The sequence below is a fragment of the Triticum aestivum genome, chromosome 4A (genome assembly GCF_018294505.1).
Source record: "Triticum aestivum cultivar Chinese Spring chromosome 4A, IWGSC CS RefSeq v2.1, whole genome shotgun sequence".
Classification (NCBI taxonomy): Eukaryota; Viridiplantae; Streptophyta; class Magnoliopsida; order Poales; family Poaceae; genus Triticum; species Triticum aestivum.
In genome coordinates this window covers 742,659,967-742,732,055 of record NC_057803.1, presented here as the reverse complement: position 1 = coordinate 742,732,055, position 72,089 = coordinate 742,659,967, and the positions used below count along the sequence as shown (strand labels likewise).

General features: G+C 45.3%; 1 protein-coding gene and 2 pseudogenes across 3 annotated transcripts; 1 reads left to right on the top strand and 2 right to left on the bottom strand.

Annotated features, from left to right (window-relative positions):
- Positions 1 to 18,041: 18,041 nt before the first annotated feature.
- LOC123088516 (disease resistance protein PIK5-NP-like) lies at positions 18,042 to 65,024 on the bottom strand (annotated as a pseudogene).
- Positions 50,334 to 55,954, top strand: LOC123088515 (disease resistance protein Pik-2-like; annotated as a pseudogene).
- A 197-nt stretch (positions 65,025 to 65,221) lies between the features above and the next one.
- On the bottom strand, positions 65,222 to 70,438 carry LOC123088517 (uncharacterized). Of its 3 annotated transcripts, XM_044510723.1 has the most exons (4): positions 66,407 to 70,438; positions 65,746 to 66,088; positions 65,394 to 65,522; positions 65,222 to 65,314 (listed from the first exon to the last, which is right to left on the bottom strand). In XM_044510723.1, exon 1 carries the CDS (start codon positions 69,861 to 69,863, stop codon positions 67,551 to 67,553), a length of 2,313 nt encoding a protein of 770 aa, XP_044366658.1. In that variant the 5' UTR covers positions 69,864 to 70,438; the 3' UTR covers positions 65,222 to 65,314; positions 65,394 to 65,522; positions 65,746 to 66,088; positions 66,407 to 67,550. The 3 variants fall into 3 exon arrangements, with proteins under 3 accessions (XP_044366658.1, XP_044366656.1, XP_044366657.1); XM_044510721.1 differs by having other exon boundaries at positions 65,394 to 66,088; XM_044510722.1 differs by lacking the exon at positions 65,746 to 66,088 and having other exon boundaries at positions 65,227 to 65,522.
- Between the last annotated feature and the right edge of the window lie 1,651 nt (positions 70,439 to 72,089).

Sequence of the window (72,089 nt, the reverse complement as noted above, 5' to 3'; positions counted from 1 at the left end):
GCTATGCTTCGGCATTGACCAGATGCAATAAGATCCATACAACTCAACATTGTGAAATACAAAGAAAATTAGCATCGCATAGCAAACCGCAGTGACTTATAGTTAAGTCGGAGATGCATGTACCTGGGCCAAATACAGGGGAAGGACATTTTTTCTCTTCAATTAATGCGTTCACGATAGGGGAAGGATATTCAAAATTTTCAATTCTCTCTAAAACATGGCACCCGTCGGGTTCGGGTGCGGGTAATGGTCGCCCAAACCCTTACCCGTCTCATTATTTTTTGCCCAAACCCGTACCCATACCCGCATCTCGGGTTTCAAATTGTTCCCATGCCCCGTACCCGTCTGTGTGCGGGTAATACCTGCGGGTAAAAATACCCATCTCGGCCACCTTACCCAATTCACACTTTATCATGTATTGTTTTAGCATTTCCACACATATACACAACATTTGAGCATGTATATTTCAAAATTTCAACACATATATACCACATTTTAGCACTTCAGCACACATATATGACGATTTGTTGTGCGATGGAATATTTTTTTTGTTAATTTTCAAAAGTGGATAGCAATAAGCACATATGTTTTTTCTTCTTTATTCCAATTACAAGAAAAATTAGAGGGACAAAATTTTCTCTGATTTTCTTTAGTTACTTCTGCAACCCCGACTTTAAATTATCAAATGAAGGAGATTACATAATAAGATCAATAAATTTAGAGACAAAATCATGAGTTTATAAAATAAGGTCAACACACTTAAATAAGATCATGCACATGGGGAAAGGGGAGGGGATTTGGTGTCGAGACTATCGATTGTGTTCCCATACGCGGGTTTGCGGGTACTCGGGTATGTGTATTGCCTTCCCATACCCGTACCCGGCTTACCCAACGGGTACAATTTTTTTTCCATTTATAAACCCATGAGTATTTATTTTTCCCAAACCCTTGCCCTAATAGGGTTTTTACCCGTCGGGTTCCCGGGTTGCGGGTACCCATTGCCATGTTGAGCGAACAACCACGAACACTACTAGGAAAAGGGCTATAGGTGGAATGGACACTAATGGCACACCTGTCATGTGGTGCGCCACTACTATATAGCAGTGGTGCACCATGTGCAGGTGCGCCATTAGTGTGGAAGACACTAATGGCGCACCAGGCACTTGGTGCGCCACTAGTAACAATTTTTTTTATTTTTCCAAACATACTAATGGCGCATCATGGCACGGTGCGCCATTACTAGTGCTAACTAGTAATGGCGCACCGGCCACACAGTGCGCCACTACGGTTGTTTTTTAATTCTTTTTTGCAAAACTACTAATGGCGCACCGTAGCATAGTGCATCATTACTAGTTTAAACTAGTAATGGCGCACTGTGCCACGGTGCGCCGTTAGAAGATATACTCTTTTTATTTTTTTTGCAAAACTTCTAATGGCGCACCAGCAGCAGGTGCGCCATTAGTAACCAGGGTTACTAATGGCGCATTTGCAGGTGGTGCGCCATTAGTAACCTGGGACCAACAAGATATTTTGGACAGCCCACCTACCCACATACTTTCCCCACTTCATTCTCTCCACCTCCTCCTCCAAGCTTGTCTCGGCTGTCTCCTCCTCCTCACCTCATTTGCACCATAGATTCATCCAAATTAAGTGGTTAAATTACCTTTTTTTGATAGGTAAGCAAGGGGGAAGCTATCTTTATGTTGTTCTCCCTCTCCAATAACGTGCACATGCACTTTTTGTGGCCTAGCTAGATCTATGTATGTTCGTGGTGTTGCATATGTTTGTGGTGTTGCATATATGTTTGTGTTTGCAGGTACCGGTATTTGAAATGCGATAGTTGCCAATATTTTGCCGGAATGTTGATTCATTTCCGTTTCGGTGAGAATTTTGGCACTATGCATTCTTTTTGGTCCTATTTTTAGGGAAAGTCATGCCAAATTTTTTCTTGGTTCTAAAATATCGTTTTGCTCTACCCCGCAGGCGACCATGGTCCGCACGATGACCGAAGGCATCATGAATAGGTTTTTGAGCTTCGCGAAGGCCGAGATGCTTCAAAAGAATGAGACGGAGATAAGATGTCCGTGTCGAAGATGCAAGCTGAAGAGCCTTATTGCGGACCCGGATTCCGGGCAGGTGCGGGACCACCTGCTCTTGCGTGGTTTCATGGATGGCTATCGGTGGCAAGGTGATGAAGATGACTATGAAGTCGTCCATGGGGGCCGGGCAAGAAATGAGGAAGGGCAGCAAGACAACCACCGCGGCTCGGGCGGGCAAGAAGACGAAGAATCTCCAGGACATGATCACGACGGTGATGCTGTACACAGTCATCATGTAGAAGATGTCGGACATGATGATGAGGAAGATGCTGGAGCAGACGAAGGGCATGATCATGAAGATGAAGATGCCGGCGAAGCAGACGACGATGGACCATCGATGGGCTGGGTGCAGGACCCTCATATTCAAGAGCTGCTTCTCAAGCAGACAGATAACGCAAGAGCTGCCGCCCGAGAGAAAGCCAAGCTCGATCAACTGGAGATAGACGCGGTTACTCCATTGTATGAAGGATGCAGGCCCGAGGATACCCGCCTGAAAGTAACGCTCATGGCTCTGGAGATGAAGCTAAACTCAAAATGACCGACGCATGCTTCGACGAGAACATGTCATTCTGGCACGAACGTCTTCCCAAGGGGAACAAGTGCCCGACCAGTTTCGAGGAGGCGAAGAAAATTGTGTGTCCTCTGGATTTACCGCACGTGAAATACCATGTGTGCATGAACAATTGCATCATTTATCGGGATGAGCACGCGGAGTCTATCATATGTCCTGTGTGCGGCGTCACTCGATACAAGAAGAGGAAGAAAGCTCCTCGAAAAGTGATGTGGTACTTTCCGATCACTCCTCGTCTGCAGCGGTATTTTGCGGACCCTAAGGTAGCAAAGCTCCTGCGTTGGCACGCGGATAGGGAGGAGAAGAAGCGAGAAGATGACGCAAATGATCCGAAGATAAATAAAAAAGACAAGATGCTGAGTCACCCAAAGGATGCGAGCCAATGACAAGCGTTGAACTTCGAACACCCAGAATTTGGGAAGGATCCAAGGAACATCGTGCTGGGTGCGAGCACCGATGGAGTCAACCCGTTTGGCAGCCAGAGAAGCACACATAGCACCTGGCCTGTGTTTGTCAACCTTCCCCCCTGGTTGTGCATGAAGAGGAAGTACATTCACATGAATATGCTAATTGAAGGGCCAAAACAACCAGGGAATGACATCAATCTGTATCTGGGGCTGCTGAAAGGGGAGCTAGACACGCTATGGAAAACGCCAGCCAATACGTGGGACGCTGCAGAGAAAGAATATTTCCCTATGAGAGCCACACTGCTCACGACGGTGCATGACTATCTCGGTTACGGATATCTCGCGGGGCAGGTGGTCCACGGATTTTCTGGATGCGTCAGGTGCATGGATGACACAACGTATCGCCAGCTAGATAGAGATCCCGGGTCTTCGAAAACCGTGTTCATGGGACATCGAAGGTGGCTTCGCGACAATGACCCGTGGAGGAAACGCAAGGATCTGTTCGATGGTAAAACCGAACCCCGAAGATGCCTGCGTACGAGGAGCGGCGAGGAAATAGACCAACTGTTGAAAAATTGGAAAGATTGCCCACTGTCGGGAAAGAAGCAAAAGGCGCCAGAGCCGGGAAAGAAGCGAAAGGCGCCAGAGCCGCTGCTGAAGGTATGGAAAACGAGGTCTGTTTTCTGGGACTTGCCGTACTGGAAGATCCACCGTGTGCCTCACAGCCTTGATGTCATGCATATCACGAAGAACGTGTGCGAGAGTCTGCTTGGTACCCTGCTCAACATACCAGAAAGGACCAAAGATGGTCCGAAAGCAAGGGCAGACATGAAATCAATGGGCATCAGGGAGGAGCTTCACGCTAATGATGATGCTGATGCTGATGATGAGGCGAAGCAGGACACGGAAAGTCGTCGCAAAGGCAAAAAGGCCAAGAAGACCGGAAATGACTACCCCCCGCGTGCTTCACTCTAAGTCAGGAGGAGATCGAGCAGTTTTTCACCTGCCTCGTAGGAGTAAAACTTCCTTACGGTTACACGGGAAAGATAAGCAGATACCTAGACCCAGCGAAGCACAAGTTCACGGGATGAAGTCTCACGACTGTCACGTGCTGATGAGGCAGATACTTCCAGTTGCAATCCGTGGGATCATGGACGCGCACGTCCGTGAAACGCTATTTGGCCTATGCAACTTTTTCGACGTCATCTCTCGGAAGTCGGTTGGCGTGAGGCAACTCAGAAGGCTACATGAAGAGATTGTGGTGATACTATGCGAGCTTGAGATGTACTTCCCGCCCGCATTCTTCGACGTTATGGTGCATCTGCTGGTCCATATCGTGGAGGATATCATCCAACTCGGGCCGACGTTCCTGCACAGCATGATGCCTTTCGAAAGGATGAATGGTGTCATCAAAGGATACGTTCGCAACATGTCACGTCCAGAGGGAAGCATAGCCAGGGGCTTTCTGACCTAAGAGTGCATCTCCTACTTCACGAATTATCTAGTCATCGAGGACCCCGATGGTCTGCCCGTCAACAGGCACCTCGGCAGGCTCGCTGGATGGGGTCACCGTGAGGGTCGCCGCGAAATGCATGTCGACTTCGAGGGTCGACTCGCCGACTTTGAAAGAGCAAACCTAGTCGCGCTACAACACATAGACGTGGTCGATCCTTGGGTGGTAGAGCACAAAAACTTTATTGAGAAGACGTACAATGACCAAGGCCAACAGAGGACGGATGGAGATATAATCAAATAGCACAACTCATGTTTCACGCGTTGGTTCAAGCAGAAGCTTTTGTCTTACCCTTTACATGAGGATTCTTCCGCGGAAGAACAACTCATATTCGCCTTGTCACAGGGCGCCGAGCACAACCTGATGACCTATGAGGCGTACGATATCAACGGCTACACATTCTACATCGAGGACAAGGACATGAAGAGCGATGGTTATCAGAACTCCGGGGTAACGATGGAATTCTACACCGGTAACGACAAGGACAAATACTACGGAAGGATCGAGGAGATCTGAGAGCTGAGCTATGCCGGAGAGAAGGTCCTGATGTTCCATGTCAGATGGGCCAAGAGCGTCCTAAAAGAAGACCGGTATTTCACCACCATGGTTATACTCGAAGCCAAATCCAAGACCGCGGGCGCAAACGTCACCGTGAAAAATGAGCCATGGGTACTGGCTTCCCAAGTGGACCAATGCTTATTCATTACCGACCCGCCAAAGCCTAGTCGTGTTGTCGTGAGGAGAGGCAAAAGAAAGATCATCGGAATGGATGGAGTAGCCAATGAGCAAGACTTCGACAAGTATGGCGACTCGAAGATCGAACATGACGACGACGATGAAGTAGCAGCATACACCACAAGAAGAAGCAGGACCACCCTACCTAAAGGACGTCCGTTCCACAGAAGAACTCCATTTGCGAAAAAGAAGGGCAAGAAGATTGTGAACAGATAGCTAGCTAGCTAAGATCGATTGTATTTAAATTGTAGTCTTCATTTCTCGATTGTATTTCATGGGCACTTTTTGAACTATCATGAATATTTTTATATTTCATGAGCACTTTTTAAATTCATGAAAAAATATTGAATATTCATGAGGACACTCGATCTCGACCCCCTTCCATCTTGATCGCTATCCCCCCTCGCCAGACCCCCCTTGCCAGATCCCCCTCGCCGCCGAGCACCCCCCCGCACCCTCCCCCGCTCCACCACCGCCGACGACCCCCGCACCCTCCCCCGTTCCACCGTCACAAATGAATGCAACTAAAAATCCAAAAAAAAACAAATTTGATTATATTTTCAAAAAACAAATTTGATTATATTTTCAAATAACAAATTTGATGATATTTTTTATATTCATAAATATTTTCAAATAACAAATCTGATGATATTTTTTAAAAATATATTACTGTTTTTATAAAAATTTATTACTGTTTCATATTCATATTCATTTTCTAAAAATTTATTAGATGCAACAAAATAAAAAAAAATCTTACTTATGGTGCACGGCTGGCTGGTGCGCCATTGCTATCTAAAAAAAAGAATACTTATGACGCACGGTCCCGCTGGTGCGCCATTGCTATGAAAAAAAATTCTAATGGCGCACCGCCGGGGGGTGCGCCATTAGTAATCGTCCCCCATCCATACACTTCGTCCCTCCCTCTCGCCAGACACTTCGTCCCTCTCCCTCCAGCGCGCCTCTCCCTCCCTCGTCCCTCCCTCCACCGCGCCGCCGCCGCCGCTGCCCCGACCCACTGCGCCGCAGCCGCCCACGCGCCCTTGCCGCCTCCCTCTCCTCTTCCTCCTCCTCGAGCGCCGCTTCCCCCCCGAGCCCCGCCTCCCCCGCGAGCGCCGGAGATTTGGAGCCTCGGAGCCGCTGGAGACTTGGAGCCTCGGAGCCGCCCCACGTCCACCAGGAGAGGAGGCCCCATGTCCACCAGGAGAGGAGGCCCGCGACCTCCCCGCCGTCTATCCATGCCTCCCCCAAGCTCGCCGTCTCCGCCCTCCGTCGTCTCCGCTCCGGCCACCACCTCATCATGGTCAGGTAACCCTCCTCCCTCTGCCTCTTTTCTCCTCTCTTCCTCCTCTCCTCCCTCCCGGCCATGCCCTCTTCTTCTCTCTTTTGCTAGGTTTAGGTCATATCCCTCTCGAATTTAGGTCAAATTAGGTTCAAAAAATTGTGGGAGTAGTGCCTAGCAAACATGAATAATTAGTACTCCATGTGCATTGGAGTACCTGGTACCTGCAAGATTTGGACACACTGAAAAAATGCACTGGACACACTAAAGAAAAATGCATACTGGACATAAAAATGCACTGGACGCCGCTTTATGCTAGTATTTAATTTTTCATCATGCTCTGTATGCCATTGCTGCTGCTCTGTGATGCCATACCCCCAAACAGACTGTTGCTTTAGAGCCTCTGAGATTCCAGGACCGCATGGCCTAACCTAAGATTTTCTGAAGGTGCATGAATTTCAGTGGCCCCATATAGATCATTGTAACGAAAATATCGGAATTCTTCACTGCCATCAGTCCATAGTCTAACAAACAAGGATTTGTAGTGCAGATGTTAGGGAACAAGCATGTACACAACTTTACTTAAATAGCATTGCAATAACATGTAAATTGTGAAAAAGAATTATGTGGTCATGGCATCTTACAGACTCTAGAGCAACAGTTCTGTTTGCGTGTATGGTACATCAGTTCTTCCCAGATGATTTTAGAAACTGCCTACCTTGTATATTAGTTTCCATTATCCTTCAATTGCTGGTGCTGTTTTTTTATACAATTCGCTGCATGCCATTATTCTAGAACACCTTTCCATCACGAACACATAATTAATTCATGGACTGAACTCTAGTAATGAGCATCATTCAGTGGTGCTGTCTACATATCTCAGAAAACTGCCTCACTTCTACTGTTGCAGCATAGAAAGAGGGAACCAAGAAACTACCTAGCTCATATGGCTGACAGACACCATATAGAGTTAATAATTCTAGTTTGTATCATGCATACTGGATTGTGAAAACCATTAATTTAATACTAGTATTTTTGATGCAAAGGGTTCTCATCAGTGACACAGTTTTGGTCAATCATTGATGGCATGGCACCATGGTCCTTGCATCCCATTCCCAGCCAGTCACCTTTATATATATATATATATATATATATATATATATATATATATATATATATATATATATATATATATATATATATATATATATATATATATATATATATGTTTTGGTAAAGCTGTATGCATTCCCATGGTCCTTGCATAACTGTTTGTGTTAAGCTTATTTTACTATTCTGCTAGGTGCTTATTCAGCAGTATTTTATTTTGAACCACATTTGCCTTGTGATGCAGTGCAGCTTTTTTTTTTGCGTGGATGCAGTGCAGCTAAAGAAAGGGATAAAGAGAGAATAATGTAAGGGCCCTAACCTAAAGCAATATAATGGTCACTAGCTAATATGAACGAGAGGGGCGGTACGGTGGACGAGCGCGCATGCTCCTGCTAAGTGGACCAATGGGACAGTTTGATGTTGGAGGTGTCATTTACTGCTTGGTAACGGAGAGTTGACGAAGCCGTGAGTGAACAGGGTGGGCTGCACATGACAGGGTGTACAGTTGGTGGACGCTGCTATTTTGTGGGTATTTTTTTCCTGAGTAAAAAGGCTAGCAACGTACTTCCTCTGTTTCACACAGAAAAAAAGCAACATACTTCCTCTACTTCACAGAAAAAAGCAACATACATCCACTTAAACAGTTAAAGTTAGCCACGCACTTTCGTCAAAATATTATAATTTTCTTTTGGTTCTCTTTATATTTTATTTCCAGCTTTACTATTCTCTCAGTTAAAATACACGAGCTAAAAGAATATAAGTGTTCACGTACATCAAAGAAATTTTCGCGGATATAACAAAAGTTCATGTGTAACAAAAAAAACTGTGGTAAAAAAATGTTCGTCATGTTAAAAAACATCGCATATTAAAAAATTATCTTGTATTTAAAATCTTGTCTGTCGTGCACTAAAAATTATTCATAGCGTAGTTCAAACATGTTTATCATGTGCTTAAAAATACCCATCATACGTTAACACTCTTTATAGCTACTTGAATTTTTTTTCTTAGATGTGTGAACACTTTTTAAAAAGTGTTCATCCTGTATTAATAAAATATTTATCAGAGAATTTAAAAACAGTTCCTCATGTATTTAAAAAATTCATTGTGTTTGCCAAAATTGCCCATAGTATAATTCAAAACCTTTAGCCATACATTGAAAAGTGTTCGATCTGTATTAAAAATGTTCAACATGTATTTAAAAAATATTCATCGTGTACTGAAAATGTGCATGATATATCTTTAAAAAACATAGTGTACTAAAATATATCCCTTGTGCATTTTAAAAGAATCATCATGCATTAAAAGTTATTATTTGTGTATTATAATGTGATCCTTTATGTATCGCAAAATGTGTGTACTCCGACAGGGGTGGTCGCAGCAGCCATCATGTGTTTGCAGGGGGCGAGCGGTTGGTGTGAGGGCTGTTGCAAGGCGACGTTGGTTCCCGGCGGCACGGCTAGACGAGTTGGACGCGCGAGGTGGGCTGGAAACGAGCAACGAGGCTGCAACCTTGTAGAGGACGACAGGTCAAGCCAAGTGGGGGTGCGATCCATGTTGTCTGTGTCAGATCAGACGGCTAGCAAGCCAACTGATTTTCCTCCAAAATCAGACGGCTAGTTTGATACTCCACCAAGTATATAGAAAATGTTTGCCATGTCTTTGAAAAATGTTCAATGTTTGTTCAAAAAATATTTTTGTGTATTTTAAAAATGAAAGGTAGTTGGGTGTGCAACTGTAGTTGCGCATTACTAATTGACATACCGTTGTGCGTCAGTACACGGACATGCAACTTCAGTTTCTCACACGAGACAACTTGCTGCGTGGTGTGTGGATAAAATAATATCAAACTCAAAATAGATATAAGTCAATCAAACGGAAAGATTCTTATAAATCTTCATGTAAAATCAAATGGCATACGAGTTGGATAGAGTTTGTTAATTCTTTTCTAGGTTAGAATTAGTAGATAATGTTTAAAAGTACACGAGGATATTTTCAGAACGATGAAGATTTGTTTCTGTTAAATGAAGAATTTGCTTTCATAATGATTTACAAAGCTCTGAACCATCAATAGAAGAAAGAACAATACAAATCATACTTCCGCCATTCATTCAGAATGATATATATGCAACTCAAAAGAAAAAAGAACAATGATACTTGATACGTGCAATCCAGTTCCAAGCTGATGCTTCAATCGAGACTTCATTTGTTTTTTGAGAAATATCGAGACTTCATATGTGCTACACGCTAGTCACCTATGTGAGAAACTTTTATTGTGGGCCAATGGTACTTGATGGCATGAGTGACCTGTACCGGGAAGGTCTCACATGGCCATGCACTGTGCAATGGGCCCCATGACTCCTAACATCAATAATATACTCATGCCAGTTCAGATCCAAGGAAGAAAATGCGGCAGGGATAACGTGTGCAGACGAGGACGAGCACTCCTTTCAATTTTCGAATATGAACATGCTTTAGTATTACCTACCTGTATGTACTGTATATGTTATTTTAATTTGATGGCTACTATGTAATGTTCCTTTATTTTGTTTCTAATTTCTGGAGAGGAGAAATGTTGGTCATGGTGTTGTATAATTACTGGCGTAGATGTTAAACTGTTGCCGAATCTGATACCAGTGAGTTAGATGCCCATGCATGCATGAGCTGGCTGACAGACAAAGACAAGTAGGCCAGGTCTCAAGACAATGCAGCTTAATCAAATTAAACTCAAGATTCTGGTGTTTAACCCTATTGTGTTGCTTCTAGAAATAATATAAAAGCTGTGAAAAAAAATCTGTGGAGTTGGCACTTTACATAAGGTTGTAGATCATTGTAGTGTCCTAATGTCTAAGACTGTTGCATTGGAGGTTCATCTTGCAAACATATCAGAACTTGCAAACATTTTATTACTTGTTGCATTGGAGGTTCATCTTGTCTTGAGGCAAACAAATCAGCATTGGAGGCTCATCTTTATTACATATCAGAACTTGCAAACAAATCTGTGAAAGACTTGTAAAGTTGCTGGGTTTTGTCTCCGACCATTGTGTCGTGATGATTTTGCAGGTACCCCGAGAGGCCCTTGAGTTTGCCGGAATGTCGATTAACTTCCGTTCCGGCAAATTCGGGTACTCCATATGACCTATTTTTAGCAAAGGTCATGCTGAAATTTTCCGTGAATTTTAGCATGACTTTGCTAAAAATAGCACATATGGGGTACTTGCGACTAATGCATGGGCTGGGGTATCTTAGTACATAGTTAAGTAGGATCAACTGCCCCGGCATTCTTGCTGCATTAAACCATAGGTGGCAATAGAGCCAAGTGATTAGGCTCAACTTAGAATTCTCCTTAGCATCGATAAACCCTAGATGATAAACCCAACATATGTGGCAATAGAGCCAAGTGATTAGTGCCAAGTGATTAGGCCCAACCTAGGGTGCCTCGGCATCGATAAACCCTAAATGATGAAAACTTAACTTAGCATTTAGGGTGCCTCGGCGTCGACAAACCCTAAATGATGAAAACTTGGCTTCTATAGGGTGCCTCGGTGTCGATGAGAACCTAAATGATGTACGCTTAGGCTTTTAGGGTGCCTCGGCGTCGACAAACCCTAAATGATAAAAGCTTAGCTTTTAGGATGCCTCGGTGTCGACAGACCCTAAATGATGAGACCATGATCTTGTTCCTTGACAATAACCAACTTTTTGACCAAACTTTTTTCCTATTTAGAGCAAAACATGGCCAACAACGATGAGGCCGGCGGTTCGGGCGGCAAGCAATTATGGGAGCTGTCCCAAGAGTTGGAGGAAGAACCTCACCGCTATGAGGACGCCGCGGAAGACACCGATCCTAACTACACAACCCCTAGTGGCGTCGGGGATGACACCACTGATGGTGCCGCCGAGGATGCCACCACTGATGGTGCCGCCAAGGATGCCACCACTGATGGTGGCGGCGCACGCACAGATGGCAGCCAACCGAAGAGGCAACAGAAGGACCGGCGCCCGAACACGCTCCGCACCGTCAAGGAGGAATTTACTCAAGTGGACTCCGACGGGCATCCAACGGAGCCCAAACATATAGTCAAGGGGTACTCGGTTAAGCTCGGGTGCATTCTCCGGAGCACCGTCTCGATCAACACCGAGAATCTTAGGCATAACGACCGAGGGAATTTGCGCAACCTCCTCTTCACGAAGCTGCACGAACGATACAAGTTCCCCGCTGAATTTGAAAACACACGCCTCTTAGGGAATAAAGTGAACAGTGCCGCCCTCACGAGGATGAGCACGGCCCTGTCTACTTGGAGAAGCGCGGTGAAGAGAATGATTGAGAAAGGTGATAGTTATGAGAAGATCAAGGCGAAAAATCCTTCGATCAACGAAGATGACTACAAGGAGTTCAAGATCAAGTGCGAGAGTAGTGCAACCTCCGAATCAAGTCAGTGTGGGAAAGAAATGCGGGAGTTGAACTTAGGGGAACACAAACTCGGTCCCGACGGTTACAGAGTAGCGGAGCCTATATGGGACAAGGAGGACGCGGAGCGTGCCGAGCAAGGCCTACCGCCCCGCTTCAAGAAATATAGCAGTGACAAGCAGACCAGGAACCATGTCAGGGCCCGGTACAAGGAGGACCCGATAAAAAAGGAGCTTACCACAGATCCGAAGACCAGGGCACTTGAGCTTGTTCTGGCGAAGGAGACTGAAAGCAGTAGCGCGGGGTCGTCTCAGAGCACCACTGCTTGGGACAACACTCTAAATAGGGCATTGAACGTAATGAAAAATAAGGATAAGCTCAGTAAGCCGTTGTCAGCTGGTCGTGTGGCCGGCAATGGCTTGTCCACAAAATGGTCGTCATACTATACCGCTGGTGGGCGAAAGGAGAAAAAGACCAGCTCGGAAAGCCAGTCGTGCGAGGTTCAAGAACTCGGGGCACAAGTGGCGCGGATTCCGGAGATTGTCCAAGAGCAAGTACAACAACAACTGGGAACGACGCTCACCGCCATGGAGCCTACATTGATTCATGGGCTGATGACGTGGATTGCGGGTGGCCAACAGGGGCTTCCCCCGATTCCCAGCTTCACGACCAACAACTCGCACAACGCGCAGGCGGCACCATTGGTGTCTCCGGCGGCAGCGGTATTGGTGTCTCCGACGCCGGCACGGCCGGCATTGGAGCTTAATGCACCCAGGTGTACGCTGGCCGGCACCTCGGCAGAAAGCGGCCCCTCCGTCAGTTGCCCGCCCTCCGTTGGCGGTGCCTCGACATTAGCCGTGCTCGACGCCATCATCACGGTAACTAATTAAGCCTCTCGGCCGAGGAGTTCATCTCCTTTTGCCTTTGACTGGGCATCCCTGACGCCCTACATGTTTTCGCAGGGCGCCGCCGATGTTCCGTGCACTCTCCTGCACTTTGTGAACAACGAGTTGGTCGATGTCGCCAAGGGCCAAATCGTTCAACCGGGCAACCCCGTGTTCCATAGTAAACCGATGCCACCCACCGTGTATAGGGTTCAACTGGTTCGGGTGCTGCCAGGCTGCGACGAGTTGTTAGTTTGTTACCTCTGATTCGACCCGCCGGGGCCGACGAAGATGATCTGATGACCCTCAGCGCCTGCCTAAGCTGGCCCCTGCTTTGGCCGAAGAGCCAAATTCGTTTGGGGGCGGGGGACACCACCCCAAAGAAAACACCGCCAGTCGTGCCGGCGCCAAGCCATGGCAAGACCGCCGCAACGCTACCGGACATGCCGGACATCCCTATGGCACAGGATCCGAACATGCATATGGCACAGGATCTGGACGACGACGACAACGACGACGGCCGTACATTTAGCAACGTCGATAAGTACTTTGCCGAACATGGGTACGATGACGAATTCCACGGGCCTCTTTCGCAAGAACCCAACCCTACAAAATACGAGCGCGGTCTAGCTGGTACGGCGGAGAAACCCAATTGCAACAGGCGTCGTCTGGCGTTCAGTTCTCAGGAGACGCCTCCAGCTGCCGACTTCACCGAGCCTCAGATAGCCGAGGTGCCAAATATTATTAGCCCCAACACACTCAAGAAGGCGGTCTGTGAGCAGAACTCGGTCCCGTTACAACAGAAGAAGAAGGGACGGAAAAGAAAGAGTAACAAGGGTGCGAGCCAGCCGGCACCGAGTACGATCCATGCTTAGGACAGGCCACCTTCACCTAAGGATATCTCGAGGAGGGTGCATGTGGCGGGTAGGGCGATGCTACCGACCTGACGCCTGAAACTGACCTGAAGCTACAGCCAAGTATACAAGATTTCAGAAAACAGAGCAAACAGAGGCCCTGAGGATTGAGAAAATAGAGGCCTGAGGATTGAGCAATTTACGCCGATCTGTCTTGTTAATGTCAGCTTTAAAATTTTCACCAAAGTTGGGACTAATAGGTTTACGTAGATTGCGCATTATGTGGTGTATCCGTCTCAAACTGCTTTCATGCCGGACAGAAACATCCTAGAAGGGGTTGTGGTCCTACATCAAACGCTCCATGAAATCCATACGAAAAAACTAGATGGGGTGATTTTCAAAGTGGATTTTGAGAAAGCGTACGACAAGGTAAAATATTCATTTCTTCAGCAGGCCTTGCATATGAAAGGATTTGATCAAGCCTAGAGGGGCCAGGTAGATTCTTTCACGTAAAAAAGGAGTGTTGGAATCAAGGTGAATGATGAGATAGGTCATTACTTCCAGACACACATGGGTTTGAGACAAGGAGATCCGATGTCACCGATTTTGTTCAACATAGTCGTTGACATGTTGACAGTCCTAATAGGAAGGGCTAAGGATGATGTCCAGGTAGGTGGCCTCGTTCCGCATTTAGTTGACGGAGGAGTGTCTATCCTACAGTACGCTAATGATACTATCATCTTCATGGAGCATGATTTGGCTAAAGCTAGAAACATGAAGCTGGTGTTGTGCTTGTTCGAACAATTATCGGCGTTAAAGATTAACTTCTATAAAAGTGAATTGTTCTGCTTTGGAAGAGCTAAAGAAGAACAAGAAGCTTACAAGGAATTGTTCAGGTGCGAATTGGGGTCTTTACCCTTCACGTATTTGGGTATACCAATCCACCATCGCAAGCTTTCCAACAAGGAGTGGAAGTGCATTCAAGATCGATTTGAAAAAAAACTGAGCTGCTGGAAGGGCAAGCTTATGTCATACGGAGGACAACTGATTCTGATTAATTTAGTTCTCACAAGTATGCCTATGTTTCTCTTGTCCTTTTTTGAAGTACCAGTTGGAGTACGAAAAAGGCTAGATTTCTATCGATCACGCTTCTTCTGGTAGAGCGATGAATTAAAACGAAAATACAGACTCGCTAAGTGGAATATCATTTGTAGGCCGGAAGATCAAGGGGGTCTAGGCATTGAAAATTTAGAGGTGAAGAACAAATGTCTTCTCAGTAAGTGGCTGTATAAGTTATCTGCTGAGACAGATGTGACATGGGCCCAGATTCTGCGTAATAAGTACCTTCAGTCCAAAACCTTGTCCTAGGTGACAGTAAGACCGACTGATTCGCCTTTTGGAAGGGACTGATGAGAGTGAAATCAGTCTTTTTAACAGGACAAAATTCATAATTGGAAATGGTATTTCCACAAGATTCTGGGAGGATACATGGCTAGGGGAGACGCCCCTTGCACTCAAATATCCTTCTCTATATAATATTGTTCAGCAAAGAGATGCTTACGTTGCAACTGTATTACAGTCCAACCCTCTTAATATTCAATTCAGGAGGACAGTAGCGGGAAACCGTTGGGAAGCATGGCTCCATCTGTGAGAAGATTGATGGATGTCCACCTTTCTCAATAGCCCGATTAGTTGCGCTGGAAACTAGCTAAGAATGATGAGTTCTCGGTTAAATCCATGTATTGGATATTATCAACACTAGCACTATTCCTCATGCGAAACATGTTTGGAAAGTTAAAGTGCCTTTAAAAATCAAAGTATTTATGTGGTTTGTCCACAAACAACTCATTCTAACGAAGGACAATTTGGCGAAACGCTACTGGACTGGATCTAAAAGATGTAGTTTCTGCGATAGTGATGAATCAATCAAACACCTCTTTCTTGACTGCCCATTGGCAAAAATTCTGTGGAGGTCGGTCCACATAGCTTTTAATATTACTCTTCCGAATTCTATCAACACGTTATTTGGGACGTGGCTAGATGGATTGATGCAGAAACAACGAGACATATCCATGTAGGAGTATGTGCTTTATTATGGGTAGTTTGGAACTGCAGAAACGACTTGGGTTTTAACAGAACAACAAATATTCATTTCTTGCAGGTTATTTTCCGGGCCACTACACTCATCCGTATGTGGTCGCTACTCACTCCGACGGAGGCCAGGGAGCATTTGGTTACTGGATCTATCCGATGGGAGACGGTAGCATGGGTTATCTTCAACCGGTTTTGATGGCGGTCATGTAAATAGGATAGGTGTTTAGTTTCCTATCTTATGTTTTGCCTGCCGGTTGTGGCTATCCTGTTTTTGCATTCATGCTCTTTGTGAATATTTTATCCTTTTGTTTGAGACCTCAACACTTATGTTGGACCTTTTGATTATCAATAATATGGCCGTATGCATCGTTCTGATGCAGAGGCCGGGGCAAACCCCCTTTTTGAAAAAAAAGAAAACAGAGCAAAAGCAGAGGAAGCTACATGCAAGTATTTAGAGTTCAGAAAACAGAGCATAGAAGAGGAAAGCTAGCTACAGGCAACAACGATGACATGCAAACAAAGCAAAGCAGATGCTTGATTTCCCATCTTTGTCCACTGCCTTCTGCCTTCACTTCTCGATGGTAGCCAGAGTTGAGTCGAGGTCCACAAAGGTGAAGTCGCCGGAGTATTGAGTTTGTAATCCAGGCCCTGGTCCCAAAAGATAGATATAATTTACACCACTATCATCATCATCATCATCAATGGATCTCTGGTAGGTAAGCTACAATATTGAACTGCCTACGAATATGCGAGAATATTGGGAACTGGAAACTATCTGTATTCAAAGCTATGATGTGTAGATATATTGCATAGCTAGAGTTTCTCATCAAGATGGCCAGGTGGTGAGCTGGATCTTTCTTCAGGAGCTGAGATATCTACCTAGTAGAAATCACTGATGTTGTTCTATGCCCATTTTCTTGCCCACTGAGTTCCTTCATAAAATTGCTCTGTTTTGTGTGTAGTTTCTGTATTTGAAATAATAATTGATGCGTGTGTCCTTGCAATTTCGCAGGCATCAATTGTGGAATTCTGGCAACACGGTGAGTGATCTATGATGATGGTTCATTGCGTAATTGTATTCCATGTTCCAGGATATTGATGTTGTAAATGCTATTGCTCGGGACGAAGAAAACAACAGATTGTTTGGTGAGTATATATATATTTTTTGTACTCGTCCTAAGATCGAGGCCTCGAGGTGGTTCTCTAATTAACACTTCCACTCTGCTCAGTGACCAGGAATTTGTGGCCGAAGCTTTGCGAGATCAAGCTGCGGCCGGTCGACGGGCCAGCAGACGGGTCTGTGCCTATGGCAAGCTTTTATTGAAGAGAAGTGTCGGCGAGGATGCCAATGCAAGATTTTTTATTTTATTTTATTTTTACCTCGGCGCAGATATGTACATGTATTTCGCCTCCTGTTCGATGGAGGCAATCGGTAGGTTGAAGATATAAATTTTTGCGGTGACTTGTAGGAATCTGCTTCCTTCCTCTGCTTTACAAGGGGGGGAGCAAGTCTAAGTTGCCAATTACTTCATCCGTTCCATAATATAAAGCGTTTTTTATATTACACTAGTGTCAAAAAACGGCCTTATGAGACGGAGAGTAGCTGCTAAAAGGTACGTAGCACAAGGCAAGGATCAACACAGGAAAAAATTATACAATAACCTGAAATTTAGATTACACACAATTATCACATTTATTATTGCTACACAATATATAGCAGAGTTTTGGTAGCAAGTGCATAATAAAGCATATATACTAGGTATAGAGTTTTCGGCCCCTAACTTGGATTATTTATTATAAACACACACAGGACGACAATACAGATACAGGTGCCTTACGGCAAACCAACTAGGAAACAAGCTTGCGTGAATAAATAACGACGGACGGAATAACCTGCAAATTAAGACGACCGTCTGTTGGTAAAAAATACTCCCTCCGTTCTTAAATATTTGTCTTTCTAGAGATTTCAACAAGTGACTACATACGGAGCAAAATGAATGAATCTACACTCTAAAATATGTCTAGATACATCCGTATCCGATATTCTATTTGAATCTTTAAAAAGACAAATATTTAGGAACGGGGGGAGTAGAAAGGAAGAAAGATCCAACAAGATTGATACCAAGTCGGAACCCAGCCACACGTGTGGATTGCCTACCTTGGTCGTGCCAATACAATACTCGGCAGGAAATCAATCACGCTCCTTCTCGATCTTCCCGGCCCCACTGCTGGTAGCTTGTGGAACCTGTGTGCTCTTTTTCGCTGGAAACCACTCCTCTTCGTGGCCAGAGACATCAAACATCATCTGATTGGGATGCTCCTGGGCTTCTTTGCTCCTTCCTGGAAGGTAAATTGTGGCATGCACCGGCTGTCAATAACGAGTTGCTTGAGCCTCCGGAATCCTTCACCGCTGATGGCTATAGGCGTAAGTTTGTCCAGGTTGGACATCTCCCGCAGAATCTTGAGATCCTGCTCCTCCTCTAGTTTGTAGATCCTGATATTCAAGGTGGCAAGGTCGTTGAAGTGATCTTTGATCCACCGTGGAATGTGCATGTGCTTCGTGCCAACGATTAGGCCCCCGCGATCGCCAACCCAACGCGCCATTTGAACTGACAGGATCTCCCCGGCTAACTCAGACACAAGATCACTCTTGTTCCAGGCTTTGCGGACGCACCCGGGCACTCCTTCCAATTTCGAAAGCTGACTAGCTTCCCAGGATAGTGCACCGATGGTCGCGTCTAGTTTCAAAATCTCCAGATTCTTTAGCCTTCCGATTTCACTTGGTATCTTCACGACCAATTCACCACGCAAGAGCAGCCGCTTCAAATTCTGGAGGTTCCCAATCTCACGAGGCAGCTTTTTGAGCCATCTGTTGTAACTCAGGTCCAGGGTCTCTAAATGTTGTAGGTCCCCGATCTCAGTGGGTAGCCTTGTGAACATTGCCCCACACATGTCTAGTGTTTTCAAATGTTGCAACTTCCCAATCTGGTGAGGCAGCACTTTGAGCTCTGTGTAATGGAGGTTCAGACTATCCAAATTATGGAGCTTCCCGATCTCAGCAGGCAGCCTTCTAGCTAGGCCTGCTATAGCTCAGGTCCAGAGTCTCTAAATGCTGCAGATCCCCTATCTCCCTAGGCAGCTTTGCCAGCTTTTTGCTGTGACTCATGTCTAGAATCTTCAATTGCGGGAGGTCCCCAATCTCGCTGGGTAACTCTGTGATCCATGTGAATCTTATCTGTAAAGTTTCCAAATAGTGCAGCCTCGCTATTTCTGGTGGTATCACATTAATTCCCGTCCCATCTAGGCCGAATAGGTGCCTCAGATGGAGAAGTCCACATATATCTTTCACATGATGATTCCCATAATGGTAATCCCGACGAACCTTTTCGAACTCAAGATACTGCTGATGATATTGAAGATCCAACACTCGCACATGTTTCAACTTCTCAAAAGGGATATATCTCTTGGCACCTTCAAAAACAACAAGAGATCGAATCCGAGACCAATCCAAGCCTAACAAGGGATCCACTCCCTCCGCTGCACCATCATCAATTGGATAATCGTCTATACATAGATGATGTATTTGACAGGAATATGCCAATGTGATGCCGGAACTGCTAGTAAAGAATTTATCTTCATGCAATTTCCATCTAAGGAAATTTCGCATCATCGGATGATTATTTGGTAGTAGGACATGCCCAATGAATCATCCACATGCAGCATAAATCCCCTGTTGCAAAGCTCTTCGAAGTAACATTTTCCTGTATCCTCTTTATAAGTAAATCCTTCAGCGACCCATCTCATGACCAAATCATTCATGTCAAAACGGTAATTCTGAGGGTATATACTGCAGTACAACAAACAAGTCTTCAACATATGGTGAGGAAGATCATCGTAGCCAAGCTGCAAGCTCTCTACCAACGGTTCGAACCCTGGAGTGTTCTGAATTCCACCTTTCTTAACTTGCTTCTCAATCATGTCTTGCACATCACATGCCTTTACATGTACCCCTAGTTGTTCTTGTTGCTCTCTGACAATTGCCATTGCTGAAAACATGCAAAGTAGTGCTAACGGCAGACAACAACACATGCGCACAATAGGATGGTCGCGGTCAAAACCTTCTCCAACCATGTCAGGCTTCATCCAAGCGGTGAAATCTTGCACATGAGGTCCGTAGAACCATCTTTCCTCTTCAAAACTCCATCCAGGATTCATTCTGATGCAGAGCTTGTTATAATCGATATCATCTGATACAGAATCAATACGGGTTGTCATGACAATTCTACTGCCCAGATTATTTTGTGGAATAGACTTGCTGATGATCTCCCATTCTCCATGATGCCATATGTCATCAATTACTACTAGGTACCTAGGCAAGTTGGTTACACAAATAGTTAGTAGTAGACAAACACCGCATGAGGCTGTAAAAGCAGCTCGAGGACAAGGAAGGTAAGCAATACCTTATGGGAGTATTTAAAAGATGTGGTTGCAAAAGATGGCAGGAATAATGTGAATACTGCAGGGGCCACGAACGAGGTGGCGACCCTGAAGGAAGCGGTGTCCAAGGCCGAAAGCAATGCGGCCGCGGAGCGCACCGAGCGAGAGAAGCAGGAGGCGCGGGTGGAGGAGGTGCGGCAAGAGCTCCAGGCTCTCGTGGAAAAACACGAGAGTTTGGAGCGTGACTCAAAGACTTGAGAGTCCGAGCTCGCCTCGGCCCTTGAGAGCGCCAAAGCCGCTAAGGCCGAAGCCAAAAAAGCCCTCCAGGAAATTGAGGCGATGAAGAAGATAGCGGCAGGTAAGGCATTCTATATGCAAAGCAAGCATGTGAAAGTGAATTATCTGTTACTTACCCGAATCCGGAGCTCTCCAGGAGCATTCGCAGATCTGCCCCGCAGTGTGTCTGATGCTGCCGCGTTCTACCGAGCCGAGGAGGGAAGCTCGACGGAGAAGGTGTTCTGGTCTCAGTATGCTGAGGCCGGACACCCGGTGCCCTTAAGCGACCAGTTGAAGCAGCTGGTCGAGCTCCATAAGGTGGCCGAACAGGCCATGAGGGGCCTCATAGTTTGGTTGTGGCCTAAGGAAGCCATGCCTGGGAGCTAATTCGGGCTGGTGAGGCAGATGGTGGACGCCTGTCCATGGATTGACGTCGTCAAGCGCTCCGTCTGCATCGAAGGTGCCCGTATGGCCCTTGCCCTTGCTAAGGTGCACTGGGGCAAGATGGACGCTGAGAAGCTTGTGACGGACGGACCACCACCACGCAAGGAGCATCGCAAGCCTGAAATGTATTATGAGGGCGTCCTGAAGGGTGCCCGCCTTATAGCGGATGAATGTTCCAAAGATGTAATATTTGAGTAGACTCGCATTTGTTATCCTGTGCGCTGAAAACTTGTTCATATGCGCTAAGTAAAACTTTTGAATTTAAAATATTACCTTCTGTGCGGCCGTGTATTAAATTTGAGAGATGACGAGTCGTCGGCTTCAGCCCCCATGCCACGAGTGCTGGGGTGTTTGGGATAAACTTGAGCACTCTTGTTCCCATTCTTGGGTCCTTCGAGGGAGGAGCTCAATGCAACGAACAAGGCAACCGGACTATAATGCTTGAACACTCTCACTTAGCCATAGAATTCTATAATTTTAAATTTCGGCGAAGCCCTTAGTATTCGGAAGACTGAGTTCGGGGCGCTATCCATGCCTAGGCCGGACAATGCCGACTCCTTGCTCTAAGCGGCATAAGTCTTTAGGGACTCGAAACCTCTCGAACAGCGACCGGCTCTCGCCCTATCATGACGGTCAGTTTTAGCTTTCTCCACTGGGGTGCTTAACCCAGCTCAACCGGGGCACAATCGCAGTGGTTCTCCCAGCGCTACCTTAGCCGATATAACGGAACATAAGGTACCAAAACATGGGAGCCGGGAAAACCCAACTATTGACCCAAGACATGATTCGGAGCTGATGCATATAATGCTATAAGTTCGGGGTGCCGCACTTGTGAAAGTGTTCGGACTTATCACACCATGTTGTGGGGTACTTAAGCCCCTGGTGTATTGCCCGTACCAAAGTGTACGGTTGCACAATGTCATAAATGAACACACACACACACACACACACACACACACACACACACATATATATATATATAGTAAAAAGGGAATTCAATAATAGGCAGAAGCTATGTATTGTTTATTCAAAAGGGCTGCAGTAAGAGCAGAACGATACAAATAGTGTGATAAGCAAGGGACATGACTTTTTGACATGTCCCCCTCCAGGGGTAAGCTACGGGATGGTGTGTAAAACAGGTATACTGCTCATAATAGAGACCACCTGGACAGTCGACGTAGCTTTCTGCTTCCCTGGCTGTTGCATCGTGTGTTCGGTGATTCTACTACCGGACAGGGCTTCGTGAGAACGGAGTCCTGAAAGTAAAAAAGAAAGAAGAAAAGAATGACACAATCGGGAGCCCCTGGTGCGGTTGAGCCGCATTCTGGGCATGCCGTGGTCGTGCCCCTCCCCCTATGCCCATGGTATTTCCAGAGCGTAATTATGTACGAGTAGTACTGGTTTCGCAATTTCGCGAGGGATGGGGTTTGGGCCGCATTGCTATGCGTGCTCGGAACGTGCCACGCGGTTTTGTTGTAGGTTACTCCGGGCGCGCTTGATGGTGTCCGGACGTTTAACAGTCGGACTCGAGAATTGCCTTGAGAGGCTGCTTTGTACTTCCGCCGCGAGGGCCGCCGTATGCTCCTCCGTCCGGAGAGAGTGTCGGTGTTTCCATTGACCGTAATGACTCCTCGAGGACCTGGCATCTTAAGCTTGAGATATGCGTAGTGCGGCACCGCATTGAACTTTGCAAATGCGGTTCGTCCGAGCAGTGCGTGATAGCCGCTGCGGAACGGGACTATGTCGAAGATTAACTCCTCGCTTCGGAAGTTATCCGGGGATCCGAAGACCACTTCAAGTGTAACTGAGCCTGTACAGTTGGCCTCTACACCTGGTATGACGCATTTAAAGGTCGTCTTCGTGGGTTTAATCCTTGATGGGTCTATGCCCATTTTGCACACTGTGTCCTGATAAAGCAGGTTCAGGCTGCTGCCGCCGTCCATTAGGACTCTAGTGAGAAGAAATCCGTCAATGCTTGGGTCTAGAACCAATGCGGCGAATCCTCCATGGCGGATGCTAGTGGAGTGGTCCCTTCGATCAAAAGTGATCGGGTAGGAAGACCACGGGTTGAACTTTGGGGCGACTGGGTCCATCGCATATACGTCCCTTAGTGCATGCTTCCGCTCCCTTTTGGGTATGTGGGTTGCGTATATCATGTTCACCGTCCGCACTTGTGGGGGGAAGCCCTTCTGTCCTCTATTGTTCGGCGGCCGGGGCTCCTCCTCGTCATCGCTATGCAGCCCCTTGTCATTGTTTTCGGCATTTAACTTGCCTGCCTGCTTGAACACCCAACAATCCCTGTTGGTGTGATTGGCTGGTTTTTCGGGGGTGCCGTGTATCTGGCACGAGCGATCGAGTATTCGATCCAAATTGGACGGGCCCGTAATACTTCTTTTAAATGGCTTTTTCCGCTGACCGGGTTTAGAGCCTCTGAATCCGGCATTGACTGCCGTATCCTCAGCATTATCACCGTTAATGCGGCGCTTGTGCTTGTTGCGACACGACCTGCCATTGTTGTCTTTGGTATCTGAATTACTAGGGCTCTTGGTCATGTTGTTACTACGAGCTAGCCAGCTGTCCTCTCCCGCGCAAAAGCGGGTCATGAGTGTTGTGAGGGCTGCCATGGATTTCGGCTTTTCCTGTCCTAGGTGCCGGGCAAGCCACTCGTCACGGATGTTGTGTTTGAAGGCTGCAAGGGCCTCTGCATCCGGACAATCGACGATTTGATTTTTCTTGGTTAGGAACCGTGTACGGAATTGTCTGGCTGATTCCTCTGGCTGCTGAATTATGTGGCTTAGGTCATCGACGTTTGGTGGTCGCACATATGTGCCCTGAAAATTGTCAAGGAATGCGGCTTCCAAGTCTTCCCAACAACCAATTGACTCTGCTCGCAAGTTGTTAAGCCAATGTCGGGCTGGTCCTTTAAGCTTGAGTGGGAGGTATTTGATGGCGTGTAGATCATCATCGCGGGCCATGTGGATGTGAAGGAGATGGTCCTCGATCCAAACCGCAGGATCTGTTGTGTCATCATATGATTCAATGTTTACGGGTTTGAAACCCTCAGGGATTTGATGATCCATCACTTCATCTGTGAAGCATAGTGGGTGTGCGGCGCCTTTGTATTGGGCTATATCACGACGCAGCTCAAATGAGCTTTGTCTACTATGTTCGGCCCGGCCGGAGTTGCCATATCCGGTGTGACGGTTATCGTCACGTGTCGCGGGGCGCCCACACGATCCGTAGATCGATCCTGTTTGCCTTGCCTTGTCCTCCAATATGTCTCGCAGGTCTGGCGCATTTCCCCGCACCTTGGTATTTTTTGAGCGGCATCGGGGTGCGGCTTGAGTTGAGGGCCGAGAGGCCTCTCTGTCGCGGCCACGAGGTGGTCGGTCAGCCATGTCATGCGCTGGTGATGTAGGTTTGGGTGCTTCCTCCTCTAACCGGGGTAGCAGCCTACGTTTTGGGTAGCTTTTGGAGGGGCGCTCGAGTTCATACTCTTCGGCCGCAAGGACTCCAGTCCATCTGTCAGCTAGCAGGTCTTGGTCAGCTCTAAGCTGTTGCTGCTTTTTCTTGAGGCTGCTTGCCGTGGCCATGAGCCTGCGTTTGAAACACTCTTGTTCGACGGGATCCTCGGGCACGACGAATTCGTCAGCTGGCTTCTCCATCCTCCTGCGCTGAGTCCTGCTGGAGGGGGTTGTCTTCGGCACTGTCCAGGGTGTTATTGTCTCCCGTGCCGGAATCACCGTTTTTGCTGTGGCGGGATTTAGAGCGGCACCGCTGACGCCGGCGCTTAGGCTGTTTCTTGGAGGGGTCATCCTCCGCTGTTCCGTCGCCATTCCCATCTTTTGGGATGTCCACCATGTATATGTCGTATGACGAGGTGGCCTTCCAGTGCCCTGTGGGTGCTGGTTCTTGATCGTCTCCTGCATCATCGTCCATACCGTCGATGTCTTCGGAGTCGAAGTCGAGCATGTCAGTTAAATCATCGACAGTGGCTACGAAGTGGGTGGTGGGTGGGCTTTGAATTTCTTCGTTGTCCGCATCCCAACCTTCCTGACCATAATCCGGCCAGGGCTCTCCTGATAAAGAGAGAGACTTTAGTGATTTCAGGATGTCGCCAAAGGGCGAGTGCTGAAAGATGTCCGCGGCGGTGAATTCCATGATCGGCGCCCAATCAGATTCGATTGGCAGGGGCGCGGAAGGCTCGGAGTCTGGAGAGGAGTCCGGCAACTTGGAGTTACGAGCTTCGCAAAGGACGGGGTAGGTGTTCGGCTCAATTGCCGTAGAGATCGCAGCCCCCAAGGCGGTGTCTAGCCACCCGTCCTCGATCAGCGCAGTTGGCTCCGAACTAAAGGTCGGAGCGGACACGGGTGCGGCCTCCAGGACACTGTTCTGCGGCAGAGCTAGATCATGCCCCTCGCCACAGTGCGGCGCGCTTGGCTGTGGCTCGAACCCATCGAAGATCAAGTCTCCGCGGACGTCAGCCGTGTAGTTCAAACGTCCAAATCTGACCTGGCGGCCAGGGGCGTAGCTTTCAATCTGCTCCAGATGGCCAAGCGAATTGGCCTGCAGTGCAAAGCCGCCGAATACGAAGATCTGTCCGGGGAGAAAAGTCTCACCCTGGAGCACATTGTCGTTGATGATCGAAGGAGCCATCGGGCCTAAAGATGACGACACAGAGGAACTCTCAATGAAAGCACCAATGTCGGTGTCAAAACCGGCGGATCTCGGGTAGGGGGTCCCAAACTGTGCGTCTAGGCGGATGGTAACATGAGTCAAGGGACACGATGTTTTTACCCAGGTTCGGGCCCTCTCGATGGAGGTAAAACCCTACTCCTGCTTGATTAATATTGATGATATGGGTAGTACAAGAGTAGATCTACCACGAGATCAGAGAGGCTAAACCCTAGAAGCTAGCCTATGGTATGATTGTTGTTCGTCCTATGGACTAAAACCCTCCGGTTTATATAGGAACCGAAGAGGGTTAGGGTTACACAGAGTCGGTTACAATGGTAGGAGATCTACATATCCGTATCGCCAAGCTTGCCTTCCACGCCAAGGAAAGTCCCATCCGGACACGGGACGAAGTCTTCAATCTTGTATCTTCATAGTCCAGGAGTCCGGCCGAAGGCTATAGTCCGGCTATCCGGACACCCCCTAATCCAGGACTCCCTCAGCCGGTTTATCTCTTGAAGATAAACCGGGACTTTTATATTTCATACTGTATTTTGTTAACTTCCCTTGCCTGTGTATTTTCTTGATCAAACACACATTAGCCCCCAAGTGCCAAGATTAAAACTTGTATTGATCCTTGGGACTTCAAACAATCAGTAGTAAAGAAGCAATCCGCATTAGCCCCCAAGTGCCAAGTGTATAACTGGTTATATGCTTGGGACTTTTGATAAAATATTTACATGCTCCTCATCTGACTGTGGCAGGCTGATATAAATCACCAAGGCTCTCAAATTGCTGATCTTCAAGAGAATATCAAGTCCCAACAAGCAGAGACTCCCAGGGCCAAAGATGAGCTTAAAACCGCTTTGGCAGCCATGGAACAACTGAAAGAAGGGTTCAAGAATGAGCGTGCCAGCTGGGAAACAGAGAAGACATCATTGTTGAAGCGGGCTGAGGACGCCGAGTCAGCTCTTAAACCGGTGGCGGAAGAACTAACTGGGTTGAAGCGCCAAGTAAATGCCATGACCTCTGCGATATTTGGTAAATACTTCTGTCAAGATCTCTTGAATAACCATCTTTGAAATTTGCCGGTTTAACATCAAAATCTTAAACCGTTGTAGGTGGCCGTGTTGCTCATCTGGGCTCTGACATGCGGGTGAAGCTGAAGGCAGCCTATACGTTGATAGAGCAACTGTATACCGGTGCCCAACGGGTTACCTGTGCGGTCTCCTACAACAAACCGGCCCCAACATTGATCAAGGACACTCTGGCAAGGTTATCCATGACGCTGGCGCAGATAGAAGAGATGAAGCGCTCTGCTGCCAGGGCTGGCGCTCTGTTGGCACTTACCCGAGCCAAAGCATGGATAGCTGATCTGCATCCAGTTGATATTGCCAAGGGCTTTCCTGGTGAGCAAGAAAACGGGGCAGAATTTGACAATGAAGCCCTCAAAGTTCTAACAAAGGAGATGCGTCCCCTGGCGAGTCAATTGGCGGAAGAAGCTAACTTGACTGTTCACCGGTCCTTTTATGATGCGAACAACCAGCGAATTGACACTGCTGCGAAGGAAGTATAAAATCTTATCCCACCAATCCGTAAGCACACTTACGCCCCTGAGGTTGATCCGTCCGAACTTATAAGTGAAGAGGCTGTCTTTCAAGCTTTAACCCGGATTGACTGGACCACCGTTGACTTCCTGCCACTGGATGGAGAGGAGGAGGCTGAACCGATGCTAGATGATCCATCAACTTCACGTCAACATGGTGATGAGCCTTGATCCGGCAAGTGGGTTGATGTTTCACAAACTGTGCTCTGTAAAGAACAATCCTTTATTTTGGGCTGTAAAGCGCCTTGTAATAGGCTAGTTTGAAAATACTTTGATCTGCTTATGTACCTTGTAATAGGCGCCTTGTAATACACTGAGATATGACTTTGTTTGATCCGCCATGATAATTGCAGTACTTGCTTATGTACCTTTATAACAGTATGCTGTCCTTATATCTGCATAACAAAAGATCTGTCCGGGCAGTTTACCGCTGGACGGGTCATAATGCCCAATACATAACCTGGTAGGTAACCAAGGTTGTAAAAATAGCAAAAAAATAAATCATACCTGTGATATGAAATTATGTTGTTGGTTTACCAACTTATTTGTAGTAAGGGTGAATACCCAACTTTCACCATGCAATGCTGGTATTGTAAGAAGTAAAACCGAGTTGTGATGAACACCGGATGATCATACTGGTGACAATTAGTCAAAGCCAGACCGGATTGAAAGATGCCAGTTCACCATTGATTATATGCTTGAACAGATGATAACTGTAAGCCACACCAGGTTAAAAAACACCGGGTTGAGATGAAGACATATAGCCTGGCCGGATCAAGAGATGTCGGTTTACCTTAAAAGGTGACCAAATAAGGATAAAACTTGCAAAAAACAAAGCAAATAAAAACTTGTAGTCGAGGCTTTTTGAGGGCTGCCAGGCCCAAATTCGAGGCTTTTCGTGGGCTGCCAGGCCGCTGAGTTAAACCATTTGACAAAGCCTTTTAAGATGGGCCTCCAACTAACCAATCGTGGTTTTAACTTTGACAAGTTCAGGATCTGAATGAGAGTAACTGTCAAACGTTCGGCGGGTCATGCCAGGATTACCTGGATAGGAGTGGCTTACTTGATGAAGGCAGGTTAACCCGGGGTTTTAGGTGAATACACCAGGCTTCCAAGCCGTGGGTCGATACCCAGTTACAAGGGTCCTTTCAAACTCTTTGTTACTTTACACAAAGAGCCCCCAAGTAACTTTGTGAGCTGTGCTCAATGGGTGCCTATGTTTGAGTCATGCTAGTAGCAACAGATCTCTCTTTGGCCCCTTGGGTGTGAAGCTCCCAAGCTGTATGATGGCATAATAGCCGGTTCAATGGACAAAAAGGGTCATTGCTTTGAAAGCAGAAGCCCCCTTGTATCCAAGCAACATTGGAAGAACGGCAGAGGCCCTGCTTGTAGCAAGGGTGCCGGTTTATTATATTAATCATAATATATACATTGTCATAATATGTACATAAGAAGATCCTATAACTCAAGTGTAGTACGGCCGAAGGAGAGCTATGTTCCACGGCCGCCGGATCTCCTCCTCAGAAGTGCGTGAGTCTTCTCGAACATCAATGAGGTAGTATGATCTGTTGTGCAGATTCTTGCTGACCACAGAGGGCCCTTCCCAAGGTGGGGATAACTTGTGCATGTCGGTCTGATCCTGGATGAGCCGGAGCACTAAATCGCCTTCTTGAAAGGTTCTTGTTTTAACCCGGCGGCTGTGATAACGCCGCGGGTCTTGCTGGTAAACCGCCGAACGATCCAAAGCTATATCCCGCTTCTCATCTAACAGGTCCAGTGCTTCTTGACGTGCTTGCTCATTGTCTGCTTCAACATAATTGGCAACCCGAGGCGAGTCATGACGAATAACACTGGGGAGTACCGCTTCTGCTCCGTAAACCATGAAGAAAGGCGTATAACCTGTAGATCGGTTTGGGGTGGTGTTTATGCTCCATAACACAGATGGTAGTTCTTCCACCCAGCAACCCGGCGTCTGCTTCAAGGGGACCATAAGCCGGGGCTTGATACCCTTTAGAATTTCCTGATTAGCTCGCTCAGCTTGACCATTGGATTGGGGATGAGCCACAGACGCTACATCTAGCCGGATGTGCTCTCATTGACAAAAATCCTCCATCTCGCCTTTAGATAGGTTCGTGGCATTATCCGTGATAATGCCGTGTGGAAAACCGAAACGGAAGATCACCCTTTTAATGAATTGAACCGCTGTGGCTGCGTCACACTTGCTTACTGGCTCCGCTTCAACCCATTTAGTGAACTTGTCAACCGCCACCAACAGGTGGGTCTTCTTATCCTTTGATCACTTGAAAGTCCCTACCATGTCAAGCCCCCAAGTTGCGAATGGCCAGGTGATAGGAATCATCCGTAGCTCCTAAGCCGGCACATGAGCTTGTCTTGAGAATTTTTGACAGCCGTCGCACCGTCTGACCAAGTCCTCAGCATCAGCATGAGCTGTCAACCAATAGAAACCGTGACGAAAAGCTTTAGCAACCAAGGATTTTGAACCGGCGTGATGACCACAGTCTCATTCGTGGATCTCACGTAAAATCTCACGGCCTTCCTCAGGAGAAACACAGCGCTGGAATGCCCCAGAAACACTGTAGTGGTGTAACTCGCTGTTGTGAACAACCATGGATTTGGACCGCCGGACGATCTGTCTGGCTAAAATTTCATCATCTGGTAACTCGCCCCGGTTCATTACGCCAAGTATGGAACTATCCAATCCGGAATGATATGTAAAGCGGCCACCAACTGTGCCTCCGGATCAGGAATAGCGAGGTCCTCCTCTGTGGGCAGCTGAACTGACGGGTTATGCAAGACGTCCAAAAAGGTATTGGGCGGTACTGGTTTACGCTGAGATCCTAGCCGGCTTAAAGCGTCAGCTGCCTCGTTTTTGCACCGATCAATGTGCTCCACTTGATATCCCTTAAAGTGACCAGCCACAATATCCACATCTCGTCGGTAAGCCGCCATGAGTGGATCTTTGGAATCCCAAGTACCTGAAACTTGTTGGGCTACCAAGTTTGAGTCTCAAAAGCATCGTACGCGGCTTAAGTTCATCTCCTTAGCCACTCGAAGACCATGGAGTAAAGCTTCATACTCAGCTGCATTGTTAGTACAAGGGAACATTAAGCAAAGAACATAATGAATTTTATCACCTCGAGGGGAAGTAAGGACAACTCCAGCCCCCGAGCCCTCCAATTACCTGGACCCGTCAAAGTGAATAGTCCAGTATGTATTGTCCGGTTTGTCTTCTGGAGCCTGCAACTCGGTCCAGTCATTGATGAAATCCACAAGATCCTAGGACTTGATGGCTGTGCGAGGCATATACTTCAAACCGTGTGGTCCAAGCTCAATAGCCCACTTAGCAACCCGGCCAGTTGCTTCCCTGTTCTGGATTATAGCCCCCAAGGGGGCAGAACTGACCACTGTGATGGGATGACCTTGAAAGTACTGTTTAAGCTTTCGACTTGCCATAAACACCCCATACACCAGCTTCTGCCAATGCGGATACCTTTGCTTTGACTCAATGAGCACTTCACTGATATAGTAAACCGGGCTTTGAACCGGGTACTCCTTCCCAGCCTCCTTGCGCTCCACCACAATGGCAACACTGACAGCCCGAGCATTAGCAGCCACATACAACAGTAGTGGCTCCTTATCAACGGGAGCAGCAAGAACTGGCGGTTCAGCTAACTGCCGCTTCAAGTCCTCAAACGCCGCATCAGCTGCATCACTCCAGACAAAATTATCGGTTTTCTTCAACATCTGATACAGAGGAATTGCCTTCTCTCCCAAACGGCTAATAAACTGGCTCAAAGCTGCAATACGACCTGCCAGTCGCTGAACATCATTGATACATGCCGGTTTAGCCAAGGATGTAATTGCCTTGATCTTTTCCAGATTAGCCTCAATGCCTCTATTAGACACCAGGAAGCCTAAGAGCTTGCCTGCCGGAACACCAAAAACACACTTAGCCGGATTGAGCATCATTTTATAGACTCTCAGATTATCAAAGATTTCTCGCAAATCAGATATGAGTGTCTCTGCTTTCCTGGACTTGACCACAATATCGTCCACACAAGCATGAACATTGCGCCCAATCTGAGTATGAAGACAATTCTGCACGCAACGTTGATAAGTTGCCTGGGCACTCTTGAGCCCAAAGGGTATGGATACATAGCAGAAGGCTCCAAAGGGAGTAATGAAAGCTGTCTTCTCCTGGTCCTTAACTGCCATCTTGATCTGATGATAACCAGAATAAGCATCCAGAAAACTCAAACGCTCACAACCCGCCGTAGCATCAATGATTTGATCAATACGAGGGAGGGCGAAGGGATTAGCTGGGCAATCTTTATTCAAATCTGTGTAATCCACGCACATACGCCAAGTGCAGTTTTTCTTAAGCACCAGCAACGGATTGGCCAACCACTCTGGGTGAAACACTTCAACAATAAAACCAGCAGCCAACAAACGGGCTACCTCTTCTCCAATGGCCTTCCGTCGTTCCTCATTGAAGCGATGAAGGAACTGTTTGACCGGTTTAAACTTGGGATCAATATTGAGAGTGTGCTCAACGAGTTCCCTCGGTACACCTGCCATGTCAGAAGGCTTCCATGCAAAAAATGTCCCGGTACTCACGGATGAACTCGATGAGCGCACTTTCCTATTTCGGATCCAGATTTGTTCTGATACTAAACTGCTTCGATGAATCGCCAGGAACGAAATCAACAAGTTTAGTTTCATCAGCCGGTTTGAACTTCAGGGTCAGATCATGTTCTGTAGAAGGCTTCTTCAAGGAAGTCATGTATGCCAGATCAACATTGTCCTTATCGAACTTTAACTCCTCCGTTGCACAAACCGATTCAGCATATGCCGCATCTCCTTCCTCACACTCCAGAGCAATCTTACGGCTGCCATGAACCGTAATGGTCCCTTTGTGACCCGGCATCTTGAGTTGCATATAAACATAACACGGCCTTGCCATGAACTTAGCATACACCGTCCGTCCAAATAAAGCATGGTACGGACTTCTGATTTTAACCACTTCAAAGGTCAGCGTCTCGGACCTTGAGTCATGATCATCTCCAAAAACCACCTCCAGAGCTATCTTACCAACTGGGTAAGCCGATTTACCAGGCACCACTCCGTGAAAACGGTGTTTGACGGTCTAAGATTCTTATCTGTCAACCCCACACGCTAGAAGGTTTAATAGTACAAGATATTGATACTGCTCCCTCCGTCCATGAGTACCTTGGTGAACTTATATCCTCCCACCTGAGGTGCAACCACCAAAGCCAGATGACCCGGATTGTCAACCCGGGGCGGGTGATCCTCCCTGCTCCAGACAATAGGCTGCTCAGACCAACGTAGATAACGGGGCACCGCCGGTTCAACAGAGTTCACTGCTCTTTTATGGGGCTTCTGATCGCGCTTGCACAAGCTAGTGGTGAAGACATGATACTATCCACTGTTTAACTGCTTTGGGTTGCTCTGATAACCCGACTGCTGTTGACTCCCCTGATTACCCTGTTGATGGTTACCACCTTGGTTGTTCTGATTGCTCTGATGATTCTGGAATCCTGAGCTTGAACCGCCACCACCGTAACCCGGCCCATGGAATCCTGGACCGGAACCACCAGATGGACCCTGATCATACTGATAAAGATCAGAATTTTTGAACTCCCTCATGATGTGGCAATCCTTCCAAAGGTGTGTGGCCGGAGCCTCCTTTGTCCCATGCTTTGGGCAGGGCTGGTTTAACAGGCGTTCCAGATTCATTCCTCCACCGCGCTTGGGCGGTTTACCCCTACGACACTGCATATTACCCTGCACATTGGTGTTAGCCACAAAATCGGAATTATGTGCTTTATGCTTACCACTGTTTCCCTGGCGCACCTGATTATGCTGTCCTTTTGAACCGGCATTCTTCTTTCCCTTCTCCTGTTTCTCTTCATCAGAATCAGGGTCTTTGGTGTGATTAGAATCAACATACTTAACCAGAGCCGCCATAAGTGTTCCCATATCATTGCAGTGGCGCTTGAGTCGTCCCAACTTCATTTTCAATGACTTAAACCGGCAATTACGCTCCAATGTTATGATCGCCGTGTCAGCATTGATACGGTCTGACGAATGCAAAACTTCTGAAACCCGGCGCACCCAATGAGTCGTTGACTCATTCTCGCCTTGGACACAGGCATCTAAATCCACAATGGACATAGGTTGTTTGCATGTATCTTTGAAGTTTGCTATGAACTTGGCCTTCAATTGGTCCCATGATCCGATGGAGTTGGTGGGTGTTGGTGTCAAAACCGTCGGATCTCGGGTAGGGGGTCCCGAACTATGCGTCTTGGCGGATGGTAACAGGAGACAAGGGACACGATGTTTTTACCCAGGTTCGGGCCCTCTCGATGGAGGTAAAACCCTACTCCTGCTTGATTAATATTGATGATATGGGTAGTACTAGAGTAGATCTACCACGAGGTCAGAGAGGCTAAACCCTAGAAGCTATCCTATGGTATGATTGTTGTTCGTCCTACGGACTAAAACCCTCCGGTTTATATAGACACCGGAGAGGGCTAGGGTTACACAGTGTCGGTTACAATGGGAGGAGATCTACATATCCGTATCGCCAAGCTTGCCTTCCACGCCAAGGAAAGTCCCATTCGGACACGGGACGAAGTCTTCGATCTTGTATCTTCAAAGTCCAGGAGTCCAGCCAAAGGTTATAGTTCGGCTATCCGGACACCCCCTAATCCGGGACTCCCTCAGTAGCCCCCGAACCAGGCTTCAATGACGATGAGTCTGGCACGCAGATTGTCTTCGGCAGTGCAAGGCGGGTTCTTCTCCAAATTCCGTGTATCTGTTGAATAGTGTTCGGCTTCTCATGGATATTGCGCTCCTTGGCTTCCACGCTCAATAATGGCCATCTTCCACGTGTCAAACGAATGCGAAAGGCCAGGGTGTTTTTTCATTTACCCCCCTAGCTGCACCAATGAGCTGCCTATAAAGGAGACGAGGATTTAGATCCGAATCACACCATCTTCCCTTCGCGAGCATTCATCGGAGCGCATCTGACAGAGTTCCATTCCATCATGGCCAATCGACGCAGCTCCTCCTCTCGCCCTCCCAGCCCTTAGCCTGGAGATTGGGAGAGATGCTCCGTCCCGCACAGCGAGCTAGTGACGCTCCAAGCCAAGGAGTTTCTCGCCCCAGCCTACATGGTCCCGGTTCGAGCCGGGCTTGCCACCTATAATGGTGGAAAGCAAGCGGAGAGCGTCCCCAATCCCTCCGAAGGAGAGCGGGTATGCCTTGTCCCTTATTTGATAAGAGGGCTCGGATTTCCAGTTCATCCGTTTCTCCGGGGGCTCCTGGAGTTCTACGGCCTCCAGTTGCATAACCTTACGCCTGCCTCCATATTGCATATTGCGAGCTTCGTAGCCCTTTGTGAGCTGTTTTTGGGTATCGAGGCTCATTTCGCGTTGTGGAAGAAGCTGTTCTGTCTTGTGCCCAGTTCTCAGGAGGGGTCGATATATCAAGTGGGCGGAGCCGAACTATGGCGCATCGCCGGGACCGGATATCTATCCGGAACCCCAAGGAAGGCGTCCGAAGACTGGCCTTCAGAATGGTTTTATATAGAAGATGTCCCCCTGCCGGACCCTGTTTGGATCGGCCTCCCTGAGTTCAATAATGCTCCTTTGAAGAAGCGCCTAAGCTGGCGTCCACGGAGCCCTCAGAAGGATTATAACAAGGACATCCTTTACCTGATGAGCCGGATAAGGTTGTTAGCTCATTCCGGACTGACCATGATCGGGGTCATGGCCACATGCATTATGCAGGGTGTGCGGCCGCTTCAGTATAGAGGCCACACCATGTGGGATTTCTACGGGGAGGATGATGCCACCCGCTGCGGTCGTAAGGGGCCGGGATCAGTTGCCGCTCTGACGAAGATCTTGTCCGCATTATACAAGGGAGAAGAGGAGGAATTTCTCCGCGTCAATCCACATGGCGGATTTTCTATGCACAATCCTCCAAGTTGGGTAAGCGGACACTTGTTTTTGCCGATCCGTTCCATATTCCCATAGTCAAGGACCTTATCTTGTGATTTCGACGCAGGAATTGCACCGGGCCGTAAAGGATATAAATAGCCCTCCTCCACAACCCGAGGATCCGGAACGGTCCCTCGATCCGGCCTCCCAAGAGGATCAGGACATATCCGTGGAGCTGGTCGATGGGGTATTTCACCAATTGAGCATCGACAATGCCTTGGTGGCTATTACAGCCGATTATCCTGGACTGCTCCCCGCCTCACAAGTAATCGAGACCGAAGTCCTAATACTCTGAAGATGATCCATCCGTGCTTATTTTTGATCACCGTATACCAATGGTGTTTCGCAGGGGAGGATCTCGAGGCAGAATGCCGAGCCTGGGGCGACTAGCCAACAAGGGACCGCGAGGGCGGGTAGGCTAAAGAGACACGCAGTCCGGGTCGAGGCACCGGCGCAGCAGTAAGGCGCGCTGCCTTATTCCAAGGTATTATTCTTATGATGCATACTAATGCCCGTGCTCTCTTCTTTTTAGGAAAAAGAGGGCTCGCCGGACTATATCCGGAGAAATTGCCAATCGAGCCTCCACCAGCCAGGTCCAAAGCCAGGTCCAGAAGCAGAGGTGAACACGAGGCGTGCGCCGGACGCTCCTCCGACAGAGGATGCGGACAGACTGTCCGCCACTAACTCCGAGGTGGAGAGTGCCATGAATCACATGCGTCGCCGGACAGTTCTTCGTGACGCTTGTTTCTCCCAAGAGGCATTGGATGCCTTCAATTTGGGAGATGCGTACCTCCGTGCCGCTCAAAATGGTCTAGCCAGAGCCACGGAGCAGTGTGTGAAAGACATACGGGTGAGAAAATTTGATGGTTATATATGTCAGTAGCCCCCGAGACTTGAAACAGTTAGAATAACTGATTTAAGGATCATTTGTTATGCAGGATCTTACAAAAAAGAATACCCAACTGTCCCAGGAGCTGGAAGAGTGCAAAGCCCAACTTGAGGCTGCACTAGCCGCGGCAGGGGAGACCAAGGAGACCCCCTCTGGTAATATACGCTTCGAAAGATAAGTATGCTGTGAAGTGCGGCGTGTGTGCAAATCTGACAATATCATTGCAGATGGCGCCGGAGTAGATCCGGACAAGCAACAACTCTTGCGCCGGTTAAAGGCCGGCGAGAGCGTGCTTACGAGGGTGAGGCAGGAGAAGAATAATCTCCAAGATGCCAGCACCCAGCTGGGCGAGGAACTAGAGGATGTTCGTGCCCAGCTGTCGGACTCCGTGAAGGAGAATCGACGGCTTCGACGCAGCATTTTTAGTAAGTGCTTGAACGAACTTTGAAAAAGAGTTCGGCGAGGAAGTCGACTAACAGAGTTACGTCTGTAGGTATACTCACAGGTCGTCCTGCAGAGGAAATGCCCAGTTCTATCGGTGACCTTCTTCTCGAGCTCTTACAACTGCACGAACGAGTTCGGCAGGTGATGAAAGGCGTCGCCCAGGCCTTGTGGCCATCTGTCTCCATGCCCGAAGGCCTTGGAGAGCTTGCAAAGATGCTTAAGGGAGCCTGCCGTCAAGGTGCCAGGGAGGCCTGGGCCATGGTGAAGACGCGGTACACGAAGGCTGACCCAAACCACATGGCCGAGGTCGGACCTGTGGGGGCCGATGGCAAGGAGATCCCTGTGAGCTTAGTGTACGGCCAAGTAGAGTTGGCCGCCAAATATTCCCAACAGGACTGTAAACTAGACAGCCTGTTGGATGGTATTGAAGAGGAATATGCTTAGTCACATTGACTATGTAATTTAAGTTGACATGTAAAATGCCTTCTAGCCAGATTGTAGATCGTTTGTCATGGCGGACCTTTTCGCTTCAGCCTCGGGACCCGATATTCTGGAGTGTGTTCGAATACCCTCTCGGTTATGTAGGAACCGGGGCATGCATGGAGACCAGGCGTAGGGGGTCATTAGTGCTTGAACAGACAAGTGCCCAACTAGTTATGTTATATTACAATGGTTAGTAAGAAACATCTTCCAGGGAGAATAGTTCGGTTAGGGGTTCCTTTCCCTGGGAGGCATGCCCTAAAGTGCATGTCGGACTATGAAAAAAGCAGAAAAGCATCTGGGGGCAGATAAATAAACAAGTGAGAAATTATCTTTAGTTCACCGACCGAATATTCCCTTAAGAACGCTAGCTTTCGGCTTCACCCAGTCTGAGGTACACATCCGGCTGACCCGGCAGTAACAATCGCAGAGGTGCTCCCTTTACCGCCTAGCCGAACAATCTGGAACATAGGGGTAAGCACAGGAGCCAGGCAACCCAGCTTGGCCAAAACTTAAGTCATATCGATGCATATAATGGTGAAGAAAAGGTACATGCGCAAGTGTTACACATGTGTTGGGCATGAAGCCCGTATAAATAAGCTTCTGTTAAGGAAGCCCCCAGGTGTAATGAGCGCAGATAGCGCGTCAGTTTTGTGCGAACAAGGCGTGAACAGGCCCTTAAGGCTGTAAGGGAAAGGGAGGGAGAAGGCGAGAAATAAAAGACAGCTAATGCGTAAAAATAGACAGAGGAAGGAGACGAACACAGAGTCCGGCGCTAGGCGTAGAATCTTCGGAGACGGGCTGCGTTTCATGGGTTCGGCTCGAGTCGGTTATCCGATGCATCTCGCAGACGGTACGCTCCACCAGTCAGGACTTGGTCAATAATAAAGGGACCTTCCCATTTGGGCTTGAGTTTGTCCTTTTTCCTATCCGGCAGGCGTAGAACTAACTCGCCAACATTGTAAGTTTTGGTCCGTACTTCTCTGCTTTGATATCTTCGAGCCTGCTATTGATAGAATGCGGAACGGGCTTTTGCCACGTCACGCTCCTCCTCCAAGGCGTCCAAACTGTCCTGCCGATCAAGTTTGGCTTCTCTTTCTTCGTACATGCGCACGCGAGGCTAGTCATGAATTATGTCGCAGGGCAGAACCGCCTCTGCGCCGTATACCATAAAGAATGGTGTGAATCCGGTGGTGCGATTCGGCGTGGTCCGCAGCCCCCAGAGTACGGAGTCGAGATCCTCTACCCAGTGCGTGTTAGATTCATTGAGGGACCGGACTAATCTGGGTTTGATGCCGCTCATGATTAGACCATTTGCTCGTTCGACTTGACCGTTAGTTTGTGGGTGATAGACTGAAGCATAGTCGAGCTTGATGCCCATGTTTTTGCACCAGAGTTTGACCTTGTCGACCGTAAAGTTCGTGCCGTTATCAGTGATGATGCTGTGGGGGACGCCGTAACGGTGTACGACCCCTGATATGAAGTCTATCACCGGTCCGGATTCGGTTGTCTTAACCGGCTTGGCCTCTATCCATTTGGTGAATTTATCCACCATGACCAGTAGATATTTTTGCTTGTGGGTTCCTCCTTTAAGGGGTCCAACCATGTCAAGCCCCCAGACCGCGAAGGGCCAGGTGATGGGTATGGTTTGGAGGGCGGTAGGTGGCATATGGCTTTGGTTAGCAAAGAGTTGGCAACCGACGCATCGTTGGACTAAGTCCTGAGCATCTGCCCGGGCCGTCGGCCAATAAAATCCTGTACGGAAGGCCTTGCTTACAAGGGCCCGGGCTGCGGCGTGGTGTCTGCCGAGTCCGGCATGAATTTCAGCCAGAAGATTCCGCCCTTCCTCTTTGGAGATACACCTTTGAAGGACTCCGGTGGTGCATTTCTTATAAAGCTCTCCCTCATGGACTTTATAGGCTTTAGATCGCCGCACTATGCAGTGTGCCTCATTTTGGTCCTCGGGAAGTTCCTGCCTGGTTAGGTAGGCTAGGAATGGTTCTGTCCACGGGGTAATGACTGCCATTATTACGTGGGCTGAAGGTGTTACTTTGTTGGCAGAGCCTCCCGTTGTGTCAGAATGTTCGGTGTCGGGCAGTGCAGTTGGGTCCGGGCTATTATTTCCAGACTCCCCTTCCCATAATATGGATGGCTTGAACAGCCTCTCCAAGAAGATATTGGGGGGGACAGCATCGCGCTTTGCGCCAATGCGTGCCAAGACGTCCGCTGCCTGATTGTTTTCCCGAGCTATATGGTGAAATTCGAGCCCTTCGAACCGAGCTGACATTTTTAGGACGACGTTGCGATAAGCTGCCATTTTCGGATCCTTGGCATCAAAGTCTCCATTTATTTGGGATATCACGAGGTTTGAATCCTCGCACACCTCTAGGCATTGAATGCCCATGGAGACTGTCATCTGGAGACCATGTAGAAGGGTCTCGTATTCGGCTGCGTTTTTGGAGTCCGTATACATTATCTGGAGTACGTATTGAACTGTATCTCTTGTTGGGGACGTCAGGACGACGCCAACCCCCAGACCAGCCAAAATTTTGGAGCCGTCGAAGTGCATGATCCAGTTGGAATATGTGTCGTACTCTTTAGGGAGTTCGGCTTCAGTACATTCGGCGACGAAGTCGGCCAAAACTTGCGACTTAATAGCTCGCCGTGGCTTATAGGTTATGTCGAAAGGGAGGAGCTCAATGGCCCATTTGGCAATCCGGCCCGTCGCGTCGCGGTTGTTTATAATATCGTTAAGAGGTACTTCAGAGGCTACTGTTATCGAACACTCTTGAAAGTAGTGTCGCAGCTTCCGAGATGCCATAAATACCGCGTACGCTATCTTCTTGGAGTCCCGCTTTTTAACCAAGTGCGGTCGTTCCTTCCAACATCATGGTGAAGTATTTTGCACATGCCGCTTCATCTACATCCAGCATCTCCATTGTCATCTCATAACTTTCAACCCACGCCTCGGGGGGCTGATCAGCGGTGTAATTAGGCACCTTGCGCGGCCCTTTGAAATCCTTGGGCAGCCGCACATTACGAAGAGCCGGATTGAGACACGACACTCCCCAAGAGCTGAAGGCAAGCCCTGTCCCTCGCTCTACTGATGCTGTTGGCTGAACCGGGGCGGGTTGATGATGACCCGCGTACTGTGCCGCTAAAGCGGCCTCCCTTCATGCTCTGCCATTATCCACCACGTCCTGAGCATTCCGACCACCGTTCACCGGATTAGCCCCTCGAGGCGCATCTCGACGCCGCACACTGCTTGACACGGCCGGCTCGTCCATGTGCCTGCTATAACTCTTGCTCGGACTGGGGGTTGAGTGTATTCTGTCTCGGCTGTAGGAATAAGCCTGTTGCTGAACAACGGCGGTTTGAAGAAGATCCCTGGCCCGTCGAGTCTCGATCGCTGCTAAGGAATCACCCTCCATCGGAATAGCCGCCAAACGTGACGTTGCTGCAATCATGTTATCCAAAGGACTGTAAAAGTGACCCGGCGGTGTTGTGACATACTATGGCGGGTTGTCCGTTCGTCGAGGCGGGTCCATCGCCCGTGGCTGATCTAGCGTCGCCCCCGGTGCCTCGGTCCGGTTTACCCCTGCTGGATTGCTAGGCCCAGCTCCTGGTGTGCTGAAGAGATTCAGACCCTCATAAATTTGTGGCAATCGAGACAGATACTTCCTTCTCATAACTTTGTTTGATGCGTTCTGATCCAACGTAAGCCGGTAATTCTGCGCTTGGATTTCCTGTAATCGGGCATCTAAAGCAGCCCGTTCTTCATCCATCCTGGCCTCCTCAGCCGCCAAGTCCGCCTTGGCCTGAACTATCTGATCCTTTAACTTCACAACATCTGCATTGTGTTGAACCCGAGTCTTCGGAGTTACCGCTGTGGTCAATAGTGCCGTCCAATCGTCCAGTAAACCGGCAAGAACTTGAGCCAGCCGGCGCACCGGGCCTCCTGCCGCGGCTACCGATCCGGAGACCATTGCTGCTGTAGATGAAGATTGGACGGTGGGCTGCGTACCAGCCATGAAGATCGCGACCCGGTTTAGCGGTTGAAGGGGACCCGGAATACTGTCGCCATCGGAGTATTCCTCGAACCGGCCATCGTGCACTTGATAAAGAGACTCGGTTTTGCCAGTGGACGATTCACCATCTGAGTAGAAGGCCGTCTCACCATCGGATACCGGTTCAGATTCCGCTCCGTGGATGAATCCCATGAACGCACGCTTCACGGCAGGCCGAACCCGGGCAGGACTTGCATGCTGAGCCGTCTCGACGAGGTCGGTCGAGATGTCTGGCTCAGGGCCCGGTTCACCGATCTTGCCTATGAAAACGTGAATTCCGCCAAAGGGGACCCGGTACCGTACTCAATTGAGCCGGCCTCGGGGCCCCAGCCTGCGTCGTCGATGTAGAGCTTGCTGTGACGACTCTTGGTCATCCGGCCGACCACGTACCCCTTGAGTCCTTCAAAGCTGCCCTTCAAGAACTCGAAACCATCGTGCGATAGCCCCACGATGGGCGCCAACTGTCGTGGAAATATCACGTCAGATGTCCTAGCGGAAGGACTTAGTCGTGGAGCCATCGCAATGAGGTTAGCTTGAAGGGGTTAAACCGGACAAGGGACACGAGAGTTAAACTAGTTCGGCCCCTTCGATGAAGGTAAAAGCCTACGTCTAGTTTGGGATGGGATTATTGGGGTTTCGATGACCAGGGAGCAAACACGCTAGCCTGGGTCTCGAGTTGTTGTCTATCGTTCCTGAACCGCCGCCGGGTCGTCCCTTTATATACACAGGTTGACGCCCGGCCGGTTTATAGAGTTCCGAGGCCGACTCATACAAGTGTTCGGCTCGGTCTCTGCCTTTCCCTAGCTTACAATACAAGTAAACAACTATGGGCCCTAATCCGCCTCTGGGCTTGGGCCTCTAAGCTTTATCAGTAAAGCGCCATCTTCTTATCTTCATGGACTTCAGTATGGTTGAGCGTGAACCGGCCCCTCCTGGGCGGTTTATACTTAGTAGTTATATCCTCAACACATAGCTTGTTACATCACTTATATGAAGCCTTCCTCAGATGCCAGCCATATTTCGATTTGTGGTGCAAATACTTTAGCATAGTTCCACATGTTCGAGGAGGTTTGCTATTTGATTATGGCGGGGTCGAGGTCTGCAAGGTAGCCGGGTCTACATACTTCGGCAATACCCCGAAAGAGCTAAACGAAAACTAGCAAGAGGAGAGGTTCTACCTTCTCGACATGCCTTTCAAAGACCCTCCTCAGATGTGCCTCGCTCAATTCTTGCATGTACCTCCACGAAAATGGTACATGATACGTCTCCAACGTATCTATAATTTTTCATTGTTCCATGGTATTATATTATCAATCTTGAATGTTTTATATGCACTTTCAAATAATTATATATCTTTTTTCGGACTAACCTATTAACCAAGTGCCCACTGCCAGTTTTTTTTGCTTGTTTTTGGTTTCACAGAATATTAGTACCAAACGAAGTCCAAATGCCACAAAACTTTTTGGAGATTTTTTTAGACAAAAAAGACACTAGATGCTTCGGGAGAAGACCAGACAATTTACCATGGGCCCACAAGACACCTGGGCGCGCCCAGGGGTTAGGCGGGCCCTAGTGTGTTGTGGGGCCTACGTGGCTCCGTTTGACCTAACTCTGCCTCTATAAATTCTCTAAAATCGTGAAACCAACATGGGAGTACAGGAAATACTTTTTCCGCCACCGCAAGTTCTAGAACCACGAGATCCCATCTGGAGGCCTTTTTCGGCACTGTGTCGGAGGCGGGATCCGATCACGGAGGGGGCTCTTCGTCATCCTTGTTGGCCCTCCGATGACACATGAGTAGTTTACCACAGACCTACGGGTTCATAGTTAGTAGCTAGATGACTTCTTCTCTCTATTAGATCTTCAATACAATGTTCTCCTCAATGTTTTTGGAGATCTATTCAATGTAATGACTTTTTGCGGTGTGTTGTCGGGATCCAATGAATTGTGAATTTATGATCAGATCTATCAATGAATATTATTTGAGTTTTCTCCGAACTCTATTATGCATGATTTTTATAGCCTCATATTTTTTTCTCTGATTTATTGGCTTGGTTTGGCTAATTAGATTGATTTATCTTACCATGTGAAGAGGTGCTTTGTGATGGGTTCGATCTTCCGGTGCTCAATCCCAGTGACAGAAAGGGACATGATATGCATGTATCGTTACTATTAAGGGTAAAAAGATGGGATTTGTTTCATACATGAGTTTATCTTGTTTACATCATGTCATCTTGCTTAAGGCGTTACTCCGTTCTTCCATGAACTTAATACACTAGATGCATGCTGGATAGCGTCCGATGTGTCGAGTAATGGTAGTAGATGCAAAATCATTTCAGTCTACTTATCTCGGACGTGATGCCTATATACATGATCATTGCCTTGAATATCGTCATAATTATTTGCTTTTCTATCAATTGCCCAACAGTAATTTGTTTACCCACCGTATGGTATTTTTATGGGAGAAGCCTCTAGTGAAAACTATGGCCCCCGGGTCTAACTTTTATCATCTATTAAAACTTAAAATACATCGCTGCAATTTTCTTGTATTTATTTTATTTTGTATTTTTGTCCGATCTATCTATCAAAAAAACTATACAATTTAATCTTGCTCATAACCATCAAGGGATTGACAACACCTTGTTTGTGTTGGTTTGCAAGTATTTGTTGTTTGTGTGCAGGTGTTGTTTGCTAGTCATTGCTTGTTTCTCCTACTAGATCGATTACCTTGGTTTCACAACTGAGGGAAATACTTACCTCTATTGTACTGCATCATCATCTCCTTTTTGAGAAAATCGCGACACAGCTCACAAGTAGCAGGAAGAATTTCTAGCGCCGTTATCAGGGAGACATCATCAACAACTATCAAGTACCTATGCATAAACCTTCATCTACTTGCATTTACATTATTTGTCATTTGCCTCTCGTTGTCATCTCCCCCACTTCTAAAAAGTTTTTACAAAAATACAAAAATATTTTCAGTTTGCCATTTTGCTTGTTTGCTTGCTTTTTGTCGTCATGTCATGACTCAAAAACATAAAAGAAACAAGAAAAATAAAGATAACTATTGATCCACTTAAAGTTTTCTACTTGGATCATCTTCGATCCATTTGTGCTCGTGCTGAAACCCTCGCTAGTTTAGTTGATGGAAAAATCTTTAGATGAGCATGCTCCTTTTGTTCGTCACTGTTTGTCTCAGAAAGGGAGACTCCGATGGCATCAAATAAATTGTATGCTATGCTATGCTTGCAATCTATGTGAAATTTATGATTTTACTTGTTGCTCGGAGAACCCTAAAAACATCTTCCCTACCGATGTGAGTTTAATGATAATGAAATCTTATCTTCTTATTCTAAAGGTGTTTATAGTTACTATGATATCGAACAAATGGAAGAATTTTTTGCTTTTAAGGGCGCTTATGAAGTTGCTTCTTTGTTTGAAAAGTATGATATTACTCTCTATAAATCTGAAATTTTTGCCATACTTAAATATTGTTGTGAAAACTATGCTTCTAATGCCTATGTTAGTGAATTCATTAGGAGAATGTCTGCTGCTATGGAAGAGAATAAAGATATACATGAATCTATAGATAATTTGACGGAAATTTTTGAAGATGACAAACATTTATAAAAAATTCATCATCATCGTTTGAATTTAATGAAGATTTCTTTTCTATCAAAAAATTTGAATTCAATGAAAAAAATTGAATTTCAAAAAATGTTCACCGGTTTGAAAAAGTTGTTCCCAGATTTCACACAATGTTTGTGAATTTTTTAAGAGAAACCAAAAAATAAAAAATGAAAAATAAAATAAATGGAAAACGAAAATGAAAAGAGAAAGGAAAAAAAGGAAAAATAAAAAGAGGTAAAAACGAAAGAAAAAATGGTTTGGGATGGTGCTAGAACCTTCTCAAAACCAGAAACGGCTAGCTCGGTCAGGCCGAACCTACGCTGTGTGAAGGGGATACTTCAGCCGAGTGGGCCTCCTGGAGGCGGGATCCTATACAACGCGTAGGTCGCCAGCTAGCGACACAACACGCACCCTCCGAGCTCCCCCGTTCAGCGTATGTGCCGGCCCATTTTTCGGTTTATTTTGCCATTGGTTTTCGGAAGGTTTTAGAACCTGCCAAGCACCATTTTTTATGTTTTCTACACCGGTTTTTTTGTTCTTCTTTTGTTTTCACATTTTTCTTTCTTTTCTTATATTTTCTTTTGTTTTTTTTCATTTCCTTTTCTATTTTCTACTTCACTTTTTGACTATTTTGGCATTTTTTATTTTCAAATTTGTTAACACTTTTTTTGTTCATCGAATTCCAAAAATGTTCAACCATGTAAAAAAATGTTCAAGAATCAAAACATGTTCATCAAATTCAATTTATTGTTCATAAGATTAAAAAATGTTCATGAAAATTCAAAATTTGTTCATCTAACTAAAAAGTTGTTCAACAGATTCTTTTTTTGTTCTTTGTTTTCAAAAAAAAATTCATCACATTCCAAATTTGATCACTGAATTAAAAATTTATTCATCATTTTTCCAAAAAATGTTCATCAAATTTAAATTTTGCATAAATTTTTGCTATCGAATTAAGGAAATGTTCATCAGATGCCAAATTTGTTCATTGATGTTCAAAAAATGTGCATTCCTTTGAAATCATGAACATTTTTTGAATTCCATAAATGTTTTTGAATCCGGTGTAAGTTTTTTTTAATTCCGTGAACATTTATCATTTCACGAACATATTTTTCAATCATGAACAATTTTCGGATTCACGAACGTTTCACAGGTTGTAACTTCTTTGAAATCCTGAATTAGTCTTATAATGGAAAACAATTTAAAAAAAAGCAACAAAAAGGATGCTTCCGCTTTCCCGCCTCACACAAGGGCCGGCCCATGAGGGAACGGGGGGTCCGTGCTCCGTCGTTCGCTGGCGTGTACAGTGCTAAATAGGAGGTCTCCTCCGGAGTGCCTCCAGCGGACTAGGCTTTTCAGAATGGACTTGGATCACGTTGGGCATGCAAAGTTGTTCTCTATTTTGGGCCTACCCATGGGATCCCGCCATCATTTGTGGTTAGAGAAAAGAAAGTACGTATAGCTAGCTCAAGTATATAGTTCTAAAAAAACTAGCTCAAGTATTCTTTCCGCCATAGTCAACCGTTAGTACGACGTGTAGGACTGCTAATTAGTAAATCCATATTCGGACAGGGCTTCGTTGTATATATATATATTTGAAACATCAAGACTTTATTTCTCAAATAATCGCAAGGTCATTTACAAGGGTATGAGAAATAAAAATAGGGAACGTAGTCTAAAAAACAAGAAGATCTATCGCTAAACAAGTTCCTCGCAAGATCTATTACATGGTTATTCTTGCCTATTATAAAATTCAATTTCTATGCGTATTGTGTGCAAATTTTCGGCACGATTCGTTTAAGTTTTTTTTTCTTTCTTCTTGAAGGGTACTACCAAGGCAACTAATTCATTCATTGTTAGAAAACTGTGTTTTAGATTTTATTTTAGTTTTACTATATAGAAGGCCGGAGGAAGAAGAAACAAGCGAGGCAGAAGGCTAGATGACGAAGAAGGCTGTTGGACCTTTGGATCTTGATCGGACGGTGGAGAGTGATTTGATTGAACCCAAAAAATAATTCAGTTGCTTGTTTAATAGTTAGCCCATTTGTATATCTACCATCGTTTCAATAAAGCAGATTGATGAATATCTACCGTTAAAATATACTACCGTTAGATCGGTCAATCTCCACCATTCTTTTTTTACCGTCTCAATAATGACTAGCTAGATGCGTGGCCCGCGCATTGACACAGCTTGGTTTATGTATAACGCTTTATTTATAAGTAATTTGGCCCCGATGACAGCTGCTATTTTCTTTAATTCCTCATTACATTAGCATTAATATATAGTTCAAATTATACATATAAAAAGATTGTAGGAATAAAATTCACTTTGAGAAATGTGATGGTATTTTGATGAAGACCTTTTAGGTGAGTATATTAGACCGTTGCAAAAGCACTAGCTATAATATCTATATCAAGCGGTTGAGTGTATTAGACTGTTGCGAAAGCATTGACTATCATATTAATATCAAGCTTTCTGTCCTGCATTCCCCATCCCCGTTGTCTATTTTCCACCAATAATTTTGCAAAGAATTATATAGTAGTAACAACTTAAACATTTTATGGGTTGTACTCATTGTGTTCTCTACTTTAACTCTAATCTTCAATGGTCGTATTGCAATTGCATTTTCTAGTACTAAAATATTGTTCCTCCACATGCTCTAATTACCTGTGTTGATTGCAATCCTAAGTTGAGTTTATAATAAAAATGCAACTGCTAATGGAATATATTTCAAAATTTGACTATGTATGGTTGACATATGGAGTTTTTAAATTGTTGTTCCAAATTTAATGGACAAAATATAGTTGTATACATATTTATATACCTAATAAAAGTCATATACATGCTCTAAATGTTTAATTAGTATTTTTTTCAAGAGAATATATCTTTACTTTTAGGACACTTTTGGGTGGGTTGCCCGCATTTGCACACCTAAATGTGTGATGTAACTGGTATAGTCACATTTTCAAGTACTTATCTGCTAGCTTGTAGTCATGCTGGCGAGTTGTTCGTCTTTGGGTTCATGTTCATGTCCATTACTATAATTTGCTCCGCGTGCATTGCAGTCTATCATAATTATGGTATTATTATTATTATTATTATTGCTTTAAAACTCTATGTTCTAACACAATATGTAGAGAAAAAGATTCTACAGTGACCATGCATGCATGTCTTCATCGTGTCCTTCTCCTGAAGGATTTTGATTGCTTATGTATCCGACCAGTTTTCTCCTTCTAAATTGGCATTACATTTTCCAATGCTTGTGTGTACTAAATCTGAACCTATTTTTTGTTGCTTCATCTGAGCAGTTATTTTCCTATTATTTAAATATAATAATAGATATAATATATTTTAAATTATGTTATTAAATTAACTTGAATATTCTAACTTCTGTAAAGATATTTGTTAACATTTACATTTTGAGTTTAGAACTCTATACCTATCATACATGATTGTACAATGTGATTTGGTTATTCGTCTAATGGACAAAAAACATGTAAACAGTTAAAATAGCTTAATTTTGAGCCTAGAGTTCAGATGTTTACATCACATTGGTAATTACCACGAGTGAAAATTTGAAGGGAATATAAATGGCACCGAAATTTTTTCTTCTCAAATTTCTATTGTTCATGGCCTAGTTCATATGGAATTCAACTTTTTTCCCAGGAACCACAATGTTTCTATTAAATTTAGTTCAATTTTCAAACAGCTTGGACAAATTAGTTTTTGAAACCACATGTTCTTAAACACAAATTTGAAATCCGGACACTAAGGATGCACATTACAAAAATATTAGCTAAAATTGAAGCTATAAATGTGCGCACCTTTTGTCCTCTAGGAAATTCGATATGGTGTGGATGGTATCTTCCTCCGTCCTTGCTTTGGTGCCAGCAGGTAGTTCAGCTCCTACTTGTTGGAGAATACTTGTGAGAACCTCCTTCATGTTGGCGGTTGGAGTGACGGACACAAAAGCCCGGGACTGGTACTTATTTCCAATCTCCTCATACACAAGGCTGGCAAGGGTTGTTTTGCCCACACCGCCCATCCCAACAATGGATGCCATTTTGAACTGCTGCTGAGCCATTGTGCTCCCTTCTCCTACCAGGTATGTTATGAGGTCCTCTCTCCATCTGCCCATACCAATGATCTCTGACGCATTCTTGCAGACAAATGGAGCTCGATGAGGAGGCAGTTTGCTGGGGGTGCTGGATTCTGCCCTTTTTTGTTGAATATAAGCTACAGACGCGTTCAGCAGGCTTGATCTTCCACTTGCTGCGGCACCGGGCTGACACGTCATCTACTCTTGTCCTGAAATCTTGGAAGGGGCTTGCTTGGATCTTGATCTGTATCTTCAGGTGCTTGTTTCTGCGGCTGGGCTCCATGGTGTGGATGAAGTCGTCGATGGCGTCGTGCATATCATCAGCGAGATCCAGCGCTTCCTTCTTTAACTCCTTGGATTGCGCATCAAGAGTCTCCTTCCCCCATATTGCCCAAAGGGTGGAGTGCATGGACTGATGAACTTGACGTCCTTCTGAGTCCGGCGCCGAAGCTTGTACTCGCTGCCCAGCAAAGCACCCAGCTTGGCCACGACGGGCCCCAAGGCCCCCGTGGCTGCTGTCACGGGAGCTCCCTCCATGGCTCAGCTAGGGCGTGCAGGCTGTATGCACTGGAGCGCCGCCGCCAAAGAACATATATGTGTGCGCGTGTGTCGAAGCCGACGCCGGTCCGGTAGCCGTCCTTGCGAACTGTGTCTACCTCGGTGGAATGTGGAGATCAACCTCCAACTGGTTACTTCAGCTGGTTATCATAGCAAAGAAGAGATTAAGTTATGCCTTCTCCTGGGTTGCAGCAAACCCAGATTCCAACAAATAGAAAAACGGTTCTTTGTCTTGATGATTTGGCAAAGCGGGAGGAAAAGATCGTTGTGCTCCTTTTTATTTTTCTAATGAATGAAAGGCTACTCCCACAAGACAAGCGATCTCAAAGGTATTGCACCAAGCTTATCTTCTTTTTTTCCTTTTTATATTGGACAAGTTTTTACTCTCACTCTCTTTTGCTTTTTAAAAAGCAGTGCTCCAGTTGTGCCTCTTGGTGGATGCATTCCTTGGAGACCAGCAAAGCAACTCGGTGCTTTTCCAAAAGAATCACCCTTCCCTTTTATTTTTCTTTGTTATTGTGGAACACTATCATTTCGAGCTTTGCCATTCTGCTTTGTTATATGTAATGATGAATTTGTAATGTGTGAGATACTTTAGTGTCTTCCATAATCCATAGAAAATGTTTTGCCTGATAAATGACGAAATGACGCTAATGAAAAATGTTGCACATTGTTCCTTTGGTCAAGTCCCCCTTCCACACCTTTCCTCGAATGATTCATACTTCAGGAATGAGTGAATGAGTGAGTGAGTGTGACATACTTCAGGAATGATGCTTCCCTTCTCAAATGAGCAAAGTTGATGCATGCACGGTCATGTGACGTCAATCATGCATGCAGCAAAAGCAAAAGCCCACCAGCTTGCCAACTTTACTTGTGTCCACCACCCTCCTCGATTCCCCGCCCTCTACCCAAGAAACAATCTAACACAGACGCTGGCGCTGCTCGCAGTGTCCCTCCAGCCGCCTGCTAAATCCTCTACCCGGCCGGGAGCCACCACGCAGGCCCTCCGCCGCTGACACCTTCGACGACGGCCACCGACTGCTAAAGCCTATTCGGTGGCCAGCATCGCAGGTGCCAACCTCTCATGCTCCCCCTTCTTGTTTCTCACTTCTTTTTGAGGGAAGAGAGGAAGAGAGATCGAACCAACCAGCAGCATAGCCTCTTGTTTGCTTGCCAAGTTGACAAGAAAACTGGAAACTATGTAATGTCTAGAACTGCCAAAAGATGCGAGACCTACATTTTGTTGATTTTCGTTTCATTCTTGTGGTTAATTAGCCGGATCTTCTAGTCGTACTACAGGGTGTACTAGATGCCTAAAAAACAGAGTATTCACTAATTTCCACATGTCGTCTATCAGTGAGTAAATTTCCACCTGACTACAAATTGCCATATTTTCCATAGGTAGGTTATTTGGTTGGGGACGATTTAGTGTTTCATTACCTATATTATTTTCTCACCATGGATGACCCTCCTTTACGGTGTTATAGATAGATTGACAACTGCTGAGGAGGTGGCAATGGAAGTTAGCTCTGTTTATGCTTGATTTGAACTTTCTGTGGCCCACTCATCCTTTGCTGCACTCGCAAGAAGATGGAGATTATGGTGGGTGCTTAGGAAGCAACCATGAAAATAGAGTTTGACAGGAGTACACTGCACCTGCTTCCACCTGCCTGTGCAGCCGCTGCCTTCGACGGTGGCTGCCCTGCCCAGTGACTGCTCAACACTCTTCAGCGACCAGCAGCTTATTGTCCTGTTTGCAGGTGCCTCCTCTGCCCCAAACTCAGTTTTCTGTTGTCTTCCACTTGCCATGGCAGTTAATCTTGACAACCTACCATCATTGTGAGCATCTTTTACACTCAATTAATTAGCACTGTGACATATAAAAAGTACAAATTGGAAAATCCCATGAAGTGCATAACGTCCACAATTTCCTCAGCATTATATGCAATCTTCAGGCATTGTTGGTTTTCATATCATTTTTGGGGATAACTTAGTGGTGTTGATATATATTGTGGTTAGATAATTCTATATGCATAAAATACATTCATCGGTAAAACTTTTGTTCATATAGTTTCTTTAATTGGGGGCAAATTGATATTCGCTAGAATTGTTCCATGATTTGATTGTCGAGCCTTTTTATGATTAATTATTTTTCTGGCATGATTCATGCTGACCCTTATCTTCCTTTTTTCCATTCTTTTAATAGATCAACAACTGCGGAGCATTGTCTTTGCACTTGCAAGTTACAACAACGGGGGGCAGATTGTAGCAGTGAAGATCACATATAAGGAAGATGGAGTTTGTAGTGGGTGCTTCAGAAGCCACCATGAGATCTCTCCTAGGCAAGTTGGGCGGTCTCCTTGCCCAAGAGTACACTCTGATCCGCGGCGACATCCAGTACATCAACGACGAGCTCGCCAGCATGCAGGCCTTTCTTAGCGACCTCGGCTCTGCCCTGGATGATCACGATCGCCGACTCAAGAACTGGCTGAAGCAGATTCGTGACATGGCATACGGCATGGAAGACTGCATCGATGACTTTGCTCATCGCCTCCCTCAGGACTCTCTCGGCGATGCAAGATGCTCCTTCATCGTGACGATAGTCTACGGGATGTGGACGTTCTGGCCTCGCCGTGACATTGCCTCCAAGATTGCCGAGCTCAAGGTCCGAGCACAGCACATTGCTGAGAGGCGCAGCAGATATGGAGTGAACAACCCAAACCCAAGAACAAGCTCCGGAGCCAACCCATGCTGTTACGTATGGCATTGCTGAGCATTTGGTGGCGAGCCGTCAGCTCATCCGCACAGAGAACCCCGTGGGAGTGAAGGTGGACATGAAGAAGCTCGGAGGTTGGCTAGCCAAACATGATAAAGGCTCTCATCGAGCTGTTGTGTCATTGGTTGGATTTGGTGGTGTGCGAAAGACACCATTGCCATGGCACTGTACTGAGATTTCAGGAATGAATTTGACTGTCGGGCATCAGTCACAGTGTCTCAGAACTTTGATGAAGATGAAGTCCTAAGGGATGTTCTTGGGCAAATCAAGCCAGCAGACAGTCAAATCAAGACAAAGGAGGAGGTGCAGGAGGGCAGCAACGCAGGGAAGGTGGAGAAGAAGAGCCTAGTGACAGGTATTAAAAGCTCAGTTAAGCGAGTTGTGCCACTGCTCTCGGGTCACAGGCCGCAAAGCAATGATGGCAGCATGCAGAATAAGATAGAAACAATGAATCGTGACCAGCTTATTGAAGAACTCAAAAGGCGCCTGCTTGGAAGGAGGTACCTCAAAATCAGTTCTTTTGTTTTTTCTAAATTACTCGTAGTTAGTTAGGAATGACTGTGTATATGCATCAAGTGTCTAAATTGTAGTAAAGCTGCGATAAAATTGTGGTGTTTACCACAGCCATTTCATTCTGAAATATGTACAATAGTGAATGAGAAAAGGAATATTTTTCAGAAAATAGAAACCTTATCTAACTAGTGGAGCCTTGATAAATAAACACCAAAATATTAATAGTTAAAGTTGCGCAAGGAAGTTTCGTCAAAAAAAAAGGTTGCACAAGGAATAATTGCGGAAATTTTATAACTGAACTTCAACTTGTTACCCATAGCAAATTTTATAGCTGAACCTAGTCAAGTATAAATACAAATTTCTGTAGAAAACGTAGCAGGTAACATACTAAAATTGGACCTAAAAAGTAGAATCAAAATCATAAAATTATATCCATCCAATTCATAAAAATATGGCAATTTGGACATAGGTTGGGCCGAACTAGTCGAATTTGTGTTGAATCTGAATATGTATAAGGCTCTCTTGGACTGTTCGGAAGATATTTTTTTCTCAGTGGTATGAACTTAAATAAGCTAAGGATGTTTGTATTTTGTTTCCTGTTTTTTGGCAGGTATCTCCTCTTGATTGATGATATATGATCTGTACAAACATGGGAGACCATTAGAAATTGGTTTCCACATGATAATAATAAGGATAATAGAGTAATAGTAACTACAAGATTTCAGGCTGTTGGTGCGGCTTGCTCAGAAAGAGATGGAACTGATTATCTGCATACAGTTAATGCCCTAAGTGATGCCGACTCCAAAAGTCTATTTCATTAGGGTGTTTCTGAATCCCCAAGCAGCCCAGAAAGCGAAAGAATGGATATAAGATCTCAAGCTGTTGGTGTTGAGTCCTCTGAAGGAGATGGAACAGATCATCTGCATTCAGCCGATGTCCCAAGTGATGCCAATGCCAAAGGTCCGTTCGATGACCGTGTTTCTGATCCACAGAGAAGCAAAGAAAGGGAGACAGAAGAGGTCCATGAGGAGATATGGAAATATTGAGGGGGGCTGCCTTTGGCCATAGTCACCATGGTTGGCCTTGTGGCTTGCAACCCAACAAGAAACAATGATCATTGGAGTAAAGTTTGCAAGTCATTATTTCCGGAGCAGGTGGCTCCCCTTACATTGGAGGGGGTCACAAGGATACTTGATTATTGCTATAATGATTTGCCAGCAGATCTCAAGACCTGCTCATTGTATCTGAGCATATTCCCCAAGGGCTTGAAAATTAGTAAGAAGCGTCTGACCCGCCGATGGATATCAGAATGTTTCGTCGCTGAGAAGCAAGGGCTGAGTGCAGAGGAAGTGGCAGAATCATACTTCAATCAGCTTGTAAGCAGGAAGATAATACGCCCTGTGGATCACAGCAGCAACGGGAAGGTAAAATCCTTTAAAGTTCATGACATGATCCTGTAATATATCGCGTCGAAGTCAAGTGAAGAGAATTTTATTACTGTTGTTGGTGGACATTGGCTGATGCCAACTCCTAGCAACAAAGTCCGTCGACTCTCCATGCAAAGCAGTGGTTCCAAGCATGGGAATTCCACAAAAGGCATGAACTTGTCTCAAGTGCGGTCACTGACAGCGTTTGGAAGCCAGAACAGACGGCTCCCTTTCCATTCGTTCAACAATGGAATAATCCAAGTGCTAGATCTTGAGGGCTGGAAGGGTTTGACAAATAAGCATATGAATGACATATGTAAAATGCTAGTGCTGAAGTATTTGAGCCTCCGACGAACAGAGGTTTCTGAGATCCCATCAAAGATCGAGAAGCTCCAGTATCTAGAAACTCTTGACATAAGGGAGACAAATGTCGGTGTGCTGCCCAAAGCTTTTGGTCAGCTCAAACAGCTCCGTAGCATGCTTGGAGGGAACAAAAACACAAAGAAGGCTTTGAAGTTGCCACATTAGAAGAATAAGGAGCCGATGAAAGAACTCCGTATCTTGTCAGGGATTGAGATCGATGAGGACTCATCAGCTGTAGCAAGTCTTCATCAGCTGACAGGGCTAAAAAAACTTGCCATTTACAAGCTCAATATAAGGGAGGGTGGTCAGACCTTCAAACAATTACGCTCCTCCATTGAGTACCTCTGTAGCTGCGGTCTGCAGACAATGGCAATCAATGATGAGAGCTCTAATTTTATTAACTCACTAGACACCATGACCACTCCACCAAGATACATCATCGGCCTAGAGTTGTCTGGCAAGATGGAAAGGCCCCCACAGTGGATCAAAGAACTCAATAACCTCTATAAGCTGACCCTTTCTGTGACAGTTCTTCAGACTGATACTTTCAAGCTCATCCAGGACCTGCCCAAATTGTTTACGCTCACCTTTACACTCAATGCAACCAAGGATGATAGGGACATAGTGGACATTCTTGAGGAAAATAAACAACTTACCGATAGGGAGATCATTATTCCACCTGGAGGATTCAAGACTCTAAAGCTTCTTCGCTTCTTTGCAACTATGGTGCCAAGGCTGAGCTTTGCAGTTACAGGAAAAGAGGTAATGCCAGCACTGGAGAGGATTGATATGCGGTTTGAAGCCTTTGAAGGGATTTACGGCATTGAGACTCTCAAGAGCCTCCAAGAGGTGCATCTCAGTGTTGGTAATCAAGCAGATGAAATAACCAAGTTCTTGGTACAAGATTTGAAGGACACCCCCAAGTACTTGGATGAAAAGTATGCCAACAAGTGGCCAAAGATAATCACCGAGTGACGAGATTGGAGTATGTCACATTATCTTTCGGTTGACCAACAAATCATCTGGTACATGTTGTATAATTAAGCGGGGGTTGTTTCATCAAGTCTGCGTCGCCTTCTTGAGGGCTAAATATACAGACTACATCCATTATTGAATATTGTAATGCATATGTATGTGGTACTGCTGAATCCATCACTCATTCTTGTAATTTGTACTTCTATTGTAATGTTATTTCCATTATTGATCTATTTGAACTTATCTCGTGTTCGGTTGTGGTATGTATATATCCCACAGTACGTGTTTGATTGAGATTTATGTACCCTATATATAACTAAATAGCAGTCCCATGGTTCAGTTGGTGTATGGAGGTCTCTTGCCCAAAGTGCTGGAGTTTTAGGAAGGTAGATTGCCTTCAAATGCATGCACACAATGGTAGAGTTTGTGTTAACCTTTTTTTACCAGGAACTCCAATTTTGTAGGTGTTTGATTGTCTTAGTGAAGCAAAGAAGAAACCCCTGTTTTGTATATCAATGCTCGAAGATTTCTTCTTTGCGACCATACTATAGCAAACTACTCCATGTTTCGTGTTTGGAAACAGCCAATTTTTGTGTTTGCACATTGGCAACAAAGTCATTTATTTTATCATAGGAATTCTCGAATGCATATAAGTTCGATACTACCAGTGACAGTTTTTGACATTTTGGCTGTATACATCCAAAATGTAAGGTTACAGAGAGGTCGGGAGAGTAGATCCTACAGAGTCATTTATCACATAAATGGATGCTAATCTGGCGAACAAACCAGGAGCAGGGGGAGAGAACATGATACCTCATCTGGGCCGACAAAAGCGAAAGAATGATGCGAAGTGTCAGAATGATGTGCTGCCAGGAAACAGAGTAGTTACTACCACTGCATGCATAGCGTGTCGATATGATATCCTGGAATTGAGACATATACAGCCATGAGCAATCACTTGATCTGCATACACATTAATCGCTTTGGAAATTCAGCATAGGGCAAATAGTTGGAATCGCCAAAAACAAATAGAGACAAAGAGAGGTTAGATGGTTAGATCTGGCCACAGTCAACAGAGCTGACCAGGTATCTTACTGGATGTCTCTGCAATAAGTCAGATCACCACCCTGCAGGTTACTTGATGGCCAGACTTCAAAGTTGAAACAACTAGGGATGTATATAATGCAAGAAAGGACTGACGGAGTTGCTGAATGGTGCCATGCTATCAATTCAACAATTAAACTTGACTGAATATATAATTTATATACAGAACCAGCACATGAAAAATCATCAAACACAAATTAGGATGTTCAGCAAAACCAAATAAATCTTCAGCTAACTTTAGTAAATTATAAAAGGACATTGAAACGGTCTGTACCTGATCAAGAAGGTCATACACCAACTTAGAGTCTTCATCATAGTTGCCGGTAAGGGTTTCTATCAAGTATCAACTCAAATGCATACAAGGTGCATCGAGTTCAACAGCACCGTGCATCTCAAATACACTTTTTATTATCGAAAGCGCAGGCCGCCTTATGGCCATTTGATCTCCCCCAAAGTCAGGGCCGTACTTGAGAATTTGGGGGCCCGGCGCATAATCAAAGTTCAGGCCCTGGTAATTAAATTAAGAAAAATAGTTAGCGAAAAAAGTTTTTTAAATTTACCAGATGCACAACACAAATTTTCCAAGAACTATGTGTTGCAAAAAAAAACATGTACTGAGAAAATGCAAAGTTATGAATTAATAAATATCTAATATGTATTTTAGTTGGAGCAATCTTTCTAGAACTTCCTTTCAAAAAATCTTCAAGTTTATCTCCATTAAATATTTCCAAGCACAATTTTGAAGTGCTATCTTTGTATAAAAAAATCCGGTCTATTCCATTTTAGTTAAAATGAAACCACAAAAAAGGAACACGATCCTTTGGTAGTCGAAGTGCTATTGTGACAAATCAGGAAAAAAAAATCCACATGTATGTTACTAGGCATTTGTGCTAAATTGGAAATTATTTAATTTGTTTACTTTCTGAAGGATGGGATATGTCCTTATTTAGTTGTTGCAACGACTATGGTCCGATGTACATGTATACTTTTGTTCATAAACAATGCATGTACGGAATATTTTTACATTAGAAATACTAGTTTTGATTTATACAGAATTTACCTACAATTAATCCTATCTCTCCGCGGAAATCACTAGTTTTAAATAGAATTGGTAATATTTCAGTTGTACTCCTCAACTCCTCCCATCAATGCTACCGTTGGAAAGATCAAAGGCAAAGAGCGAAAAATGCATGCGTTCCCACGACAAAAGGCCTGTCCCGATTGTCCAGGAGTAAATACTCTCTGTAGTTAGTTCTATGTGTTCAGAATGAATTTGACTAATTTCTTCATTAATTAGTCGCTGTTTTGAGTAGTAAAAAACTAATTTGGGGGCCCTATTTTTTGGGGGGCCCTGTGCAGTTGCACTTCCTGCACATGTGCCCCATACGGGCCTGCCCAAAGTCAGGTGTTCCCTAGCAGGAGCAAGGGTATTTGTTCAAGCTGCTTCTGAAATGTACTCAATATAAGTAAGTAAACCATGCGCAGTGGTTCGTTAATTCATACCTTGGGAACTTTAGGCAACCTTCACTTTATCCATAAGAGCGACACAACCGAAACACTTATTCTTCTTGTTCTTCATTCATGTCGCCTTTCGATTTCTCTGATGAGCTCAGCATCAGCAATGGCCCTTGCGCAGAGCCTCCCCCGGGCGACGCTCAGCCCCCTCCTCCTCCTTCCCCTCGCCGGTTTCAGCGGCAGCAGCGTCGCTAGAAAAGTCCCATGCACGGAGCGGAGCGCGGCCGGCGCGGAGGCGCCTCATCCGTCTCTGTGATGTACCACGATCAAATCTCACGAATTTACTCAGATCATACAGTTCCTCTCGATAATTTGGGGATTACAGAGGGAGATACAGGTTGGGGAATGGAGAAGAAGACTTGAAGTAGAGGTAAGACAGAGAAGGGACAGGGGAGACGAGGCACAAGTCAATTCCTAGCTGCCTATCTGTTCTGGCATCGCCTACTGATATACCCATTCACTCTTCTCGCCTGGACCTCCAGCCTTCTCGACTGGACTGCGGCCCACTCGACTTTCGGCCCATGGGCTTGCACTTGCTTCTGAATTACGCGCCCTTGACGTCCCTGCATCTGTCTTGCTTGTCGATGCTGCCAGCATCTGCGTAGCACTGCTGACAATGCCGCCCTCTTGAGCATCAGCTTGTCCCCATGCTGGTGCATCTAGGAACCTACTCTTAAGCACATCATAGTCCTCCCAAGTCGCCGCTTCTTCCGATAATCCAGACCACTTTACCAACACCTGCACTTGAACCTTGTTATTTTTCTTAACCATCTTGCGATCCAGCAAAACCTCTGGCACCAGTTGAGCCACAGATAAATCCACCATCGACGGTAACTGCGAGAAGACCGGTGTATGATCTGGTTTATGCTCTTTCAGTTGAGACACATGGAACACAGGATGAATGAGAGCCTCTGAAGGTAACTGCAGTTTGTAAGCTGCTGGTCCGATGCGCTCTAACACCGAAAAGGGTCCATAATACTTGTAGGCCAACTTAGCACATGGACGGTTGACAACTGAATGTTGTGCATAGGGTTGAAGTTTAAGCAACACCTCATCTCCCACTTCAAATGAGCGCTCAGTTCTGTGTTGATCTGCATAAGCCTTAATCTTTGCTTGAGCCTTCAGAAGATGAGCTTTAAGAAGAGCTGAATGAGACTGATGTTCTCTCAGCCATTGTTCCATATCTACATTATCAGATTGGAGAACTGAGGAGAAAAACCCATAATTTGGATTGTGGCCATACAAAGCTTTGAAGGGAGAGCAACCCAGGGAAGTATGGTAATTGGTGTTATACCAAAACTCAGCTAATGGAAGCCAAGAATGCCACTTATGAGGGTTGTCATGCACAGAGCACCTCAAGTACATTTCCACACACTGATTCACCCTCTCACTCTGCCCATCTGTTTGTGGGTGATATGCCGTACTCATATTCAACTTAGTGTCCCATAATCTGAACAAATCCTTCCAAAAGTAGCTTGTGAAGATTTTGTCTCTATCTGACACAATAGAACAAGGTGGACCGTGCAACTTTACTACTGTTTCCAGGAAGGCTTTAGCCACTGTTGGAGCAGAAAATGGATGTTTCAATGGAATAAAATGACTGTATTTGGTATATCTATCTACAACTACCAAGATCACAGTATATCCATCGGACTTGGGCAAAGCTTCTATGAAATCCATTGTTATGTGTTGCCAAGGACTGTCAGGTATTGGTAAAGGATTTAGCAAACCTGGATACTTGCAGTGTTCATGCTTAGCTTTTTGACATATCTCACACTGTTGCACAAATTCAGCTACATCTTGCTTCATCCCAGACCACACAAACAGTTTCTGCACCCTTTGATATGTGGCCTGAATGCCAGAATGACCTCCTACGGCACTTGCATGAAAAGCAGAAATGAGTTTGGTTTTTAAAGCAGAGTTGGCCCCAGTCCAAATTCGATCAGCCTGTTTGATAATTCCTTGGTGAAGAGAAAAACCTTCTGCATTCGTTTCGGACAAGGCTAACTGTTGTAGAAGTTGTTGAGCATGAGGATCTACTGCATAGGAGTTAGTGACCTCCACTAGCTACACCGGCTGACTCTGAGAGGTAGTAGTAACCGCCAACAAATGCCCCACCCGAGAGAGAGCATCAGCCACCGTATTTTCACTTCCTTTCTTGTACTGAAAAGAGAACTGTAATCCAACTAATTTGGTCATTGCCTTTCTTTGCAGATCCGACGTTAACACTTGATCGCCTAACTGACATAGACTCTGATGATCCGTCTTTATGACAAAAGGGCCTCTTTGTAAGTATGCTCTCCATTTTTCTACTGCCATCATTATGGCCAAAAATTCTTTCTCGTATATGGATAATTGCTGATTCGTTACCCCCAACGCCTTACTATAGTAAGCTACTAGAGGAAATTGCGGCTTGCCGCACCCCACACCCCTGCCGGGTGCGGTCATATCCAGCTGGTAACAAAGGTATCAGATCAAATATGTAAGAACAACATCAGAATTCAACAATCCAATGGGCATTTTCATCAGAATTAAAACAACTCAAAGCAGTCCAACCTTATGTCCCACAACTTTATTAGCCATTAAGCGATCAAATGTTATATCCGTAACTGCAATGAAGGTGGTCCAAAAAGAGATAGAGGTAGAGTGGCGGCAAACAGATACAAAAGGGAACACTGAGACCACTAATCCAACATTAGGATATCTCAAAGACACGTGAGGAAGACAACACTTGTAACCGCCTTGGTGCTTGGTGACTGTCTAAGTCAATGATCCAACGTCTGTTGTTTCTCAGCGAAGCATTAGTCTGGTACAAAGAATCCAAATCCATTACAAATTTAAATATGGTTCAGTAGAAAACATTAGATTTAGTACAAAGAGCATATGGTCCAGTACAATGCTGATGGATATTTCACTCACACAAAGGATGACATACATATATACTTTTTTACAAAGGGAGATTGCCTAACCCATACTAAAATAGCTATGTGCATGATTTGGGGAAATCAGCAAGAGAAGGTAAGTATAGCAACGATATGAACCGAGCGCATCGAGTATCCATCCGTAAACATATGCAAAAGGATCACACGACAAACTGATACATCTTATAGACTATTACATCGTTCACTTAGTTTTACTAACCTACCAAACTACCTATGTCGTCAAAGGAAACCTGAGCAATTGTAGTTCTCATCACATGACCTGGTTCTGTTTAGTTTTACGTTCGCCAATAGCCGATCCAAACAAAGGAAAGATGAAATTTAGATATGATGTATACATATTGTTTTTTGAGAAATACTGATACTAAAATCCGATGATAACTAAAAGCTGTTATAATGAAAGAACTGCTACATACTACTACGCTATGCCATTGTGTTTACCTCTTGTCTTGGTCCTCTCGCAAAGCCATGGTTGACTGCACAGAGTCTTAACCACTGGACGTCTACCTGAATAACTAAACCAATCAGCCGTCAATTACAAAATCATCAATACAATTCATAGAGTAGAACCAAGAGGAGCCTTGGTAAATGTCAAATTTAAACCAAGAGGATTGTTGTTAGCATGTACCTAGTAAGATATGGTATAGTATAAACATTAAGCAACCACATTGGTAATATAAACCAGAAGGTACAGTAGAACCAAACTTGCACATTTTCACCACATCTTAATATACTCGTACGGCTTGTAATTTCTCTGTATTCATATGTGTATCAATCAGCAGGAAATTAATACTGGCAAACCGATTATCTTCCAAATCAAGCGCGGCAGCATATAATAATAGATTGTATTTGGACTGGTTTCTATCTACTGTTTGCCCATCTGAGTCATGGTCACAGACAGAAATTCAGCAAGGAAAGGAAGTGAAAGATAGACGGACAAATAAACAAAGAGTGGGAGGGGGAGGAGATAGGTGCAAGAAACAAATCAGAATGGACGGCGACCACACCCTGCGTGTTTCCCATGGTTCTTTAAAGTTTTAGTAACAACGGATAAAAGAAAGCAGGGGAAAGCGCCGGAGCAAGCAGGAGAAATAGGGAGAGGCATGAGGGGTGAGGGTCTACCAAGATTCGTCAACTGAGTTCCATGAGTAGGTTAAGTTAAGGCTAGGCAGAGATGGATACATGTTTCAGTCTCTTCATGCTATTAAATGTAACGCAGTACAATCAGATATTTTGACTATTAGAAAAGTCAGGCTGAAAAAAATGTAGCAGCAATTGGTGATGTATGAAGGTGGAGCCGAAAAATGCTTGATCCATGCTTTCTTTTCAATCCAACATTATAGTAACCATAATTTTTCATCTTACTTTTGCCACTTTAAAATCAGACATCAATCGGAAGCTTTCCACCCAAGATACCAAATGCCGACCATGGTAGGTTAGATTTTAAATCAAGAACCAGATAGTTAATAGACAGCACACAGTATTTTTACTCCGCAGGTAGCAAGCATGTTTATGTAATCTGTAACTATAATATATCGCACCAAGAAACAAATAACATCCACATGTTTATGTAAGTTGTTAAACACAAAACTATATACCACAGAAGAGTCAAGTAAATCTTTGATGCATGTTTTGAAATGGAAATTAGCACAGGAGATAGATGATAGATTGTTGCCCGTAGAGAACTCACACTTAATTCCGAAATGGAAATTAGCTCCATGGATGTCAGATGGGATGGCCTTCAGTTACTTTCACAGGAGAGGAAGAGGTGCCTTGTTGTGCCATGGTGGGAGAGGATCAGGGTAGTAGCTGGTGGCGTAGGGAATCTTCGGCGAGAAAACTTTATGATCCAGTCAAGCCCACTGCATGAAAGTGGAGACATGGTAGTAGGGTTCAGGTTCCCACAATGAACTCTGTTGAAATCCTTTATAGAATCCAGTTGCTGAAATAGATAAAAGGGAAAATAGCCTAATTAACTTATCCCGCCGACCCAAAAGAAGAAATGAAGAAATAAATACGATTAGCTATTGACTGATCATGAAAAATGATGAGATCGCAAACGGTGATAATAGTTTCTTGAATTCATCTATAATAGATAAAGAATATATAACTACTGCATTAATAATTAAGAATATATGGGGGTCCTGTAATTATGTAAATACTCTGAATTATTATACCTATGATATGAGAAAATTAAAAACATCTTTATATTATCATAAAAGGAAGATGCACATGTACATGGTCAAAAGTTAGGATGCCATTTTAAGAATAACAGCGGAGTCAGAACTTATTTTGCCAATTGTGTTAAGAGTACAAGAATTCTAATATGGAGAACTTTTAGGAAATGATTTGCCTCATATGATGAATTGAACCCTTTTTCTCTTAGCTGATGGATCGAATCATTTTGCTCCAATCAGTCAATAGAAAGCAATCACCATCACATCATAGAAAGCAATCTAAAACCCTCTGCGCTACATAAAGCAAGCTAAACCACGCTGGAACATTTGCAGCTACTAAACAGTCAGCCAGGGTGTCCAGATGCTAGCACTTATAGGGGCAGTAACCTACTATAACATTATGGAAATTCCTATGCGGCATAAAAGGAGACATGATGACCTAGCTGGGTACCCACGACGACCCAGACACGCACGCGTCCAGACACGAGCAGGGTTCGAGCGGCACCAATGCAATGCGGAAGCACACGGCGAACCAACTAAACATATAGCAGGTTGCAAGCACTCTTAGAATCTGAACATTACAAAGTTTTACACATCTCAACTTACAGAAAATTCAGAGAGAGAGAGGGCGCAGCAAGGGTTCAGGTCCAGAGACTGCAAAATAGGTTCTCTACGGGCCAGTTTGTTGTATGTAGACGCCTATTTTACACATAGCAGGTCCCTCATGTAGACAAACATCAGAAGGACGGAAAGGATTGACAGCACAAATATTTTAAACCGGCAAATTCAACTCCTTATATAATGCGCAGACCTGAGCTAGAGTCTACAATGAATATATATTCATAAAAGGGTTACTATCACCTACACTGTACAGAGGAAGAACTAATTAAGGATATATATTTTGGCCCCTAACATTAAAAAATTAAGGAATGCACATCAAGGATTCTGATTTACATGGAATATTATAAAACATACAAGTCATAACAAATTATAGCAAGAACACAATCTGCAATTACGCATCAAGATGGTATAGCTTGCAATAAACTCCCAAATGACTGGTTTCTGGAAAAAGATTAAACGACACCGGGTTTACATCATCAAGTTACATGAACTAATGATCAGGGAGAAATGGCATGCATTTCAAATAAATAAATTCAATTTCCGCCGTTTTCTTGATAGAATTTGAGCAAATCACAGTGTAAGAATTTTAAAAGCAAGATGAACTGATCAATCAACAGAACAGGACATACCTTGTTTAGTGGTGGCGCCATGGACCCAAAAGCTTGTGCGCTTGTCGCTGGAGTAGCGGAGAAAAGCTTCCTCCGTGTGAGTGAATCCATCACGCGTTGAGACACCACGCTGTCATGAAAATAAGACGGCAACGCTGCATCAAATTGATAGGTACACATCAGATCAGCAAGATGGGTACAATGGCGAAAGAAGAGAAAAGAAAGGAGCCAACTACCAACACAGTACACCAGCAAGAGGCACAAAATATGAATCGTGGTAAGGGGATATGCTAGAGAGAGAGAGCATTTAAAAGGAGCACATATTCACCTGGGACTTAGACCTTTGATTTGGCTGCCATGGAAGAAAATCCCTAGCCGAGCAGTGTTGCCTTGCTCGATCCTATCAAGAAGAAGCCCCAAATCAGCTTAGTCGATTCACTAAAAGGAAGAACAGAGAAAAAAAACTCTAGGATCCCCCATGAACAATAACAAAACTATTCTAGAAGAAATACTACTACTCCTGCAAGGAGAATAAACAAGTGAAACAATAGAGCAACCATAGCAAAACAATTCTTGGGGGAAATGGGTCAGAAAACTTGCCTTGCTCCGCACTGCAACTGTGCTTCCTGCCTCCTCGCATCCCCTGCCTACCGGGGTTAATCACCTTAACTGCTAATTCATTATCCTTCCATCTGCAACATAAGTCCCGAAGTAAATAACTACGAATGAAAATACATGATGGATAATAAGTACACGGATTGGTCCACCTACTAATTTAGCCCACAAGCCATCGAGTAGCATCACAACATGCCATCATTTGGGATCTTTCTTCATGGAACTTTAATTGGGATGTCTCACATTCTACCCACAAAACCTTTGAGCCATCTCTATCCAACCAATCTGTGCATAAACAACATGATTAATTAAAATAGGAAGTAATCCAAACAAATGGTATTTCTGAAAGAAAGAGGTAGGAGCAAGCATACATAACAATCAATGGCATCACATAATAGCAGACAAGGATCGAAGTTAAGTGGTACTTCAAGAATCATAACAAAAGGTAGTACACCCCACAAACATATATATAGGAATTGATCAAAATATGAGAATTCTGGAATCATACTTTCGAGAGATTTGCCCCTATCTCTTTCCGGTAGACACGCAAGCAAAAGAGCAGATTAGCTTCATATGAGAATACTGGAATCATACTTTAGAGGGATTTGCCCCTTTCTCTTTCCGACAAACACGTAAGCAAAAGAGCAGGTTGTCAATCACCTTGTAGTAGGCAGCAAACCAAGCAACTGCACTAAAACTTACTCAAATTGGATCGATAAATTGCCGCAGTTGTATCTGGCATACACCGTTGCAGGGCAATAAAATTAACTATAGAGAGATTAATTAAATTTCCAGTGTTAATTGATGGCCAACACAAGTTCTGTAACTCCCACATCTTTCAGAGTCTTGATCTGGCGAAGAGGCATTACAAAAGAAATTAACCACAAGATACACTGAACAGTTCCCACATCTTTCGGAGCCAGGATCTGGTGATGAAGGCATTACAAAAAAATAATCACAAGATACACTGAAAAATTAAAGGTTTTTGTTCACTGTTTGTTGTCCTAGAGCATAGAGGATATCATGACTGACCTAATCTGCAAATTTTGCAGGCAATATCTATGTACGGGTATCAAAAGGAGAATATCTTGACTCACCTAATTTCCTCTAGGACAATAGGCAAATCCACAAGAAAGAGAGAGGAGGAAACTAAGGAGAAGTGGGCTTACCTTCGGGGGAGCCCGGTGGTGGCAGTTGACGGCGTAGTATCGAGCGTGCTGCACCCTGCTGGCCACCTTGTCGTCAGCCAGCACGGATCCGCGGGACAGCACGACAACCTTGCCACGTGCACCTCCTTCACCCTCCACCACACCGGCGACGCCATCCCTCTCTGGTGTTGTCCTTCACAGCGCCGTCTGGTAGGTGGCGGCGATGGCGTGGCAACGACAAACGGGAAGGATGGTGGCGGCGGCGGCGGCGGGCAGGGAGGATGGCTGGCGGGGAGCGAGGCGGCGACTGAGCGAAGACGCGGGGCGGGGAGGGTGGTCGACGGCTATGGGAGGAGAGGAGGCAGGGTGGCGGCGCGAGGTGCGGGAGGAAGCGAGAGGGAGTCGGGGTGAGAGTGGGAAAGGAGAGAGGCAGCTAGGGTTTCACCACGGGGGTGCTGCATTTTATATGTTCATGCGTGAAAAGACGAGAATGACCTCGGTGGGGCACGAGAATTACTGGCGGTGGCATGGACTGCAGTGTTTGATTTTGATCCGACGGCCAGCTCTCTCCATCACACGATCCAACGGTCAGGATATCCCCATCTCACGATCCAACGGCTAAAACTCATTTGGACGGCCAATCCAACGGCTGAAAATCCAAACGCACGGGGAGGCTCCATTTTGCTTCGGACTCTAACAATGGGATAGGGTGACCTTGTTGGAGTAGAACATCCCCCACTCCAGTAGCACACGCATCTGTTTCAACAGTGAAAGGCTTTTCAAAATCAGGTAATCCCAGTACAGGAGTTGATGCCATGGCCTTTTTCAGAGTCTCAAAAGCCTGTTGAGCACTGTCAGACCAAGCAAAAGCTTGCTTCTTCAGTAATTGAGTCAATGGTTTCACAATAATCCCATAACCCTTGACAAATTTCCTGTAATAACCTGTCAAGCCCAAAAAACCTCTCAACTCAGTGACATTTGCAGGTCTGGGCCACTCTACCATAGCTCTGGTTTTTTCAGGATCAGTGGCTACCCCAGTATCAGAGATGATGTGCCCTAAGTACTCCAGCTTCTGTTGAGCAAACGTGCACTTGCTAAGTTTAGCATAAAATTGATTCTCTCTCAAATATTTGCAACACATTTCTGAGGTGTATCAAATGGTCCTTCAATGATTTGCTAAAAACCAAAATGCATCCATGAACATGATCACGTACTTCCTGTTTTGAGGAGCAAAAGTGAAGTTCATCACACATTGAAAAGTGGATGGGGCCCAAGCCAAACCAAATGGCATCACTTTAAATTGGTAGTGCCCACAATGTGTTTTGAAGGCAGTTTTATGTTCATCTTCAGGAACCATTCTTATCTGATGATAACCATCCCTCAAATCCAATTTTGAAAACCATTTAGAGCCTCCCAACTCATCCAACAACTCATCAACAATGGGCATCGGAAATGGATTCTTCAAAGTGATAGAGTTTAACTTCCTATAGTCCACACAAAATCTCCATGTCCCATCTTTCTTTTTAACTAAAAGCACTGGAGAAGCAAAAGGGCCGATGCTAGGGACAATGGTGCCTGCTGCAATCATCTCTGCCACCTGCCTCTCAATCTCATCTTTCTGCAGAGGAGAATATCTATATGGCCTGACATTCACAGGTACTGCACCAGGTAACAGATGTATTGCATGATCATGCGCTCTTCTAGGAGGTAAAGTGCAGGGTTCCTGAAACACATCAGCAAATTCTGCTAAGAGAGGCTGAACTTCAGAAAGAACCTCTTCTCTCTGTTTAATTGGCTGAGGGGAAATAAGCACAGTATCCCAAATGTCATTGCCATTGTGCCATCTAATTGCCTGTTCCACTGATAACTCTTTCAGTTCAGTAGGGACACTAGTTGTCATGCCTTGCAACTTAATGATCTGATCTTCCCGATGAAATTGCACCCATTTCTCCTTCCACTGACACACCATTTCACCCCACTGCTCCAACCAATCTATCCCTAGGATCATGTCATACCCACCCAAAGCAATAGATTTAAAATCGTATTTGAAGGTGTGCCCTTGCACCCACCAGTGTAAATCAATCACTTCTTCAGAACATTGTAGCATATCTCCATTAGCCACTCTAACAGACAGTGTCTTGTTCAGTGGTCTAGGTGACACTTTAATCCTTGGCAATAAGGCAGAGTCAATAAAACTATTGGTACTGCCAGAGTCCAACAAAATAATAACCACCTGATTGCCAATTAAAGCTCTGAGTCTAATGGTTTTTGGGTGATCAGCTCCTGACACAGCATTCACAGATAACTGCATTTCAGCCAATGCTTCTTCCTGGGCAATCACAACATCAAGAACTTCATCACTTAAAACTTCAGGAGTTTCAGACTGCAGTACATGCACCTGGGTTGGTGTGGTCTTGGAACAGATATGTCCTGGCACATACTTCTCTCCACAACTGTAACACAGACCATTAACACGCCTGAACTCTTTCAGCTGACGCGCTTTCCAAAGTTCTCCAGATGGAACAGAGTTAATCTTGTTACCATACTTTGAGACCATAGTTCTGCCAGTGTTTGGTCTCCCATATTTGTTCCTACCAACCACCTCCTCTTGTATCACAGCATAAGCAGCAGCCTCCGAAACTATGTTTGGTAGTTGTATCTCCACTGCGCCCCTTATCTCTTCTTTCAGTCCCATCAGGAATCGGGTGACCAGGAATGTGTCGCTAACTGACTGTTCATACAATAGTAAACGGTACACCAACTGACTAAATTCCCTTTGATACTCTGTGACTGAACCTGACTGCTTAAGTAACATTAACTCTTTCATTTTGTTCCTGTGAACATTGCAATCAAATTCAGCAGTGACTGCTGTGCGAAATTCACTCCAACTAGGCCAGTGATGTGATAATTTGTATGCATGATACCAATTTGCAGCATTCCCTGACATATGCAATGTGGCTGAAGTCACCTTAAACGCCTCTGGAATGTCATACAGGGAAAAATACGCCTCACACCCATCCAACCAAATTCTAACATCAGTGCCCTCAAATCTAGGAAAGTCCATCTTTGGCATCCACGGTTTTCTACTCTGGAACTCTCCACTGGAACCTGTCTCACCTTGCAGCCTATCTGTATTAACAGCTATACGACCCTGAGAAGTAACAGGTACATGTGGTTGCTGTTGTTTCTGAGAAGGAGGAGAGCCCAAAATGCCATCTCCACCCGTAGTTGGTGAGTGGGGAGATTGCTTGTGCTGCATTTCTCGTGCTGCATCTGCCTGTTCCTGACGCGCCTCACCCATGGACTTCATTGTCAGATTCACGTTACTCTGAACAATATCGAGCCGTTGCACTTGTTCAGCCATCTTCAAATCCAATTCGTCCAGGCGAGCTGCTATCTCGTCAATACGTCCGAGATGTTCAGTGGCCTTGGAGAGAGCTTCAAGCTGCTTCATAACAGATGCCTCGAATGTGGCCATCGAATCGAGCACTAAACGCGTCTGCACACTTGCCTTCGTCGGAGCCGTAGCGCCCTCGTCTACCGCCGCCGGAGTCGGCGAGCCTCAGGAGTTTTACAGACGCCCCCAACCTGAGCCTCTATAACCGACCCGCTCGCCGCCCTGCCTCGTAAATCCAGCCGCTCGCCGGAATTTCACACCCTCAGAAGGAACCGAGGGAAATCGCGAGCGTACCTGAATCCGAAGCCGAACAATCACCGCCGCCACAGAAAACACCACCGGCGCCGACTCTGACAACGGCCGCCACACCGCCGCCGCGAACCCCGATCACGGCTCGGAATTTCACGGGAGAGCCCAACCTAGCCGTAACCGAGCTCGATTCGCCCCACCCCGCCGCCAATCGCCCGAATCTGATACCAACTGTGATGTACCACGATCAAATCTCACGAATTTACTCGGATCATACAGTTCCTCTCGATAATTTGGGGATTACAGAGGGAGATACAGGTTGGGGAGTGGAGAAGAAGACTTGGAGTAGAGGTAAGACAGAGAAGGGACAGGGGAGACGAGGCACAAGTCAATTCCTAGCTGCCTATCTGTTCTGGCATCGCCTACTGATATACCCATTCACTCTTCTCGCCTGGACCTCCAGCCTTCTCGACTGGACTGCGGCCCACTCGACTTTCGGCCCATGGGCTTGCACTTGCTTCTGAATTACGCGCCCTTGACGTCCCTGCATCTGTCTTGCTTGTCGATGCTGTCAGCATCTGCGTAGCACTGCTGACAGTCTCCAGCAACAAGATTGGAGGACCCGGTTAGGAGCCTCTTGAGGTCGGTGGCGACGTGGGCCTCGTCCTTGGAGGGCGACGCGCAGGAGAGCACCAAGGTGAGTGCGGCGGCGGCGGGGGGAGTCGCCATGGGAGTTCCGATGGGGGCGAGTTTGGCACTGCACTAGGCCCAGCCGCGCCTAATCTTCTCTTTTTTCTTATACATTTTTATTTTTTTTATTTTTTTGAGTAAATTAAACAAATATCACCTGTTTTTAAAGGAAATATTCATGTATTTCAAAAATTATTCGCGTATATAAAAAAATTCATGTCTATTGGAAAGTTTATTTCTGTATAACAAAAACATTATCATGCCAAAGAGATATATTCTTCTATTTTAAAAACAATGTTCTAGTATGGCCAAAAAAATTCGTGAATATAAAAAACGTATGTATGATTTAAAAACAGTACTCCATGATTTTCAAAATATATAACATTGTTTGTAAAATATTCATCATATATTTAAAAAATCAATGTGTACCTCAAAAAAGTCTCAATGCGTCTTTTTAAAATGTCGCTGTGTGCTTAAAAAAGTATCATCAAGTAATTCATAAATATTAATCATGTAGTATTTCATAAATACTCATGGTGTATTATCAAATGTTCATTGTGTATATAGAAAATTTTCGACTACGTATTAAAAAATGTGCAGCGTTTATTTACAAAATGTTCATGGTGTATCTAAAAATTGTTCATCGTGCATGAGAAAATGTCCATTATGCATGAAAAACTCTTTATTGTGTATTTATGAAAAAAATTATCATGTATTGACAAATGCTCACATGTAAAAAAATATCCATCTTATAATATTAAATGTTCTACATGAATTAAAAAAAATAATTGTTATTAGAAGAATGTGCATCTTCCGTTTACAAAAGATGTCATATATTTAAAAGTTCATCATGTATTTAAAAATAATCATAGTGTATTTGTAAGATGTCCAACGTGTATTAATATGTCATTATATATTTTGAAACATAATGTATTTGTCAAACGTTTTATATTTTATAAGAAAAAAGCAGGTAAAATGGTGAAGTACTCATACTATTTGAAATTTAGAAAAAAAATGTTCACGATGAAATAAAATGTTCATGTACTTCCTCCATCCCAAAGTTAGTACAAAGTTAAGTCACTTATTTTACGATGGAGGGAGTACTTTTTTTAGGTTAATGTTCAAGTAGTTAAAAATATAGTTTAAAAAATGTTTGCATATCTAAATAATTGTGCATATAACTCTTTGAAAAACATATATTTTACCTCCTGGGAATAAAGGAAAAAAATGTTGATAGAAATGATATCGTGTTCCGCTTATAATGACTTGTTGTTGTTTACGTGCTATGAGATGATCATCCGGACTTGTTCGTTACTGTTTATTTGACTGACACCGCTCTTCCGTTACTATGTCATGTAGTAGATGCAG

Coding starts and splice junctions, on each gene's coding strand:
- LOC123088517 (XM_044510721.1), bottom strand. CDS start 69,863: ATGGCCACATTCGAGGCATCTGTTATGAAGCAGCTTGAAGCTCTCTCC.